The 72,089-nt window shown below is 35.9% G+C and overlaps 4 protein-coding genes across 6 annotated transcripts in view; 2 read left to right on the top strand and 2 right to left on the bottom strand.

Annotated features, from left to right (window-relative positions):
* LOC131609777 (U11/U12 small nuclear ribonucleoprotein 35 kDa protein-like) overlaps nucleotides 1-2,698 on the top strand; it is a 3,365-nt gene extending 667 nt beyond the window's left edge. The window contains exons 3-8 of the mRNA XM_058881573.1: nucleotides 91-142; nucleotides 691-761; nucleotides 963-1,053; nucleotides 1,139-1,214; nucleotides 1,338-1,416; nucleotides 1,566-2,698. Of these exons, the coding sequence (XP_058737556.1) occupies nucleotides 91-142; nucleotides 691-761; nucleotides 963-1,053; nucleotides 1,139-1,214; nucleotides 1,338-1,416; nucleotides 1,566-2,267 (1,071 nt within the window). The 3' untranslated portion in view covers nucleotides 2,268-2,698. The remainder of the gene's footprint in view (nucleotides 1-90; nucleotides 143-690; nucleotides 762-962; nucleotides 1,054-1,138; nucleotides 1,215-1,337; nucleotides 1,417-1,565) is intronic.
* Nucleotides 2,699-35,024: 32,326 nt separating this feature from the next.
* LOC131614532 (uncharacterized) lies at nucleotides 35,025-37,457 on the bottom strand. Its single transcript, XM_058886104.1, has 2 exons — nucleotides 36,737-37,457; nucleotides 35,025-36,658 (listed from the first exon to the last, which is right to left on the bottom strand). The coding sequence occupies exons 1-2, from the start codon at nucleotides 37,455-37,457 to the stop codon at nucleotides 35,025-35,027; spliced, it is 2,355 nt and encodes a 784-aa protein (XP_058742087.1).
* Nucleotides 37,458-41,603: 4,146 nt separating this feature from the next.
* LOC131609775 (fasciclin-like arabinogalactan protein 4) lies at nucleotides 41,604-43,191 on the top strand. The gene has a single exon (XM_058881571.1). The coding sequence runs from the start codon at nucleotides 41,908-41,910 to the stop codon at nucleotides 43,162-43,164; it is 1,257 nt and encodes a 418-aa protein (XP_058737554.1). The 5' UTR covers nucleotides 41,604-41,907; the 3' UTR covers nucleotides 43,165-43,191.
* A 6,057-nt stretch (nucleotides 43,192-49,248) lies between these two features.
* On the bottom strand, nucleotides 49,249-53,271 carry LOC131609774 (uncharacterized). Of its 3 annotated transcripts, none has more exons than XM_058881569.1 (7): nucleotides 53,064-53,271; nucleotides 51,604-52,859; nucleotides 51,438-51,517; nucleotides 50,693-51,271; nucleotides 50,111-50,597; nucleotides 49,813-50,012; nucleotides 49,249-49,672 (listed from the first exon to the last, which is right to left on the bottom strand). In XM_058881569.1, the coding sequence occupies exons 2-7, from the start codon at nucleotides 52,759-52,761 to the stop codon at nucleotides 49,555-49,557; spliced, it is 2,622 nt and encodes an 873-aa protein (XP_058737552.1). In that variant the 5' UTR covers nucleotides 52,762-52,859; nucleotides 53,064-53,271; the 3' UTR covers nucleotides 49,249-49,554. The 3 variants fall into 3 exon arrangements, with proteins under 3 accessions (XP_058737552.1, XP_058737553.1, XP_058737551.1); XM_058881570.1 differs by having other exon boundaries at nucleotides 51,604-52,842; XM_058881568.1 differs by lacking the exon at nucleotides 53,064-53,271 and having other exon boundaries at nucleotides 51,604-53,003.
* Between the last annotated feature and the right edge of the window lie 18,818 nt (nucleotides 53,272-72,089).

Genomic DNA, 72,089 nt, shown 5'->3' with positions numbered 1-72,089 from the left:
CACTGCCACTTCTTTTGTTTTGGTTGTTCTTTAAATTCTCACTTATCTTGATTTTTGTGATATGGAGGAATGTTTGGGTTTATCTTTCAGGTTATGAGTCAGTATGGCCGGATTAAGAACTTGCGCTTGGTGAGGGACATTGGTAATTTTCTTTAGTTTATCTTAATTCTTGAACTGTCTTTGATTTCAATTTTTTAGTGTTGTTTTGCCTCACTGTTTTACATCTTCAAATTGGGTGTTTTTGAAAAACATGTAATAGGTGTTGTATTTACCGTTGAACTTGCGTATCAGTAAAACTGAGGACTTGCTGATTGAGGGCTTGTATGGTGCTCTTCATTGGATTTTGTTTTTAAAAAGTAGCATTTCAAAGGATGTGTTATCTTCATCTGTTGTATTTAAAGCCACTGCTGTTAAATCTCTAGTTTAGCACTGTCATACCACTATTACATATTCGGATTTGAAACTACCATGACAAAAGCTAATACTGTACTGTGATTCCGCTACCACTACTCTAGCGGTGGCTTAAATGCAGCATCTCGTATACCCATCTTTGTGTTAAACCACTGTCAAATGCCAATTGCTTGGAAATTTGATGTGTTTGTTCCTTTGAATGATATATGTTGACAAGGACTCTTTTACGTATATTATTGTCAAGTTGTAGGACTGAAGTTTGAATTTTTTTATTTGTAGTGACAGGAGCTTCTCGCGGTTATGCTTTTGTCGAATTCGAAGCTGAAAGGGAGATGCGTCAAGCATATATGGTACTGCAATATGTCAACTTTGTTTTCTTTTCATCTTAAATTAAAGAACCTCGATTTAAAGCTTTATGACATGTACACACACTTAAATATCCATAAAGACACAAATCAGTTATATTGTTCAAATAGGAAACTGAAATCATATTGGCTTTACTTAGCTAAATAATGATGTTACTAATATTTATCTGACTTTCTGGTTTGTAGGATGCTCATCATTTGATTGTTGATGATTGTGAAATCATAGTTGATTATAATAGACAACAACTGATGCCCGGATGGATTCCTAGAAGGTTAGGTCAGTTGAAGCGACTCATTCTTGATGTTGCAATTATTTTCATTGAGCCCGAGTCATCTGATTACTTTTTCGTTATCTCCTGCAGGTGGTGGTCTTAGTGGTAATAAGGAGTCGGGACAACTTCGTTTTGGGGGAAGAGAAAAACCATTTCGTGCACTCTTGTATGCATCTGTTTCTTTGTATAATTCCTTAGTGTAGAGGTTTTGTGAAAAAGGATAAAGCTACACTTGTGCGTTAAGGACTTAAGATTTATTGATTATGTATTTTCTCTATTATTTATCCAGGAAACCGATTCCATATGCGGAGTTGAAGAAGCTTGGTATCCCGCCTCCACCGGAGGGAAGATACATGTCACGTTTCGAGGTGATGTTATTTTACCTTTTACCTTTTGGCTTTCAGCAAGTGTTCTATTACCTTGCTGCTAAGAATGCATGTTTCATAGTGAATATTATATGGTATTATTAAACAACATAAGAATTTTATAATGACAAGTGTTCCATACATATGAATAGGTTCCATCCCCTCCTAGAAGAGAAAAGAACCTCTCAGACAAGGGAGAAGACTCTGATACAAGGGGTTCTAGTGACAGAAACAGGAGAAAAGGAAGTCCAGTTGAGATGGAGGAAGGACACTACAAAAGAAGTTCAAGTCACCGAGGAGACTACTCGCGTCGAAGGAGCTCTTCAGAGAGGAGTGATGATTACTATGACAGGAGCTCTTCGGAGAGGCATGATCGTTACCATGACAGGAGCTCTTCGGAGAGGAGTGGTCGTTACCGCGATAGGAGCTCTTCGGAAAGGAGTGATCGTTACCATGACAGAAACTCTTCAAAGAGGAGTGATCGCTCTTCGGAAAGGAGTGATCGTTACCATGACAAGAACTCTTCAAAGAGGAGAGATCGCTCTTCGGAAAGGAGTGATCGTTACCATGAGACAAACTCTTCAAAGAGGAGTGATCGCTCTTCTGAGCGGAGCTCTTTAGAGAGAAGTGATAGTTACCATGACAGAAGCTCTTTAGAGAGGGATGACCGTTACCATGAAAGTAGCTCTTCTAAGAGGAGTAATCGTTACCATGACAGGAGCTCTTCAGAGAGGAGTGATCGTTACAAGAGTTCAGTCGAAACAGATAAACATTCACGTAAAAGAAAAGAAAGAGGTGAACGCTCTCCTAGTCGGGAAAAATATAGTCGCTATTCCCCTCACGAGGAAGACTAAGGTCTACAACTCATTATCACTCTTCTATTGTTCCTTTTTGCTCTCGGAAGATTTTAGGATGAATATGATGCTGGTGCGGATGCATAGGTTCAATGGTCATGGTTTTGATGTATATTTCCAACGCCATATTTGTTGAAGTTCTTTACTTTGAGTTTGAGGTTCATGAGCTTTTTGTAAGTTATAGTAGCCAGGAATAGTCTCATTCCAAGCACCCTTCAATCATCACAAGAGCTTCACATATTCATAAATTTTAAAGATGAGAGCCACCTGGTATTGGTTGTTGTTGTTGTTAAGCAACATATAATTCAAATTGTCAATCCATCAACTATGGCAAATAACTAATTCAAATTGTTGTGTTTCTACCATATGACCTTTCACATATTTAATTAAAATAATTCTTTTGATTCAACCGCAAATGTGACTAATCTTTTACAATTATTCTTAAAAAGTAGTTTTTCAATTTATTACTTCAAGAGTACATTCAATTGATTCAAGAGACTTAAATAATTTTTCTCTAATTTTTTCATTCCAAAGTTGTACAAAAATGAAATAGATCTTACAGGTCTTGTAAATTTCTATAATGGCCTAAATCCATTTCTTCAATATATCAACCACATATCTCTATTAAAAATGACCAAGAAAAATCACATTTTTTTACGATTTTTCATGAATGCAAAATTATTAATTCTTCTATACCGCAAATCTAATAATGTATGGGAATAGTACGTTGAGCGATACAACATTGAATACTCAATTTGTCTGTTTTTCAAAAACAATATCACAAATATTAATTAATAACAATCAAGAAAACTTATTATTTGAGAAATTTTTCCAATGATTTAATATTAAATTTTAAAATTTTCAAGAATTATTTCACAAATATTTTTCATAGACAATAATAACAAAATTAATCATTATTTGAGCCATTCTACATGAATAGCTCAATAAAATTTGTTTTAGACCACTTGCAAGGTCCATGACGAAAAGCTCAATACCAAGTATCTGATAGAATGATGCACAAAACATCTGAGACTTCACCCAAGTTGAGGGCAATATTCTATCCTCCAACACACATCTCAATGTTGGATATGATCGAACAGACACCCGTGTAAGGCATCAGATCTCATAGAAACTATTTTAACGGTTCCTCTTATACAAAGTACAACGCACGTCGTTTCAAGTATTCTCCCATTCACATTCAAATACTTTCTCTCTTATTTCGTGATTTAAGCATTGAAAAGCTAACATTGTAGATCCACCCCCGCTTCACTGCAGGGGAAGTTCACTCCACATATATCAAGCCCGTTCGATCTACACATGTCTTTGGTTCCTAAACAGAACACTGACACCGTTGTAGGAATCGACTTCTGATTCTCGTGAATTTCCACAAATATCCACCATCTCTTCACCACGATCTCAGATCGTCAATCTTATTCCTTTCAAAGCACCAATCTCTTTCTCATTAAATCAATATTGAACCAATTAAAACCAGACAGACCTGTGACCCAGTATAAGGAACTCACTTTTAACACGCTAGCCTTTTTACTACTACAAAAATTTAAGTCTTGTGCTTGAAATTGTAAAAGGAATTATAATTATCATTATGTAAAAGGTGATTTATTTAAGATATACATTTTTTTTTATAATTTAAAAATCAATAAATATGATTAGGAATCTTAGCTCAATAAGCAAATAAGCAAAGCAAATATTGCTAGGTTAAACGTCAACATGAGGGTTCAAATATTGACTCTCTCGATTGTGTATGCAAATTTTTAGTAATTATGATTGTTTGGTATTTCTGCAAGACCCAAAGATAAGTGCCCAATGGTAAGGCAAAAGGAGTCAAACGCTGAGTAAGTAGTCTCTATTTCTCATTTTGGAGCAGACAATTTTACATTCAAGAGCTCTACTAAATGTCCATATCTATATGGTAGATGACCCTGATCCACGCCTCACTCCATGATTTAAGTTGCCAACTCCTATTATTTAAGAGGGAAAACACTCAATTTCTTAGGTATTAAAATTCATTCTCATCCACGTATCACTTCTTGCTCTCTTATTGAATTGAATGTTAAAGTGCTAACATAGTAGGTCAACCCATTCTCCACCTCATAGGAAGCTTAAGATCACCATAGTAAGCTGTTCCACCTCGTTTACCAACCAACTCTGGTTCGACTATGGAACACTGACACCATAAGTGGGAAACACAATCTAATTCACGCTCTTTTCGAATTAAATATCTCTCTTTCCCAGTCACTTTCCTCGAATCCCGACTTCCTTTCATCAAATCCTCTCTCAAATCAATCAACTATGATGACCTCCAAAGTCGCTCTACTGTTCACTGACAAGCTATTGTTGTTGTTGTTGAAGCTGGCTATGATCTAACATCTCTTCCTAAAAGAATAGATAATCATGTTCTAGTAACATCTTTGTCTTTTCCTTCGAACAAGATTCTGTTCAACATACAGCGGATCATGGAGTATTCTAACCTCTTTTATTTCCCGTATCCACGTAAAAATTCCATCAGGGAGAGCCTTCACTCATACCTCCATAACTACCTATGACATCTGGATAGGAAATGCTTCCTGACTTTTAGTTGTTACAAGATAATCTCGACTTGCAAGGAGCAAATGATATGTTGAATAATGTTTACAACATGATGCAATAACATAATTCACATGCTTTGGCAGAGAGGATATTTAGAATAGAATAGAGCTTACAACTTGTTAACCCAAAAAATAGTGCAACACAAGAAGCCACCTCCCTAAGAGACCAAGTCTTTGTTTTAGAATCGTCCTTAGTTAGGGTGGGAAGGATACAAAGAGAAGTTCCAAGATCACTCTTCGTCACCGTTAAAGACATCATACTCCTTACACCGGTCGAGAAGGGGGGAATCGGTAGTAACACTCCTTTGGAGGTCCGCGATCATCATATAAGGGTGAGGTATGAAGAAGGCGCTTTAATCCCATGGCGGAAGAATAATCCCATGTTAGAAAACTGCTTAATATAAAAGCCTCTCATATGGAAGCATATATTTATGGAACAACCTCCACGAAGCCTTTACCACCCACTTTACCGCTTGAAGCGTCAACCCATTACTATGGTCGTCCTTAGTGGAATTACTCAGGGAAAAAAGAAAACACTATTGTGGCCGTAGGGGACACAAACAAAGAATTAAAGTACCAAATTTTTGAAAGAAGATTGAGAACAAACTGTATGATCCAACATAAGCTAGGGATCAAGGAAGCTCATAATTTTAAAGAATTACTGAGTAGGGAGAAACCATACATTAATTATGAGGAATAACTCTTGGCCATGAGAGTCAATCCAGGGTCGAGGAACACCAGACCCAACCACCCATCAAATAAAGATGTTGGTCGACATAAAGGAGAATGGGATCATGGACCCCAATCCAAATTTGACACTTATAATACCTTGCACACTTTGCAGAAGAAAAATTGGAAAGAGTGCAAACACGAAGTTCAAAGAAGTCGGGATCAGAAACCCCTGTCTAGTCAAGGAGTCTTCCCAAACAAACAAGTCCAAGTAATGTGGTTTCCGTAAAATTCATGACCAGAATACAAACGACTGCATCCAACTGAAAAATGCGATTGAAGGGCTGGTTAAGAGAGGACAGTCGGCTGAGTACACCAAAAACGGTAAGAGGGATTGGAAGGACTGAATATCAGAATAATTGATTCTCATTTCTTGGTAGTCCCTTGCAAAAATGTATACAACTGCATCCCATGCATGCCCTTCGCATCAACTTTGAACACAGTAGCATCCGCAATTCACCTCAAGTTGAAGTTCTACAACGTCCACGACGAGCTCGTAACGATAAACACTAACTTATTTGAGGCTAAGAGTGTTAGAACAAGATTTGTTCTGATCAATATTCTTGTTTTGATGATAACAATGTATATGAATTTTGTATAAGACAATGTGGTACTCTAATCCTTTACATTTTCCATTTCAGGAAATACATAAAAAGTATGCACAATTCAGCGCTCAAAAGCACTGACTCAGAAGGTTCAAGATTGCAACATCAGAGCATGCTCTCGCAAGACATTAGAAGATGGTCAAGCAGAATCAGAACATGGTCTATGAAGCATCAGAAGAACATGAGATCAGAAGCAGAAGCACTGAAGTTCTTATGGTATCACGCTCAAGCACTTCAAAGTCTGAAGACAAGAAGATGCTCTGCACCAAGCTGAATGACTCTGATTATTCAAACGTTGTATTCACAAATCTGAGATCAGAAGCAAGTACAATATGACAGGCTATTAAGTCTAATCTCTGACTGACAAAAGGAATGTTAGAAGCTACAAAAGGCAAAGTCAGTAAAAGCAGCAAAAGCATGGCTCGAGGTAGTTGACAAAAGTGTGAAACATTAAATGCAACCGAACGGTCATCTTCTCAAACGCCTATAAATATGGAAGTTCTGATCAGAAGCAGTAACCAACTATTGTGAAACTTACTGAAACGCTGCTGAATTCAAATCTCACGAACTTCATCTTCAACCTCACAACTATTGTAATATTTAGTGAGTGTTAAGCTTAGAACTTAAGAGAAATATCACAATTGTGATTATAGCTTTCTTAGAAGCAATTCATACTCTTGTAACATTTATTTTACATTGATTGTAAAATGTTCCTAGAGTGATTCAGTTGGATCAGTAGACTCTAAAGGACTTAGAAGTTTCTAAGTGGTGAATTCCTAGAGTGATCAAGTTGTGATCAGTATACTCTAGAAGACTTAGAGGGTATCTAAGTGGAAAACCATTGTAATCAAGATTGATTAGTGGATTAAATCCTCAGTTGAGGTAAATCACTCTAAGGGGGTGGACTGGAGTAGTTTCGTTAACAACGAACCAGGGTAAAAATATTTGTGTTCATTGTTTTTATCTTAAGAGTTTTTAAAGTCACACTTATTCAAACCCCCCCTTTCTAAGTGTTTTTCTATCCGTGCCTATATAAACTCATCTCCATAACATTTCATCTCTTTCCACTCTCTCTCTTTGTTCGTTGTCTCTATTTGTTCATCTCTCTCGTTTTGCATAAACCCTAGTTACTGAACCCTAATCTCAGTGTGTATCCATGGCTTCATCTTCAAATGTTCAACGCAAGGCATCATCGTCTCATCAAGTTCAACAAAAGAAATCTGCAAATCTTCCTTTGAAGTCTTGTTCGATTCCTTATGATGAACTGGAGGTTCTCTGCGAAACAATGGTGGATTTTGAAAATCTTATGGCACATGATTTCAAAACCAAAACTGTAATGCTAGTACAAGGATGGTCAAATTTCTATGAAAGGTTGATTGGACCAGTTTACCCCTTATTGATTAAGGATTTCTGGACACATGCTACGGTTACTTCAACTGCCATCATCTCCTTCGTGCTAGGGCATGAAGTTGTTGTGACTGAGAAGCTGATAAGGAAATTGTATGGTCTTGATGGTATAGATGGAATCACTGGTGCTCTTCATGGAAGAACTGATTGGGATAAAATTGATCAAGAGTTGTTTTCTTATGGTGTTGCCTCTCCCTTCACTACTGACTTGAAGCCTTCTTACAGAGTATGGGCTGAGATCATTCTGGGATCTCTCTATCATAGAAAACCATCAAACTATGTGACCTATGTCAATCAGGATCAGAAGTATATATTATTCTGCATTGAAAAAGGCATGAGAGTCAATCTACCACACATTCTTTTTCAACATTTGAAGACAAATATTGAAGAATCAAGAGATGAAGAACGTCAGAAGTATCCCAACCTCAAGAATAATACTATTCCTTTTGGAAGAATGATTTTAGATATTCTGATTGAGAGTGGTTTGATAGATATTCTGAGAGCAGCTAGCTTGTCTCAGAACTTGACTGCTATCCAAGGGAGTGTTCTGAATGCTCAGTCTCTAAAAAGGATGCAGCTGATTGAAAGGGTGACCACTCCTTCAAAAGTGTTTCCAAATATTCTGACAAGAAGAACTCCTATTATGAGTTTCTCTCACATGTTCAAAGAGGAGCTAGACAAATCTGTTAAACGCTATCTGAATTCATGTGTTAAAAAGCTCAAACTTCTGTCGATCCTGCTTGGATTCGAGGAAGAACTCTTCCATCTCTGGATGAGTTGAGAAAGAAGGATAAGAAGAAGAAAGAAAAGATGCTGAAGAGAAAGGTCACAAAAGAAGGACCTGATGCTAAGCAAGCAAAGAGGAAGAAGAAACCTACAGAGTCTCTCAAAATACCCAGAACCGAAGAACAGTTTGAGAAGCTCATTCATAAAATTTACCATGCAGATTCTTCTGACCTTCCCCCTCAGAAAAAGCCTCCTCCTTCTGTTATTCCATCCTCTTCCTCAACCACAAACAGAAAACGTCCACTTCTTTCTACACCGGTTCTAAACCCTCAACCACTAAATGCTATCTTCCCCCAACTTCCTTCTGAAAATATATTCTCAACCACCTCCACCGCAGATTCTTCATCCTCCCTAACCTCTTCTATTACCCCTGCTTTGTTCTCAAGAGAATCTAAACCCTATAGTCTTCTTTACCCTGACTATCGTTTCACCTTCAATCCTCCTAAACCCTCTATTAATACTTGTTATGACTTCTTAATGTATAAGGTCAGAACAGGGTTGGATACTCTGAAAGCTGCTCATGACTCCAAGATGGATCACGTTACTACTGGCAAGTTGTGAAAAATCTTTGAGAAGGATATTCAGACTGATTTTCTGAACATCCAAAAGAGATGCTTGGCTGATGCATCTAGAACTTCTGGCTACTTTTTGGAGTTAGATGATGGTAAGTACTATCATCCCATCAGAAGCTGGCAATCATTTGAAGAGAAGGAATTTTCTGATGAGCTTGACGAGGTGCATCCTCTTGATATGGTCGTATGGAAGCCTAGCTATCATGTTCTGACTGGCGACTTTCAGTCAATATTCAACTGGTTAAGGGAGAATCCCTCTGCTAAAGCACCAAGTATGGTATATCCAGAAGTTGAATACCCATCAAAACCTGCTGCTCCTACACCTCCTCAGAATGTGGCTGAAATTCTTCTGGCTCTAGAGAATCCAAATGCTGATACCCCTTCTCCTGTATATGTTGAAGTTGCTTCTGAATCAGAAGCTGATGCTAGGAATCAAGATGCTGAAACTCAAGATGCTGAGAATTGTAACACCCCTCTAATACCCCGCGGCAATTAACAAAATTAAATCATAGTAACATGCAACAAGGGTGTAACAATTCATAACTCATAATTCAAATTATCATGTTTACACAGCGGAAATACATCGTTAAGTCAACATCACATCATTAATGTATCAGACTTCAAAACAACTTAAACAAATAGAGTTATCATCTAGAACTCGAAAAATCGCGTTCCCGGTGTTACATCTACAAGAGCATGACACCTGACACAACTACTAAACCGACTTATGAGCTAATCCTCACCAAGTCAAGCCGCTATCCTCAATCTGAAAATGACAACAAGTAAGGGTGAGTCTCATCACAGTTAACCAATGTTATTGCATCATAAATAACAATATATCACAGTTATATCATTCACCCAATCGTTTCATATTCAGACATTCCATCATACACATCTTCATCAATTATCAAGTCATAACACATAATACATCATTTATGTTATAAAAGTTATGCATATGTATGTGTGGACCGTCCTTTCGGGCCATACCCCTCCCGTGGGTGGGATACGTGAACTGACTCTTTTTTGTCGATCGGACGCTTTCGCGTCGCTTTTGAAAAAAAGTTTACAGAGTCGCCACCGACCTTTTATTTTATCCAATGAAGGAAAGGTTTATAAAAGAAACAGAAAAAAGACCTTTGAGAGATTCTGGGTAAGGGGGTAGGTTATACAAAGGGAAGGTGTTAGCACCCTTTGTATCCATGGTTATCCATGGGCTCTTTAGTTTGCTTAGCTCATTTGCTTTACTTTTCAATTGATTCGGAATGCTTTACCTGTGTTTTTGAAATACCTTTGCAAATAGAATTTGTAATGATCCTTGTGCGGATATATACAAATGCTTGTTTATCTTTCGAAAGATGTTTTGAAAAGATCGTTAATTCTGTAATGATCCGTGTTTGGATGTATACAAAATATTGTCTTTTGGAAAATTCGTTTTAAAAAAACAACAGTGTATGAGAATTTTGTTTGTTTTGATTTTGAGCAAGCAAACTAGGAGGTCTACCCTGAGTTAGGAAGTCTTTATCCTTGTTCCCTTTAAAAATCTATCCATTCGTCGGATATAAACAAAAGGTTCGATTTTGTACTCGAAACAGTAGAAATGTAACTTTGATTTTGAAAAGAGTGAAAAGGGGTTACCCTAGGAGGTGCAAATGTGATTGTGATTGAATTCAGGTATTTATCTTTGAAGTTAGTGATCTGACGGTTCAGTTTTATCTTTGACATACACGCAGTTTATATGGGTGCTGGAAATTAAAATGCGGAAATGTAAAGTGCAGAAAGTAAATCTACGCTATTACATCGATTGTGCGGGAAATGTAAACTAGCCTATTTACATGAATTTGACATCCTATACATTTATCTAGGAATTTAAATTGTAATAAATAAAAGGCATGTTTTTGTATTTTTGTGATTTATTTTAAATATAATTAATGCATTATTAATTAATTTAAAAGAAAGAAAAGATGGAAATATGATTAAACCTAGCAAATAAGCTTAAAAATATGTACAAAATGTTTGTTAATTGATTTTAGAACAAAACTAATTTTTTTGGAATTTTTGAAATTTGTTTTTGGGTTTTTTAAGTTAATTAAGACATAATTATATAAATAATTACACAAATAATTAAAACTTAAAGAGAAAATTATCCTAAATATGTACAAAATTAGTTTATGATATATAAACAATATTTAACACAAAGAACAATTTTTTTTATGATTTTTTGATTGGTTAGAATAATTAAAAAGTAAATATATAAATATAAACTAATTAATTATGTAAAATATTGGAATTATGAAGAAAAATAAAATATTTTTATTTCAGAAAATAATATATATTTTTAGAAGTCTAAAATATTTTTTGTGGGATTTTTTGGATTTTTTAAGTATTTTTAATTAATTTTGCAAAGAAAATAAAATAAAAATAGAAAATGAAAAAAAATACTGATCCTGTATGGTGAGGAGCTGAGGCTCCACGGTGTGCATGCATGTCAGATGCGTTGGATTGGAATATTGAATGAGATCAAGGGCTCAGATTGCAAAACACATGATGTAATGATGGGATTGCATGTATTGAATTGGTGGGGAGACCAAAGTCAGACTGGCCCCACCTCTTTCTTGCGTGGACAACGACCGGTTGACTGACGAACCACGCTGGGACGCGTGGTCGTCTTCAACCTCCAGACCTCACGTTTTTATATACAAATAGCGGGGGTTTTAAACCTCCCCTATTTTTACGATAAAATGCAACTTTTGAATAGCTTCATCAACCTGCAAAGATAAGCATTAGTAGCAAAAGAAGGCAACCCAGATCCACTAAACATGATGTCCTGAGTTCATTGGTGGTGTCAGTTTCTTTGTTTGAGGCCTGTAGCCATGGGTTCGAAGAGTTTAAAGTATGAACACTCATATGCACTTGTTAATGGCATGAGGTGATTCTCACGTGGTAACTCTCATGTTAAAGCCCAGATCACTCCTATAGGACCTTATGAACATATTAGGATGGTTAGTTTACATGGAAATTGATTGCATATAAGAAAACGAAAGTCAAGTGCATATGTACATGAAGAACACTATGCTCACTATACGACTCTCATGGGACTATGTTAGGAGTTCAATCTTACTCTATATGATTTGAGAAGATGATTGGAAAGCTTTGTTTGTATTAATATTGCTTGGAATATAGAATTTGAAAATTACAAAGTGTATGTATTTTTTGGAGAATTTTATGATAATGATAGCTATGCTCTTGCCCTCAATTCGTGTCTCTCATTGGTGCTGAAGTAGAATAGCTTATTTATAAGCCAAAGGCTGCTTGGAAGTGAAGCAAGAAGCTTTGATTGCTCTTGTTGAAAATTTGATTTTTAAAATATTAAAAATCTTTGAATTGTTGACCAAGTCTTCTTCTATTCAATGCACTTGTCTTGGGCATCAATTTTCTGCAGAAAAATGAAGACTTTGGAGGTGTGTCATACTTGGAGATCAAGCCATCAATTATCCATGCAATTTCCTTTAATTTTAATCTTAAAATAAGATAAAATTATGTCAAAAATGGATAATATAGATGTGGGCTTTGTCTTGGTCGTGGGAGGCCCATAGTAACATGGCAAAGATGTTTGGACCATAAAAACTTGGCATCTTTTGGAAAAAAAAACATTTTTGAGCAATGTTGATTTCATGCATTTTCCCAAAATTTAGCCAACTTCAACAAGGTGTAAATCCTTCAATTTTTGTCATATGAAGGAGATCTTGCACTTTTTGGAAACCTCAAAGAGTCCTCTAACCAATGTCTTTGGTCTCATGTCAAAATGATTTTTGGTTCTCCTTGTGTGTCCATTTGAAAAAAGTGTCTTTTTGTTGACTTTGAAAATGACCTGTAATGTCTTTGGCCATATTTTTCAAATGGTGAATGCTATGACCATGGGATCAATTGCATTTGAAAGATAATTGAATTTCCTTCAAAATGAGCTTTGGTTGACATTTTTTGGATGAAGGATGAGAGAGTTATGATCAGTCAAAGTTGAGTTGACTTTTCAGGCAAAAACCCTAATTTTGAATCTTAGGGTTTTGTTGATTTTTGATCTTTCCTTGATGAATTGTGATCATCCAATGATCAAATGTTGAATCCTTTGACAAAATATGGACTTTGGCAAAAAATTTCATTTTTGACTGTCAGTTGACTTTTTTGGTCAAACGGGTCGTCTGTTGACTGTTTGAGCTGCTGACGGTGCGTCTGAGTGAATTGAAGTTTGAAAATTTGTATGATGGTACTTTGAGATGTATGGATGTATATGAAATCCATTTGAGCTCTCAAAACTTGTTGCTCCTGTTAAAACAAGAAAAACCCTGATTAGGGACTGTCTGTATAGGAGGCAGTTAAGCGTACCTGATTTTTGTGCAGTGCTGAGTTTCTGCTAATCGCGTGATATTCAGAAGACTTCTAACACAAAAATCTTGGAAATTTGAATTGTGAATGATTGATTTGATTGATTGTACAAAACACTGTGAATTGTACTGTCTGCAGTTTGTCTGTCAACTGACTGTTCGTGTACTGAAGCAGCAGTTAAAGTGAAAAATCAACTGTCAAAGTTAATTTTCTTTTTTGTTGTTATTTTTGTTTTTGTTTGGTGTGAAGCATGAAAATTTATTTACATGACTTGTTAGAAAACTGAAACATAATAAATAACTGATATTTACGGTATGCGGGCAAAATTACCGATAATAACCTGAAAATTATTTAATGCACAGAAATAGAAATATTTGACTGGCAGAAAACACAAAAAATATTATCTTAGTAATTAAGCAATATTATGACAAATAGTACAACATTTAATACTGACAGCATAAATATTACATACTATTGAACAGTACGACGAATAGACGGTACGTTTAAGAAATAAGAAATACGGCAAATTTTAAGAATGACGATTGATGACCCATGCTATGAACAATAATATGTAGATGATTGGGAGCATAGCCATTGCAGGTCCACATTCCTCAAGACTATGTAGGCAGAAGAAAGTCATGATCACCGTAGCAATGGTGATGACTGTAAGAAACAGTGTCTCTATCCATTTTGCCATTCTTGTTAGGGAAGAAGAAATGATGGATTATGAGGTAGGAATTTGAAAGATGATTTAGAATTTGATGTGAGATTTGTGAAAAGAATGAGAGGTATTTATAGAATGGAAAGATGATAGAGACGTTGGGGAATGATGTGATTCCGTACAAATGGAAATTTTGAGTGGAAGTGAGATTTGAAAGAAAGTGTATGATATTGTTGGGAAAAGAGAGATGTGTAGAATAAAGTTGAGATTTGAATTGGAAAGAAGAGATTTGAAAAGATTTTGAAAATAATGGAATATAGTACAAAAGTTAGTGGGAAACCAAAAACAATTGTTACCAGTACAGTGTGAGTTTCCTGCTTTTGCGCCTGCAAAAAAGATTTAACCCTGCATGAACTGTGTTAGTACTATTTATCTGTAAAATAAATAAATAGTATTTGTGAAGTAAAGAACAGTATTTGGCGTTTGCGTAAGAATAAATTCCACTGTTAGCCAAGTTACTGTGTAAGAGAAATTCTGAAATTTAAGTACTTCATATGCTAGGATATTTGAAATAAAAATCCATGATTATATGAAACTCTTAATTTTCAGATTGGAGTTTTCTTGAAAAAAGATGTGGGCAAATTTTGGGGTATAACAGGTGTTATTGGAATTTTTGGAAAGCTCAAAGAGTCCTCTAAATGACCCTTTTGGTTTCATCTCAATTGAAGCTTCCATGCTCAAGTTATGAGCTTTGACCCAAAAGGTGTTTTTTGTTGACTTTTTGGAGGACCTATAATGTATTGGACCATGTCTCTCAAATGAAGTATTTCTGGCCTAGGCTTGTGAGTGACAAAGTTGTAGAGAATCCAATTTCCTTCAAAATAGGCTTTGAGTGAGGAATTTCTGATAAAGTATGAGAGAGTTATGCCCAGTCAAAGTTGAGTTGACTTTTCCTATAAAAACCCTAATTTGAACTTTTGAAATTTGTTCATTTCTGAGTTTTTATTAATGGATCATGATCAATCTTTGATCAAATGATGTATATAACCTCACATACTTTATGTTGACCAAAAATCTCGAAGTTTGACTGTATTTTGACTATAATTGACTTTTAGGTCAACATAGGAGATTATTGATCATCGGAGCCGTTGAGTGAGCAATCCTTGGAATAGAAGCTTGACTTTTTGACATGGAGATACTTTGAGACATATGAGAGACCTTGAGATCCATTTGAAGCCTTCAATATTCACAATCCTTTGATAAAATGTAAACCCTAGTTTTGGAGATCTTGGATTAGGAGAAGCTTTGTCTGATAGAACCATGAGTGCTCTTGGGCAATTGAGGAACCTTTGATTGACTATAAGAGGGCAAATTTTGGGGTATGACACCCTCATAATCAATAGCTTTGATTAAAAATAATAACGAATTTTAAAAGGGGAAATGCTAATCATCGTAACCAATAGATTTGGTTAGAACCATTTAGCATAATATAATGTATTTTATTATCGGATTTGATTAATTAAATTAATCGATTATTAATCATTGCGACTAATAGATTTAGTCGGAACGAATAATAAATTAAATCATCACACTTTGGCCAAAGGGCCAGTGGGATTGGGCAAACCCTAATGGTTAATAAGGATTTCTAGGGTTGTTGCAATTTTTATAATTAAAATTAATTAAAATATATTAAATCAAATAATCGAATAGTCGGGAAATAATCCTAATATGAATAGTATTATTAATCCTAATCAAATAAATTAATTAATTTAAACAATATCAACTAATATCCTAATATAAACAATTATATAATAAAGTGAATAAATAAATAATTATATAACAAAACCTGGCTTGGATCCTGTGTTCTTAGCCTTGAGGGTGCATGGTGAACCTTAGCCTTTATGTGCGTTAGATATGGATTATTGGAGATCCAGTGGTGAAGAACCGAGAGTGCATCATACTCCTGATAGATGTGCGTGTATGGGATCTGCAGATAGGAATTTGTTGGGAAAAAAAGTTGCAGCAGCCAGGGATCGAACCCTGGACCCCTGGGTTGCCAACTGTAACACCCCAATTCTACCCAGGCATATAGGTACAAATATCAGAGTATAAAAATTAAATTCATAAAAACAATTAGGGCGTTACACTTAAGTAACCACATAACCAAACATAACATACTCGTAAAAGATACGTAACACAAATAATCAAAGAGGAAGGATTCTCATAAACACCTGAATGTATTCATACTTATATATGTGCATCAGTAAACAAAACATCCACAACATTCCTCCAAAATACACCGTATGAGAAGGTATCCAAAATACATAATATGAATACATCCAAAGGATCAAATATACATCAAAAGGATCCTATAAGCATTATCTACAAAATAAGTGTTCGATCCCCCCTAGGTGTTACGTATCACGAGCGGACGACACCAAAACGGACGACTACAAAGAGATCACCTACACTTGCGGATCACCTACACATTACCCACGAGTAGGTAACATTAAGGCAGAAGGGTGAGAATATAATTCATAATGAAAAGCATGATAAATATAGTAATGCCAATAAGTATCATCAAGAATCATACAACAAGTAATCCACAGTCAATATATAAGTAATGCGACACATGAATGATAACATAAATTATAAAGACAGACGATGATGAATGAGACTTGACTATGCATATGCATGTGGTACCAAATCCGGAGTAAACTCCTCCTTGTCATTATGACAAATACACCTTGTCGAGCATTATGCTGGGACTTTATTCCACTCAGGAAGCCCGCAGGCTGTCGTCACCGAGCATATAGCTCCCACTGATGACCTCTTGCCACTCAGGCTAATATACCGTTACCGAGCATTAAGCTCCTACTGGTAACCAATGCCCGCAGGCCACCTGTTAATAGCATTCCGCCATTAACGTAATGAAATGTCATGCTGTGCATACAAATGACTCGATTACATAACAACAACAACAACAACAACATTATAACTCGGTCACATATCCACATCACACCGGTTATATTATTCCACACGGATACATCACCAAAATTGCCACTCAGGCGTTCATATTCACACAGCACGCATATACCGTCAAAACATACTTGATTAGCAAATATCATTTCACAAAATACATTTATGAAAAATCATTCAACCACCAACACACTCCTCTTTATCATAAAGCATACTCAAGGGTTCCTATAATACTTCAAACGGCGCGTAGAAACGACCTACGGTTCAAAAGATACAACGAAACGAAGTTTGGAAAATCTATATTTCGCACAGTCCGCTTGAGCTCCGCTCAGCGAACCCAGACAGAAAATTATCAGACAAAAATGCAGAAACTCCGCTCAGCGGACCTCCACAGAGATTTTCCTGCAAAAGAACCTCCGCTCAGCGGACCCTAGGCCGCTCAGCGGACCTGCGTAAACCTAGAAAAATCAGTTCTGCAACAGACCTGCAAAATCCCACCCAATCATCTCAAAACCTCAAATAAGCTTCCCTACACATCCTACACAACCCATACATGCCATATATTCACTCTAACAATCAATGATCCATGGTTCACTAACTAAATGTCAATAACCTAATAATTCCTTCATGAGCAAGAAAACATGGAGAAATGAAAAACAAACATGATCAATGGGGATATCTATCATCATACTACACATACACACCACAAAATCAAGTTTATAACTTCAAAACTCACAAAACACCCAATCCACCATTGTTGGTCAAACTTAGAAAAGAGCAAGAACAAGAACAAAACAAACAAAACTATAAGAATCATACAATCAAGATAAACTAGATTCACCCCCTTACCTTGGTTAGATTCTTGGCTCTAGCTTGGTTTGGATTTCTACAACTCTCTTCTTCTCTTTGTTTTTCTCTTCTTTCTCTTCTCTTCACAAGTTTTCTTTCTTTCTTTCCAAAATATCTCTTTGTCTCTCTATAACTCTTTCTATTTCTCTACTTCTCATTTTCACCCACTCAACTCTCATAAATTCCAATTTTGGCCCAAATGTTACTAAACATTAATTCTAACCAATTAACACCCAAAACATAATAATTACACACATGGAAAGTAATAAGTAAAATATTAGCATAATTAATATTTACCGACTGACTCGACTCAAAAACGGTAAAATTTAGGAAAATGTAGCAAACATCACAATTAATCAGAAAAACACATTTACGGGCGTTACAACCCTCCCCCACTTAAAAGATTTTCGTCCTCGAAAATAAAAATTACCTGCTACAAACAACTCAGGATAGGAGTCTCGCATCTTACTCTCCAACTCCCAGGTCAAACTCTCACCTGCCGCACTTAACCATACGACTTTCACCAAGGCGATCTCCTTGCCTCGCAGAGTCTTAGTCTCACGACCCTCAATACGCACCGGCATCGTCTCAACCGTCAGGTTCTCACGCACTTGCACATCATCCATCTGAATCACATGGGATGGATCCGCAATGTATCTCCTCAACTGAGACACATGGAATACATCGTGCAGATTAGAAAGACTTGGCGGTAATGCCACCCGATACGCAACTTTGCCAACTCGCTCCGATATCTGATAAGGACCAATAAAACGCGGAGTAAGCTTCCTCGATTTCAAAGCTCGCCCAACACCCGTCATAGGCGTAACTCTTAAGAATACATGATCACCAGCTTGGAATTCCAAATCTTTCCTTCGCTTGTCATGATAACTCTTTTGCCTACTCTGTGAACTTCTCATCTTCTCACGAATAAATTTCACCTTTTCTGTAGTCTCTCTTACCATTTCAGGTCTGAGTACCACACTCTCGCCTGATTCAAACCAACATAATGGAGTTCTACACTTACGACCATATAGCGCTTCAAAAGGTGCCATTCCGATACTAGAATGAAAACTGTTGTTGTAAGTGAACTCTATCAACGGAAGATAAGTATCCCACGAACCTCCCTTCTCAAGAACACATGCCCTCAACAAGTCCTCTAACGATTGAATAGTCCTTTCGGTCTGACCGTCTGTCTGAGGATGATAAGCCGAACTCAACCTCAACTTAGAACCTAGAGCCTCTTGTAAACCTTTCCAAAAATCTGATGTGAACCTTGGATCTCTATCCGACACAATACTCAACGGTATACCATGTAGTTTCACAATCACCTTGATATAAATCTCAGCCAACTTCGCAACTGGAAAAGTGATGTTAATGGGAATAAAGTGAGCAGACTTTGTCAACCTATCAACAATCACCCAAACTGCATCAAAACCTCTCACAGTATTTGGTAAACTCGTCACAAAGTCCATAGAAATACTATCCCATTTCCACTCTGGAATATCCAACGGTTGCAACAACCCTGCAGGACGCTGATGTTCCACTTTTGACTTCTGACATACCAAACACGCATACACAAACTGAGCCACATCTCTTTTCAAACCAGACCACCAAAAGATCTTCTTCAAATCCTGATACATCTTATTGGCTCCCGGATGGATACTCAAACTGCTTCTGTGACCTTCCTCTAAAATCATCTTCTTCAGCTCGGAATCATCAGGTACACAAATTCGACCACGGAATCTCAAAACACCCTGACCATCCACTCTGAAGTCGCCATCATCACTTTGATTTGCCGCCTTAAACAAATCAACAAGTTTCACATCCATCTTCTGTCTCTCGCTAACGGTCGACAGAAAATCATTCGTCACTTTCAACATACCCAACTTCACACTACCTGGCGTCAATTCACATACCAAACTAAGATCAAGAAACTGCTCCAAAAGTTCCCACTCCTCCGCCATCATCGCGGACATATGCAAAGATTTCCGACTCAAAGCATCGGCAACCACATTAGCTTTACCAGGATGGTAATTCAAGCTAAAGTCATAGTCCTTCAGGAATTCCAACCACCTACGTTGTCTCATGTTCAATTCTTTCTGATCAAATAAGTATTTCAAACTCTTATGATCACTAAAGACCTCGAACCTTGCACCGTAGAGATAATGCCTCCAAATCTTTAATACAAAAACAACCGCAGCTAACTCTAAATCATGAGTTGGATAATTCTTCTCATGAATCCTTAACTGCCTCGAAGCGTAAGCCACCACCTTACCTTCCTGCATCAAAACACCACCTAACCCCATATGCGATGCATCACAATACACCACAAACGGTTCCTTAGGATCAGGTAAAACCAAAACCGGAGATGAAGTCAACCTTCTCTTTAACTCTTCAAAATTCCCTTCACAAACTATGTCCCAAATAAACGCCTTACCCTTGCAAGTAAGCTGAGTTAACGGAAGTGCCAACTTCGAAAAGCCTTCTATGAATCTTCGATAATAACCTGCCAAACCTAAGAAGCTTCTGATCTCAGTAACCGATCTTGGAACCTCCCATTGTAGCACTGCATCTACCTTGGATGGATCCACTGCAATCCCGTTACCTGAAATCCCGTTACCTGAAATCACATGACCAAGAAAACTCACCTCTGATAACCAGAACTCGCACTTGGATAACTTAGCATACAACTGCTTCTCCTTCAAAACCCGTAGCACAACACGCAAATGCTCCTCATTCTCTTCCGGAGACTTAGAATAAATCAAGATGTCATCTATGAAGACCACAACAAACTTATCCAACTGATCATGGAATATGCGATTCATATACTCCATAAACACACCAGGTGCATTAGAAACCCCGAACGGCATCACCAAAAACTCATAATGCCCGTACCGAGTCCTAAACGCAGTCTTCTGAATATCTTCCTCCTTCACCCGAATCTGATGGTAACCAAATCTTAAATCAATCTTGCTAAACACGCTGGCTCCCACTAACTGATCCATCAAGTCGTCAATCCTAGGAAGCGGATACTTATTCTTAATTGTCACCTTGTTCAACTGGAGATAATCAATACATAACCTCATGCTTCCATCCTTCTTCTTTACCAACAAAACTGGAGCCCCCCATGGTGAAACACTAGGCCTCACAAAATATTTTGCTAGCAACTCTTCCAATTGTTTCTTCAATTCCACTAACTCTGATGCCGACATTCTATATGGCGCCATAGACACAGGCCTCGTACCAGGAACTAGATCTATGGAAAACTCCACCTCTCTCTTTGGCGGCACATCAGAAAAGTCTTCAGGAAACACTTCAGGAAATTCTCGCACTACTAGGAAATCCCCAACTGCAGCTCGACCCTCCACAGTCAACGAGGCAAACACACCAAACAATTGTGCCCCATCTGCCAATAGTCGATTCAACTCCTTGGTAGATAAGACACCAAATTTTGCATCCTTCTCAAGAAATGGAAATCTCACCAACTTATGATAACAATCGATGTGGACACGATTATTCATCAACCAATCCATTCCCAGAACCACGTCTAACTCGTTCATCGGCAAACAAATCAAATCAACAGTAAAGTCCTTACCGAAGATTGATACCGGACAATTCTCACAAGCTAAAGAAGTAGTCACCGACTGCATTGCTGGTAAATCGATAATCATCTCACCACCCAAATCAGATAAAACAAGACCTAATCTTTTAATACAATCATCGGCTATAAAACAATGGGAAGCACCCGTATCAATAATAGCAATTAAAGAAATGCCATTAATAAAACAAGTACCTCTGATCAGTCGATCAGCCTTATCCGTCTGAGTTCCAGCCAACGCAAACACCTTCCCACCAACCTGAACTTTCTTCTTCTGACATTGACCGCTCATGTGTCCCTCTTCACCACAATTAAAACACACAACTCCCTTGGACGCACAGTCGGATGATATATGTCCTGCCTTCCCACACTTGTAACATTTCCTCGCGTCACCATTGCAGACATTACTTTTGTGGCCAGGTTTACCACACTTAAAACATACAATCTTAGCAGGAGCATCTCCCCCACTAAACCTTGGTCCATAATTCATCTTTTGCTTACCCTTCCCTCCATCATACGGCTTCCCACGATTTTGCGGACCTTTGTTCCTCCTTTCATTAATCACCTTATGATGAGCATTATTATCCTCATCATAAATCCTACAGCTGTCCACCAAATCTGGAAACACCCGAATCTTCTGATACCCTACCGCCTTCTTGATATCAGAACGCAACCCATTCTCGAACTTAATGCACTTAGAAAATTCTGCTCCCTCACCAACAAAGTGCGGGTAGAATTTCACAAGTTCATTAAACTTTGCCGCATATTCAGACACAGACATGCTGCCTTGAACCAAAGCCAGAAACTCAGTCTCTTTATTTCCACGGACATCCTCCGGGTAATACTTCCTCAAAAACTCCCTCTTGAACACCGTCCAGGAAATCTCTTCACCGGTTGCTTCTAACCTTGCCAAAGTCTCCAGCCACCAATCATCAGCCTCCACAGCTAACTGATGAGTGCCATACCTGACTTTCTGCTCTTGTGTGCAATCCATCACACGAAAGATCCTCTCCATCTCCTTCATCCAAGTCAAGGCTCCCTCGGGGTCATGCGTTCCCTTAAACACTGGAGGATTCTCCCTCTAGAAAGTCGCTAAACTCCGAGACCTTGCATTCTCATCCGTATGCACAGCTTCAGCCATAGCTTGCAATGCAGCAGCAATAGCAGCGTCATTACGTCCAGCCATCTCTAAACTTCACAATAACACCAAGAGAAGTAAGCCCAAAGAATAACACAAGAATGGTTAGACCAAACGACACGACACTTGGTCGGACAAGACCGACCCGCTCTGATACCACTAATGTAACACCCCAATTCTACCCAGGCATATAGGTACAAATATCAGAGTATAAAAATTAAATTCATAAAAACAATTAGGGCGTTACACTTAAGTAACCACATAACCAAACATAACATACTCGTAAAAGATGCGTAACACAAATAATCAAAGAGGAAGGATTCTCATAAACACCTGAATGTATTCATACTTATATATATGCATCAGTAAACAAAACATCCACAACATTCCTCCAAAATACACCGTATGAGAAGGTATCCAAAATACATAATATGAATACATCCAAAGGATCAAATATACATCAAAAGGATCCTATAAGCATTATCTACAAAATAAGTGTTCGATCCCCCCTAGGTGTTACGTATCACGAGCGGACGACACCAAAACGGACGACTACAAAGAGATCACCTACACTTGCGGATCACCTGCACATTACCCACGAGTAGGTAACATTAAGGCAGAAGGGTGAGAATATAATTCATAATGAAAAGCATGATAAATATAGTAATGCCAATAAGTATCATCAAGAATCATACAACAAGTAATCCACAGTCAATATATAAGTAATGCGACACATGAATGATAACATAAATTATAAAGACAGACAATGATGAATGAGACTCGACTATGCTTATGCATGTGGTACCAAATCCAGAGTAAACTCCTCCTTGTCATTATGACAAATACACCTTGCCGAGCATTATGCTGGGACTTTATTCCACTCAGGAAGCCCGCAGGCTGTCGTCACCGAGCATATAGCTCCCACTGATGACCTCTTGCCACTCAGGCTAATATACTGTTACCGAGCATTAAGCTCCTACTGGTAACCAATGCCCGCAGGCCACCTGTTAATAGCATTCCGCCATTAACGTAATGAAATGTCATGTTGTGCATACAAATGACTCGATTACATAACAACAACAACAACATTATAACTCGGTCACATATCCACATCACACCGGTTATATTATTCCACACGGATACATCACCAAAATTGCCACTCAGGCGTTCATATTCACACAGCACGCATATACCGTCAAAACATACTTGATTAGCAAATATCATTTCATGAAATACATTTATGAAAAATCATTCAACCACCAACACACTCCTCTTTATCATAAAGCATACTCAAGGGTTCCCATAATACTTCAAACGGCGCGTAGAAACGACCTACGGTTCAAAAGATACAACAAAACGAAGTTTGGAAAATCTATATTTCGCACAGTCCGCTTGAGCTCCGCTCAGCGGACCCAGACAGAAAATTATCAGACAAAAGTGCAGAAACTCCGCTCAGCGGACCTCCACAGAGATTTTCCTGGAAAAGAACCTCCGCTCAGCGGACCCTAGGCCGCTCAGCGGACCTGCGTAAACCTAGAAAAATCAGTTCTGCAACAGACCTGCAAAATCCCACCCAATCATCTCAAAACCTCAAATAAGCTTCCCTACACATCCTACACAACCCATACATGCCATATATTCACTCTAACAATCAATGATCCATGGTTCACTCACTAAATGTCAATAACCTAATAATTCCTTCATGAGCAAGAAAACATGGAGAAATGAAAAACAAACATGATCAATGGGGATATCTATCATCATACTACACATACACACCACAAAATCAAGTTTATAACTTCAAAACTCACAAAACACCCAATCCACCATTGTTGGTCAAACTTAGAAAAGAGCAAGAACAAGAACAAAACAAACAAAACTATAAGAATCATACAATCAAGATAAACTAGATTCACCCCCTTACCTTGGTTAGATTCTTGGCTCTAGCTTGGTTTGGATTTCTACAACTCTCTTCTTCTCTTTGTTTTTCTCTTCTTTCTCTTCTCTTCACAAGTTTTCTTTCTTTCTTTCCAAAATATCTCTTTTTCTCTCTATAACTCTTTCTATTTCTCTACTTCTCATTTTCACCCACTCAACTCTCATAAATTCCAATTTTGACCCAAATGTTACTAAACATTAATTCTAACCAATTAACACCCAAAACATAATAATTACACACATGGAAAGTAATAAGTAAAATATTAGCATAATTAATATTTACCGACTGACTCGACTCAAAAACGGTAAAATTTAGGAAAATGTAGCAAACATCACAATTAATCAGAAAAACACATTTACGGGCGTTACACCAACTGCATATCACACCACTCCACCAGATCACGTTAGTTGTTGGCCAAATACTTTCCATAAAATTAATATCAAAACAATGATTAAAATAGAAGAAGTCAAATGCAAACCAAACATGGGCCCCAACGCGTTCCAATGAGCCAATAGTGTGCTGAGAGAAATCATGGACAAGTTGACCGGCCAGTAGCCTCTTGCCACGCGCGCGGAGGGAAGTCTTAATGGCTGACTGACCAACGAAACGACCACACGCGTGTTCCATCTTATCCCCTGCACTATTCATCATCTTCTCCGCGTGTACCTGCGGAAATTCCTGCGATTTCTCTTGCGCCTTTACCTGCGGAAAAATCCTTTGAATTCTGCAAAATCAAAACTCATAGAAAACACTCTATACAAACACAAGCTCCGCCCAAATCCACCAATTAAGACCTCCTAAACACGATGGTGCCACTGGTTTTGACTGAAGATGGCCGTAGCTATGGAAACGAAGGGGTTGAAGCTCACAACCTCAACAATGGCGTACATGGATTCATGCATCCCTGGTTCCATGTATTCGTCCAGATCTCCTCTAAATGACTCAAGGAGTATATTAGTGCATTCAAATCACTTTAAAACACAATAAATCACGTAATACGAAAATCAAAAGGGATGAGTGAAGTTGTTACATGTAGTACGTGCAATCCATGTGTGGTTAACCTTCAAACATTACCTGGACTTACCTTATGATGTCTCAAAAGTGGAATGGGATGCTTGTTTGCAACTCATCCGCCCTCAAGCCAACGCTGCAAGTTTGCCCTAGTTATTGACTTTTTTTAGAATTTTTGAATAGGGTTTTGGGACCAGATTTTCGTCCCCCTGGGCAGCTGCATATCTTTACTATATATATGGGAGAGAATTAGGGTTCCCATGGGCTTGGACTTTTGGTTTTTGGAGAGTGAAATTTGATTGAAAGATTCATATTATTTTCTTCTAAATTTGGAAAGTCTCCCTCCTTAGACCATGCAAACGAATTTTTCTATTCTATGATGTCATATGGGCCTTTATAGGATTAGTAACCAAGCCATGAGAATTAATTCAAATATTTTTATAATTTTAACTAATTTATTTAGCTTTTATTTGCATAAAATCCAAAATAGATATGAATAAAATTTACAAAAACAAATGAATCAATTTATAGGTTCTCATTTATGCTATGAGTGTGTTTGGACTCAAAATTCTAGGCCCATTAGCCCAAAAACCAAGTTTTGATCAACTAGGGTTTTGTGCATCTCTTGAAAATTTTTCAACTTTAACCATGCGTATCTCTCTCAATTGTAACCCTATGGGGGTGTTCTTGATCAATTTAGAAAGCTTAGTGTGTCCTCTAAATGATCCTTTTGGTTTCATCTCAATTGAAGCTTCTGTGCTCAAGTTATGAGTTTTGACCCAAAAGGTGTTTTTGTTGACTTTTTGGAGGACCTGTAATGTATTGGACCATATCTCTCAAATGAAGTATTTCTGGCCTTGGCTTGTGAGAGAAAAAGTTGTAGAGAATCAAATTTCCTTCAAAATCGACTTTGGTTGGGAAATTTCTGATGCTCCACGTAGAAGTTATGACCAGTCAAAGTTGAGTTGACTTTTCCTATAAAAACCCTAATTTGAACCTTTTGAATTTGTTCATTTCTGAGTTTTTATTAATGGATCATGATCAACATTTGATCAAATGATGGATATAACCTCACATACTTGATATTGACCAAAAATCTTGAAGTTTGACTGTATTTTGACTATAATTGACTTTTAGGTCAACGTAGTCGATTATTGAACATTTGAGCCATTGAATGAGCAAACCTTGGAATGGGACCTTGACCTTTGACATGGAGATACCTTGAGCTATATGAGATACCTTGAGATCCATTTGAGACTTTAAAGATTCAAATTCCTTTGATAAGATGCAAACCCTGGTTTTGGAGATCTTGGATTAGGAGGAGCTTTGTCTGATAGAACCATGAGTGCTCTTGGGCAATTGAGGAACCTTTGATTGAATATAAGAGGGCAAATTTTGGGGTATGATAGCCTTCATAATTTTATAACACCATGTTATGAGGCCTAAGATCAATGTCATACTTCCTAATTTTCTTTAACAAAAAATGAGGCATCAAATTTACAGCTGCCCCACCATTAATCAAGACTTTTTTCACACCCATATTTTCCACTTTAGCTCTTAATAACAAGGGCTTCAAGTGATTTTTCTTCCAGTATACGGTCTTTCAAAGAACACATTTTGTTCTTCGATACACCCATTGTTCATGATAAAATAACAAACTGGTTTGTATTTCAACATCTCCTCTTCATCATAGTCTATAGATTTTGCTACTTCAATGACATAATCATATTCAATTGGGAGCACTGACACCACATTACATATACCATCTAAATCATTATCCAATCTCTAATCAAAGTTGTTTGTAGCCACTTCTTCTTCCTTCGATATTGGCTCCACCTTCGCTTTTCCCTTCGACTTAACTTGTACTGGTGAAAATATCTGTCTTCCAATTAGTTTATTATCTTGACCATTCACTTGTATTTGATAAGTTTTTATACTGCAAAACTTAGCCATGTCTCTCTCAACCTTCTTTTTCCTTTAGAATCTCCTCCACTGGGTTATAGTCATCGAATTATTCCCCTTGTAATTATTAGGTACATATGAGTGTTTTTCAATCTTTCTACTTTGAAACTTTTTCACTTCTGGCTGCCAAGACCCTCTCTGTCTGTTGGTCGAACCCAATGTCCCTGGGGAGGATTTTAGGTTGGAACATAAGTGCTTGATTTGTACCTTTTTGGGTTGGGAATTGTTGCCTCTTTTGGGGGACTCCTCTCTTGTCGAAATAAAATTGAGATCTATTATCCTTTGCTTTTCATTTTTTTTGCTCTTGTCGAGTAGCTTATAATCCCTTGGCAACTTTCTTGTTGAAGACCGAGCTGCACCCTAGGCACAATATTACTTCAGAATCTTTTGCAGCGATAGATGAAATAGACAAGATCGTCACCAGCCTTAGGATAAACAACATTCATCTTACTTTCGCGAGTTTCCTCCTGAGCATCCATGTCGAAATCCTCAGAGATTGCGACTGTCATACCCCAAAATTTGCCCACACATTTTCTCCTATTCAAATTCAAATCAAAACACAAAGCTTTAAGACACACTCTCCTAAGCAAAGATCAGAGAATTAGGGTTTGGCTTATTCAAAGGAAAATCAGTAAATCATTGGCTCCAAGGCACCTCATATGGCTCAATATATCTCACATCATCTCCATGACAAGTATCAAGTCTCATCTCAAAGAATTGGTCACTCAATTGTTCAGAAAGTCAACAGTCGACTAGGTTAACCTAAAAGTCAACTGTGGTCAAAATATAGTCAAAACCCCTGATTTTTGTCAACATCCTCATATTAAAGTATCATTCGCCATTTGATCAAGATTTGATCATGGTTCATCAAGGAAAGATAAAAAATCAACAAATCAAAGAGTTTCTAAATTAGGGTTTTCATAGGAGAAAGTCAACTGAACTTTGACCAGTCATAACTCCTACATGGAACATCAGAAATTTTCCATCCAAAGCTCATTTTTAAGGAAACTTGATTCTCTACAGTTTTGTGTCTCACAAGCCAAGGCTAAAAATGCTTCATTTGGGAGATATGGACCAAAACATTATAGGTCCTTTTCAAAGGTCAATGAAAAGTCATTTTCTTCAAAAGAATACACAAGGAACATGGAAAATTATTTTGATATGAGACCAAAGACACTGGTTAGAGGACTCTTTGAGGTTTCTAAAAAGTCCTAGAACTCCTCCCTACCTCAAAAATTGAGGGAGATAGGCCTTGTCAAAGTTGGGTTATTTTCAAAGGAAAAATGTGAAGAAAAGGGCTTCAAAATTGATTTCTTTGCAAAGAGGCCCAATTATTTATGATCCAATCCTCATCCTTATGTTTATCCAAGACCAAAAATATTATTTCCACGAATATATTTGATTTATTTAATTTATTATGATTTTTATTCAATTAAAAAGGATTAAAATCAAATAAATTAAAAGAAAATCAAATATTTGATTCAAAGGCTTAAAGGAATCATATCTAATCATCAATTACACCCCACAATCATTCCAAATCCGTGTAAAGTAGAATGGGGGAGATTGAATCAAATTGTTGGCCAAATAATATTGTTTTTATGATATTATTCTATTTATATTGGATTTAATTCATTAAAATTCAAAATAAATTAAATAAAATCATTTTTAATTGGTAATGGATTCTATGATTAATTTTTAAATCAAAAACCAAATCAATATTCCTTATATGGATCAAAGGAAACGTGGAAAGAGGACTAAAAGGAGTTTGGCTTCAAAATAGCAAGTTTAGGTGTAATTTGTAATCAAAGATTCAATGCATTCAATCTTGGATTTTCTCTTCTTTTGTTGACCTAAAACTCAAGCCATATAAGAATGCAAGAGGATCAGACTCAAGAAAAAAGGGGGCCGCATCAAGAACTAGGGGAAAGCTTCAAAAAACCACATACTCAAGTGCCATGGCAGACATGTTTTGAAGCCAATTCGAGTTCTCCCAAGCATCAAAAAACGATCCTCGACACATTCTGAAGCGAACTGCATCATCAGATTCGATCAACACGTCCAGGAACTCAGCATTAGGATCCACGGTTTGTTATATTTTTTTGTTGCCTTGATTTCATTGATTCCGGCATTATTACTGTGATTTGATGACATATACATGTTCATAATGAGGCCGCAAAGCTCCTTGCATAGATCGATTGAAGTTTGAATGCAGGTATCCCAATTCGCCATTGTTAGGGTTCTATACTTCTTAAATGGGGATTTTGTACAGGGTTGATTTCAAGCCAAATCGATGGGATCATTGGATTCGTAGAGTCATTTATAGTTGATAGGAGTTTTTGTTTGTGGTTTATCATGTTTGCATCGCGAATGTAGAATTTGCAGGGGCCTCGCTATGAAAAAGATCGCAGCAAGTTAGAAGCTAAATCGTAGCAAACATTTTGTCTCCATGAAGAAGACAAAGACTGGGCGCGGTGTCCTTTTGATTCAAATTTATTTAACTTGTTTTTTTATTTAATTATTAAGGGAAAAATCACTAACAACTAATGATTGTAGCACAGATGGTCAGCGCAGTGCATTACTTAGGAGGCCAATAAGGCGCCTGTTCGATCCTGCCCAGGGTCATGTTTTTTTCATTATTTGTTACATATACATGTTGGTATACTCAGTGTTGCGCTTCCAGACTTGATCATGGTGGATCAGCGCATCTCAATCGTTGGTATTCCCCAACACCTCATCTAACGGATCTTAAGGCATGAGCTCACCATAAACCTCCACTAATGCGCAACACAGGATTGCCAGCTAGGTTTTCTAAATCCTTTTGTTTTTTTATTACATAATATAGTCTCTTTTCTTTATTTTGTGTGGCTTATTTATTTTATTTGTTTTCAAAATTCTTTTAAAATATTTCTTTAACAAAATTGTTTTAAATTTCTTTTTTCATAAAAAACCTCAAAAATAAAAATAATTTATTTAATTTTAATTATTGATAATAATTTTTTGTTAAATGCTTAAATTAATCTAATGGTTTAAATAATTTAATTAATTACCAATATTGTTATTTGATTAATCAAAAAACATATTAGGGTTAAGATATCAAATCGAAACCCTATTTTCACCGATTTAATTAATTAGGTTAAAAACCAATAATTAATTCGATGTCATTTATTCTATTAATCATGATTAATTTGTGCCCTAATCAGGGTTTGTGAAGATCATGCCTACACTGAAAATTTTCTCTTCTTTGTGTTGTTCTTTGTGTTTTTCAGGGTTACTCTTCAAATGCACTTCGACACTCCGACTACGCGTCTGATCAAGATTCGAAGCTAAGTATTCAATTTAATTTCAAAGTTTATTTTGTTTCCCTTTATTTTAGGGCTTACCCTTTAAACCTGTTTTTTTGAACTGTGCATACACTCACACCTTCTTTTTGCCTTTGCTTTGCCATTTTTCAAGGTTAACCCCGAGGGCTTCCCGCCAACCATATCAGATCAAATTCGAAGCTAAGTTTTATTTACTTTATTTATTTTAAATTTCTTTATTATTTACTTTTAGGGTTAGTAATGTTCGCCTCCGAACTATAATGCACTCACCCTATTTCGCTTTCCATTTTTTCACTTTTTCTTCAGGGTTTGTCAATTGCCAAAGCTACGAATATCGGTAACCCTAAAACTTGACCTTAATTATTACTTGTTTCAAACCTATTTCCTTTATTTTATCCCGCTGGTTTCAATTACCCTCTCCTCCGCTGGTTGCAATTTCCCTTCCCCCATTATCACTGTTAATATTAATTGCTATGGTTAGTAATTTAGGGAGTGCAACTATGAACTGAATTAGAGTCACTTACTTACAAGATAATATATTCTGAACTGATCACGTGATTGGTGCACACACGCACACATTTGGGGTAACCTCTCTGTTACCTGTTGCCTTGTTGCCTGTTGCCTTGTGTTTTTGCAGAATAGCCAGTCCCTCGAATACGAGGATACCTCAACCATGTTGCCTCGATTAAAGATTATGGTCCCTAATGATGCTGTCTTCGATTCACTAAACATGATCTCGACCCTCGGAAGTTGCCTACGGAAAGGCTGAGGTATCCTCTGGCTGCCTACGAAAAGGCTGTTCTGGTTCTTCCCTCAGACTACCTGCCTCTCTATGGCATGGGACAGTCTTATGGCGAACGAACTCTCGATGACCTTTCAACCTCCAAATGAAAGGCTTCCTGCCCTCTTATGGCATGGATAGACCCTTTCACCCTGAAAGGCTAAAAGGACTGATTTTCTACATTACTAAGGTAATTGCCCTTAATTGCTTTGCCTTGCTCTAAAATTTTTTTTTCATATTCTTTCTCATAAACCTTCAATAAGGCTACGCTCATTTTACGAGCTAAAGTCCTTATTTCTCTTTTTCTACATTTCTGAAACTTTTGGCTTCAAAACTAAAGAGCAAAGCAATTAAGAGCCCATGGAAAACCATGGATGCGAAGGGTGCCTTACACCTTCCCTTTGCATAATTACCCCCCGAACTCAGTTTTTATTTAAAAGGTTTTTCCTGTTCTTTTAGCCTTTCCGATATTTGGATAAAATAAAAGTCGGTGGCGACTCATGCTTTACCGCGACATTTTCGATTATAAAAAGTCAGTTCACCGTATTACAGCGACCATGTTAATTTCCTAGGGCTCAACATAGTGAGCTTCCTGAATCTGAAGTAGATCAACATCAATCTTCATGGAGGCTTTGTTCTTTTCAGCAAACTTTAACCTTCCATCTTTCAAAGCATTCTACACACGATCTCTGAAAGTGAAACATTGAGAAGTTTTATACCTCAAAAAATTATGATATTTACAAAACCCTTGTTTCTTTCTTTATTCTAATGGTGGCACATTCGCACCCTGAGGTACTAATATGTGACCATCTGCAACCATTAGATTGGAGATCTTGTCGCATTTGGTTACGTCAAAAATATATGTTTTTCTAGGAAATATAACATTTTTGTCGAGCTCAACAAGATTTTTCCATTTGCTGGCATAAGAACTTTACACACATAAGGGGCCCTAGTTTTGATTCAACTACACCGGGCTCACCTTCTTCGACATAACTATACTCGACCTCCGATGCCTGATCATTTTCGTCTATATCGATGTAGGCCACTCTTTCTTTCTTATTCTTGCTTACCCTGGCCTTTTCAGCCTTAAGGCGTTTGACTTGTCAAACCCTGTCCGCTAGTTGGGCCATATCCCTTAGATATTGGGTCTCGAACTTCTTTCTAATAAAATAATCTAGAACCCTAACAACCATCTCGATCAGTTCATGTTCAAGCACTTGGGTAAAACACCTTGCCTTTACCCGTCTAAACCTATTGATATAGTCATAAATAGATTTCGTAAACTTTCACTTTACACTAGCCAATTATCGTAGGCTAATCTTGAATTGCCCCATATAAAATTGCTCATGAAACAATCTCTCTAAACGAGTCCAATCACTAATAGAATGTGTAGGGAGTGTGGTGAACCATGTAAAATAATTTTTTGTAAGAGGACTGGGAAAATATCTAAGTCTCAGGTTCTCATTATTTGCAATATCTCCTGCCTCAATCACATATAGAGCGATATGTTTGACTATGGGCTCACTAGTAGTAGTATCACCAGCAAACTTGGTGAATTTTTGGACTTTCCAACCCCTTGGGAGTTATGTTTGTAACACATATTCCATTAATGAGGATACATAACTTGGCCTTAGCAGGCCAAAATTTACGCCATTTCGCACCACTATCCTTTCAACCATGGCTGCGAGGTTATTTTCTTCTACCAAATCGTCTTGTCTCATTTGATGGACCACTTAGTTAACATCTTGGTTTCGATTGACTATGATAATAATGTTCGTTCGACTTACCTGGGCCTTGGTTGTTAGACAGCATGGGGCACAAATTGTTGGCCCTGGTTAACCGTGTTCTCCTCAAGGATTATTCCCTCATTTTGAGTTGGCCCTGTTAGTGTGATTTGCAAATTAGGCCGACTTGCGCCTGAGGGGCGCCACAAAAATCAGAAATCCTTGTCATCTGAGCTGCTAATTGTTGATAACTTTGAGTCGTATTTTGAATCAAAGGGTTAATTATGGTATCCATTTGACAAATGAGCAAATTAACCATATCGTGGTTACTCTCATCCATTTGTTGCCTCAACGCCACCAAAAGTTTTGTGGTGAGTACTGGCATTGCTTGGGACGAGAATCCCATGCCTAAGGGTTGGTTATTTTTACTAAAATTGTTTACGGTTGATCCCGACCATTGTAATGGTGAATGTATAGTCATTATATTGTCAGGAAATGTCGATGTGTTTGTATTAAAACCTGCCATAAACAATGTTGGCATATCGTAAGGTTGTTTGCAACCATTTAAGGCCATCTTGAAACTAGGAATATAGTTAGAGGATGAAGCTATGTTATTGTCGGGGATAATATTGGCCCACTTTGCAGCGTCAGAGGTATCGCCGCTGTACTGGACGTGGAAGTGAATGCTTCAGTCAAACTCACAGCGAGTGTGTCTTCCCCTGTGATATTAGTTGGATGTTCTCCATTGTTGTTAGTTTTTGGATTCACCATTCTAGTATATTTTCTTTTCGTCCTATTTATGTTGGAGCGGTAAAGCGGCAAGCAAAAAGTAATACATATTATTTATTACCGGGTGATATAGGTTATATCGTATCGTAGTCCATAGAGATTGGTGAGAAAAAATACCGTTCGACTATCTTGCGTTCTAAGTTTCATAATTGGGTGCAGAAAGTAAAATGCGGGAAAAGTAAATAAAAGATAATAAACAATCTCAATAGTCTAAGAGAAATAGTTATGGAGTTGCATTTTGTTCTACCCGTCGAATACTTAAATTTGAGGATCTATCGCTCAACACTCACAATACGCATCAAAATCACCGGGCATCATTCGAGACGCCACATCAGTGTCCATTTCTGCAACACCGACGAAAGCTCAACCGTATCATTCACATCGACGATTTCTCCACCGACACAAACAACACGGAGACATTAAACTCGATACCCATTATGATTATTAGACATAAATCTATTTCTACAATTTAGAAACTAATAATTATCATTCCTAATCAAGATCTATGATGTCTATTTCTACAACAACACAAATCCGAAGCATTTAAGCAAAAAGATGAAGAACAACAACAATGATGATTTGTAAAGTGAATATATAAATGATCCCAAGATCAACAAATGTACATACAATAAGAGTAGATATATACATACAAAACCCACCATTGGAATGAAACATAGGGAAGAAAGAAGATGAACCGGGAACTCTCACCGTGTCAAGGTAATCGAGACAAATCCATAGCCAATCCACATGATGTAGCACCCAATGGCAGTGGCGGAGCCAGGAAAAAAGAAAAGGGATGGCCGCTAAAGTAAAATAAAAAATATAAATAAAAATGTAAATCATATTTCATTGAAAGCATTTAAGTTGAAATAAATATAAAGTTGATTATAAAAAAATTAAATAACATGACTTGAAAATACCTTATAATAAAGCTTTACGTGTTCCGAGTGACTTGAAATCTTCAATAATAGACTCAGAACTAATGTTTGCACTAATCTCCCTTTTAATATAAACTTTCATGCTATCTCTTAGAAACCTAGCATCCATCTTGTTTCTCAACTTAGTCTTGATAATTTTCATTACTGAAAAAGACCTCTCAATTGTTGCCGTAGAAACTGGAAGAGTCATGATAAGGAGAAGTAGCCTATCAATCAAGAAATAAATTTCAGCCTGTCCAGTTTCCACCAAACATGAACATAGCTCTTGAATAGTTGATAAATTAATCAAATTTGATGCTTGGCGAGCAACAAATAGAAAATGCCGAAGTCGAAATTGCAAATTATTCTTCTCTTGATCACTAAAATCCATAGGATAATATTTTTCAACTAGAGAACAAATAGTATCAATGTTAAAAGCTTTATACTCATCCTTAGGAGACAAAGCACAAGAAAGAGTTAACAAATCCATTGCCTGCTCACTAAATCTTCTATTCAACTCTTGTAACTGTTTGTCAATGGTAGTGAAAAAGATTTCAAATTTAAAGTAATGTTGAATTGTGACTTGACTTTCTTCAAGGTGAGATCGTCCAAATCTTGTTGCTGAATGAATATCATTAAGATCGGGAATCTCAATACCATGCTTTTCACAAAAAGATGTCACTGTACTAAACAATATATCCCAACCGTTTTCTCTCAAGTCTTGAATAAAACTTTTTGTTGAACGAACCAAGTCCATGGCATTAACTACATCTTGATTTTGTTTTTGTAAGGCTTGACAAAGCATATCTGTTATCCCCATAATTTCTTTCACCAAATGCAAAATAAATATAAAATCAAATGCCTTCAAGTAATTATAAGAACTATCTGCATCCCCACGTGTAGCATAATTTCCCCTTTCTTTTGCAATTTTTTTTAAAACTGAACAAGTTGCTTCATACATGTTTATCAAGCTACAAATAGAATTGTAATGTGATCCCCAACGGGTATCTCCAGCTCGTTTCAAAGTACCAATTTGATTTAAACCTTTACCAGTTACAATCTCACCAATCTCTAACAAATGTGCAATCTCTTCTAATTGGGAAGCTTGTAACTCATCATGGCGCTTAGTGGAAGAACAAACAACATTGACTACAAAAATCAGTTTATCAAAGAATTTATGAATTGGTTTGACTTCTCTTGATGCTGTAACCAAGGCAAGTTGCAATCGATGAGCAAAACAATGAACATAGTATGCATAAGGACAATCCTTCATAAAGAGTGCTTGTAAACCATTCCATTCTCCTATCATGTTGCTAGCACCATCATACCCTTGTCCGCGAATGTTAGACACATCAAGGTTATGTCGAGAGAGTATATCACAAATTGCTTCCTTAAGAGTTAAAGACGTGGTGTCTTTAACATGTGCCACATCAAAAAATCTCTCTTGTATTAAACCAACTTTATCAACAAATCTTAATACAAGAGCCATTTGTTCCTTTTTTGACTCATCGCGAGCTTCATCTACAACAATACAAAATTTGGAATCACCAATTTCCTCACGAATATGCTTTTTCACCCTACTAGAAAGAATTTGCAAGAGCTCTTTTTGAATTTTATGTGAGGTATATTTGCAATTTTGTGGAGCATTTTCCAACACAACTTTTGAAATTTCATCATTGTAAGATGCTAAAAGTTTTAACAATTCGAGAAAGTTACCTTGATTTCTTGAATTGCTAGTTTCATCGTGACCCCTTAAAGCACAAGCTTGAAGTGTTAACCAACAAACAATGTCAATTGAAGTTTTGAGACGAAGCCGGTTACTCATTCTTTGACTTGAACTTTGAACTTGAATAACATTTCTGATATGACAATCTTGATTCAACAAGTCTTGACAAGCTTGCATTGTATTGTTGTGTGGCGAACATGAATCCATCCCTATGTGTTTAAGAAAGGAACAATGTTTTCCATTCCTAACTTTCTTCCAAGTTCTAAATCCCGTAGAAATGAAGACATGTGATCCGGGACGCCCACTTGGTTTTTTGCTAAAAAGGTAACAAGGTAAGCAGTATGCAGCATCTTCAAATGGTGAATATTCTAACCAAGAGGGAAATATGCTAAACCAAGTGTGTTGAAACCTTCTTGGATGATCCGCATTACCGGACAAAGGATAGTTGTCTAAATGAATTTGATATGGACCCCATTTTAGATAAGCTCTTTGTATTGCATCCACTTGATTTGGTGGATATTGCCAAATCGGACGATGCTTTCCAGGATCACGTTCCAAAGAATTTTCAAACCCATGATGCTCTTCAATTCTTGGAATCTCAAGAATTGTTTCAGGTTCAAATGTCGGGATTATAATTTCTTCATCTCTCTCATCTCTTTCAATTTCACATGCTTTCCTCTTGAAAAAAGAATCAATTTTTCTATTATTCATCTTTATTTTTCTGATGAAAAAAATGAAACATAACAAAATGTCAAAAATTATCACACATAATAAAATTAAAAATAATAAAATGGCAAAAATTATCACACATGAAAAAATTATCACACATAATAAAGTCTAAAAAATTATCACACATAGTAAAATGAAACATAATAAAATGGCAAAATTTATCACTACAGTATTGATATTGATACTTGAGACTTCAATTTTAGTTACAATCACTCAAACTTGACACTTTATAATCTTTGCTCTACTGAGCTTTTCTCTCTAAATCTAATACTTTCATTCTTAATAAAATTATCATTCAATGTGAAATTAACAATCACAGATTACATATAAAAGAACAAAATAGAACAATATCTCATCTTTCAACTAAACTTAATCAAGTTCCAAAATTACAAAAAAAATAAATATAGAATCTCCCTAAATCAGCTTCTAATTACAATCAAGTTTCAACATTAAAAAAAATACTAACATCTAAAGATTTGAAAAAGGCAGAAACTCCCTAAATCACAAATACAACATTTTAGAAATCCAAAAAATGTCTCAGTAAGTACCCCTAAAAACACAATACAGAGAAATCTGAAAAGAAATCTAAAACCAATCTTCAGCATCCATTAATGATTATTCAGAAGTCTAACCATTTTCAAAGAAGAAGAAGATGAAAACCCTAAAAATACAAAATTGACAAAGGAAGAAGAAGACCTTTTTTATTTGAGAATATTTCAATGATTCCTCCAACAACCACGACAGCAAGTCGGCAACGTCACTCGATGGGCAGATGGAAGTAGTCGTCTGGTTTTCGTGAATCACTTCTGTGTTTCTTGAACCGTTTCTTTTGTGAAAGAGTGAAGGAAAATAAAAAAGGAATGAATTTTAACTCAAAATAAGGACATTTTAGTATTTTCCTCTATATAAAAAAAATATTAAAAAAAATAAAAGGGGTGGCCATGGCCTTCCCCTGTACCTACGTGGCTCCACCACTGCCCAATGGTGTTTCCTAAGCCTCTAAACTATAAAAAATGGACCAGAGCTCTTCAATGGAGGAAATAGGTGATAAAAACCCTAAAAAATGTGTTATGAACTATAAATACAAAAATTGAAAATCGCAGACCGCGCTAAGCGCGCCCACCGCGCCAAGCGCACTGTTATTTATTTTTCTTAAACCTCCAGAGCGAGCTTAGCGCCAAAAACCCGTGCTAAGCGCCATACTCTCTGCCAGACTTGATCTCAAAATCTCCCCGACCGCGCTAAGCACCAAAAACCCGTGCTAAGCGCCATACTCTCTGCCAGACTTGATCTCAAAATCTCCCCGACCGCGCTAAGCACCAAAAAACGTGCTAAGCAGGCTCAACAGAACAACAACTTTTATTTCCAAAATGCGTTCGCAGCCGTGTCTTCGACACTTTATTCATCGAGGCTCCAAATACGCAACAAAACCTACAAAAATACAACAAAACTATCAAACGGTATATATTTACACGAAAACGTGACAAAACAAAAACGATACAAATATACACAAAAACGGGGAATTATTCAAACGGTATTACAAAAAGTCTCGATAAGTGCCACTATTTACATACAAAAAATTGATAAGTGGAACTTATCAATTTACCACTCCTTAATCTCATGCCCACTAAGACTCAAAATTTTTATGAACAGAGAACTTTATATGCAAACTAGAAGAAAAAAAATTAAACTTTGACACAAAGGTCCCACTAGGGGTGCCAATTTGTTCGCCATGAAATTTGGCAAACAAATGATAGTTCTCCCAAAAGGGTTACTTGTAGGATCGACTAGGTGATCCTAAAACATATATGCATAAGGTTTCTGATGTTTTTGTATGGTTTTCTGTGTAAAGGATGCAGATTTCGATGTAGTCAAAATCCTTAGGACAAAGTTAAAGGTTGAAAAAAGAATGTAAATGCAAAGAGAGTAAAGATTTCGACATAAAGTAAAAGTACAGGAAAATAACTTAGTGTAAAAGAATTTGTATAAATAAATTGTGATGTTTGAACACACACATTGCACTCATTTGAACTCTTTTCTCACTTTTTCTCAGATACTTTGAGTATAATGAGTTTCTGTAGTAATTGCAACACCCGAAGCCTAACACTAGAATTTATTATTTATAATGAAAACTACATAACTGTCGCAAACATCTCATTTTTAGACGCTGACACGTCTTCGCTTGGTTGTTTTTCGCCCTTAATTTACTTCCATGCGTCCTTTACATTCAGATAAGGCCAAAAATGGTTACTCACACTTGTTGCATATTTCAACTCCCTCAGTCGAAAAAATCTTCCAAATCAATCAAGAAAACTCACTAAGTCCCCAAGACTAATGCGCGTGGGACCTTCGACATGTTCCTTTAAACCAATCTGTCGAACCATCCAATTAACTTCTTGTCAAAATAATATCAACAAGTTTAACTGAACTTCTTCAATTATTTTAACCTTTTCCCGACTTGTTGAACATTTGAGATACGTCGAAAAATCCAGCTAACACTCACGCAAGGACGTGAGAAGCTCTGTATGTTGATCATAGACGTTGGAATGTTATTTGACATGGTTAATACCGTTGAAAAGGCATTTGAATTCCCTTTGCTTCAAGAGGAATTATCTGTTACATCTCAGTTGTCTGTGCAGAGTTTTATTTGGATCTACATGTGATGAGAACAAGAAAATTTACTCTCTGAGTCTGATAGTGACCTATCAGAGTCTTCTTGATCCTAACGTTGACTGACCAGAGTCTAATACCTTCAGAGTCTTATTCTTCAAAGGTTGACTTTCTTCAGAGTCTAATCTTCATAAGTTGACCTCCTTTAGAGTCTATCTTCAGAGTATGGTTCTCATGTTTTGATCCTTCAGATTTTGAATCTTTTAACTTCTCTTTAAATGTTCATTTTTCAGTACCAGTACTAAGTTTGTATTAGAAATTTTAGTCTATGGCCCTGCACACTTGAATATTTATTAGTATAGTCAATTTTTCTTTAAATACTTTATTAACATTAAAACCTTAAATATGGTGCAAACCAATTTTGTTTCAACTAATACGCCACTCTCCATGTTCCTAGGAATCGGGCTAGTCATCTAAAGAATGAGCGACAAAACCAGCTAACGGACGCCCACCCTAATAAATGGGCGGCTAGGAGGCATGAGGACAACAAGTTATGTTACCTTCCCATAACGAACCTTCCGCGTTGTCTTTTGCGGATGTCTTACAAATATACCAATATAAGTCTCATTGAAATATGGTCAAACAAATTTTAAGATTGTTAAACGTACACCTAGTCATGGTTTGACTTTTCCACTAGATAATTCTCTTTAATTTTTTTCTTAAGGACCTACAATGAAGGCTAGTGATCCAATAACCCTAATTAAAGTAGTTACTAACTCTTTGCCTTGTATATATAATCTTCAACCATTTAAGTACAAAGCAATACACTAAATTAATGAGTACAAAAAGATTTTGTGCTAACTTTCTCTCTAATGCTTCTTAATTCATTCAATACATTTCATTAATTTATTTTGCAAGATTGAAGGAGCTAGAGATTATAAGGCTTTTTTTTTTTCTAAGACGAAAAACAAATATATTAATTAAAACTAAGGCATAGAGAATGTCAAAGTAAAAGAAACCCCTACAACAATTACAAAATGCACAAAACGCCACCAAAATACATATCATGATTAAGGCTTGTTGTTAATTTGCAATTGACTTACACTAATGATGCATGAGAATGAATACTCAATCTCATCAAAAAATTAACAATGGAACATCCAAAACATGAAGAAAAAATGAAACATAAAAAATACTAATTGTTAAAATAGGTTAGAATTTGAAAATAGATAAAAATAGACAGAGAAAGAAAAAAAAACAAGAGAAAGAAATAGACCAAGAAAGATAAAGAGAAAGTTATGAAGATGAAAAGAAATTAAAAAAGATAATGATTGAATTTTTTTAATAAAAAAGTGCATACTCCTATATTAGAAAAAGATTACTATTTTAAACAACATCACTAATAGTCAGTCTAATCCAGTTGTTAATATAAATTTTCTTTAAAGCTCTAGATTCCTCAAGTATAATATGAGTGGAGTATGAAGATTGAAGAGTATTAATATTCTCATCCCAACAAGACACAAAGTCACAAAACGATATAAAAAAAGCAATAAATAAAAAAAAAACAGTCCACATCATCATTGCATCACCATGGTGCTCATCTCATCATTCACAGACATTCACAGATCACACAAACACAGCTCACTCTTTCTTTCTCTTCCACTCACTTCACTTCACTTCACTCATCTACCTCATCATCAACAACAACAACATCAAACACATAACAGAAAACAAAACAACACAAACACAACACAATCCAGATCCAAAACTTCAACAAGGAAAAAAACTATATAAACATAACCGTTAAATTATAACAATAATAATGGCTTCACTTCCCCAAATTACCCTCACTTTTATGTTCTATTTACTAATCCTATCCCCAACACCATCTTTTTCACTCAACATCACCGCTCTTCTTTCAACTTTCCCGGATTTATCCCAATTCACCGCCCTTCTCTCCGCCGCGGCCCCCCTCACCGCCGACCTCTCCCACCGCACTTCAATCTCTCTCCTCGCCGTGCCAAATTCCTTCTTATCAACTGACCCTAACCTCTCCCACCACCAACTCTCCCCCTCCGCACTCACCGACGTCCTCCGCTACCACGTCCTCCTCCAATTCCTCTCATGGTCCGACCTCCACTCCCTCCCTCCCTCCGGCAAACTCGTCACCACTCTCTTCCAAACCACCGGCCGCGCCACCAACAATTTCGGCTCCGTCAATATCACTCACGATGCTCACTCCAACCTCGTCTCGATCCGTTCTCCTGCTCCTTACTCCTCCTCAAACGCCACCGTCATCGAACTTGTCAAAACCCTACCGTACAATATCACCATCTTCACCGTTAATTCTCTCTTAATCCCTTACGGTTTCGATCTCATGGCATCGGAAACTCGTCCTAGCATTCTCCTCAACATCACCAAAACTCTAATCGATGCTCATAACTTCAATGTCGCTGCCTCCATGCTCTCGGCTTCCGGTGTTGTTAACGAATTCGAAGCCGGTGAAGGCGGTTCCGGAATCACGTTATTTATCCCCGTCGATGAAGCTTTCGCCGATCTACCTCCCTCGGTCTCGCTTCAGTCACTTCCGGCGGATAAGAAAGCGGTTGTGCTCAAAGCTCATGTTCTCCGAGCTTATTATCCTCTCGGTTCGCTTCAATCCACTGCGAATCCGTTGCAACCAACGCTTGCCACGGAAGCCATGGGAGCTGGAAGCTTCACGCTCAATATCTCAACGTTTAATGGCTCGGTCGCGATTAACACTGGAATTGTTCAGGGGATAATTACTCAGACGGTTTTTGATCAGAACCCTATCGCAATTTTCGGTGTTTCGAAGGTTTTGTTACCGAGAGAGATTTTCGGGAAAAATCCAATTGTGTCTGTGAAATCGCCTCCGGACATTGGTGCTCCTCCGCCTTACGATGATGCTTCTTCGCCGTCTGGATTTGATGTACAGCCGTCACATCTTTCTTCACCACCGGGATTTGGTGAAAATGTTACGTCCAATGTTGCTGGTGTTTATGGTTCTGAGTTATTTATTTTTGTTCTTTGCTGTATAAATTTGTATTTACTGGTATAAAAGTAATTGTTTTTCCTCTTTGTATTATTATTTTTTTGTGGGGTTTTGTTTTGATTTCCTCCACCTTTTGTACACGGTTAATTGCATTGTTATTATTATCAGGTTGCAAATGCAGCCTCTTTTTATTGCCTCTGCTATGTTCTTCATTATTTACACCATTTTATAGAATCATCATTGTTAGTTGCACCATTGATCTTTAGCACTAGGACTTTTATATTTTGATTAAGAGTTAATTTAATGAGCCTTTTCCTTGTACAGTATTGTAACTTGTTGTAAGGTTTGGTGAAGTGCTGCAATGAACCCCCAACTTTCTATGTTATTATCAAATCTGTTTTACTTAATTTATACTTGCCAGGTGTTGCAAAAGTGATTTTATGCTGATAGGGCGTGGCTTGGAGTGTAGTCAATTTCTTTTGGTGCAGGAGTTTGTTCAGCTTGGTTGATTTACTTGGATGACCGTCGGTTAGTTCCTTTTTTATTGATCTACAATTTTGGATTTCGTAAGTGTAATCTATAATTTTGGGTGCGAATCTAGAAATAATATTTCCACTGCTCGAGTTAAACTGTAAGAACAAATCTACCTGGTAGTATGTATATTGAATGTACTCTCTTAAGAAAGGGATTTGCTGCTTTCTGAGTAGAGTTGTGATTATCTTGTGATGCTTTTCTTTTCGCTTCCGAGTTACTCTTCTTTTAAAAACTTATTCATGGAATGCTATCTGCTATAAAACACCAATCTACAATGATTTTGATTTCATATAGTGCTCTACAACTTGTATATTAGATCATTAAATTGAACAACCATGTTATGACATTGGAAACCAGTAAGTTTTGTACCATGTGAACCTTTATATCTTATGTAACATAGTACTCTTTCTTCTTTGCCAATGATCCAATGCCCTTGTTTAAGTAACTTCTGGTTCTCATTATTAGCTAGTTTGCAATACTGAGGATTTAAAACTGGTGTGACTAATACTATAGGTTGAGAGATTTAATGTTTAAAGAGTTAAAGTTTGTCACGTGTAAAGGTAGAAGATAGATAAAGTTAATCAAAGATAGTTTTTTGAGATTGTGAAATCTGGGTTTGAAAGGAGCTAAGGAGCATCTTGGTTGAGTATTTTAAGGAGATGGATTAGTCGGAAGAGGATGTTACGTTGGATGTTTGACAGACTAGACTTGATAAGATTAGAAATGACAATATTAGATAGAGTGTTGGAGTAATACTTATAGTAGAAAAGATGATAATAGATTTAGGTGGTTTGAGCATGTAGAGAGAAGATTTGTATATTCTGTAGTAAGGAAGGAGAGTAGATCATTTGGAGGTCTGTCAAACAGTTAGAAGTGTAGAGGAAGACCTAGAAAGACTATTAGAGAAGTTATTAAAAGAGATTTCGAGATTAACGATTTGGATAGAAACATCGTCTTGGATAGAACATTATGGCGGGAGTTGATCCATGTAGCCGATCCCATTTAGTGGGATAAGACTTGGTTGTTGTTGTTGTTGTTGGATTAGTCGGAAGAGGGGGTCATTTGCCTTCTATCTTTCACGCATTTGTACTGTTTTCATAAAACTTGAATCTAGGCATCTTTTTTAATCATGCTGAAGCTTAATGTCCTACTTTTTGCCACTAGATGCACTAGCTTTTGGCTTATGAAAACTTTCTAGTGAAATAAATATTTGGTTTTTAACTTACAAAATCTTGTAAGCTATTGTTTGGAACTGCGGTGCATTTTCTGAAATCACAGCAGAAATTTACGTCGACATAAAAGCTACATATTGTAGCGGTGTAGCTTTGTTGTTGCGGTGAATGGCATTGGGGCGCGGAAAAGTGAAGTCAGATGCGATCCAAACATGCTTTAAGTTTATTGATGTTTATGGAAAAAAGTTGGATGATAGAAATTCTTGAGAAATTGAGATGCAGAAGCTGGTTTCAACATGATTGAAAGTTATTATTTAAAATGCTTAGTCATTGGTAGATCATTTCAACTTTTCTTATTCTAGTAGTGGTTGTTGAAAAAATTATTCAGACTGATTAAGACAGCTGGGATCACCCTATGGGCAACTTGCAAGCTTCTGTGTGTTTCTTTGACTATTTTCTTTGGAGTATTTATGTTGCCAATATTATTGGGTGGATCATTCAACTGTATGTAGGCTGGTTTCCATCAATTACATAATTTAGGAGAGAAGTAGAAGGGTAAAATGAGAAGGCTTAAAATGAAAGATTTTGCAATTATGCATCAATAATTGAATGAATTGTAAGGCCTAGTTGCAACTATTGCCTCTAGTCATGTCTCCCCCCTTTAGGAGTAAGTTTTTCTTGGTTTAGTTTTAGTTTTTTTGTTGTTGTTTGGTTTCTGCAACTGCAAAACAAGGAAACTATGTCTTTATTTGACACTGAGTATTGATGTTCTGTTACTGCAAAAAAAAAGGAAACTTTATTCTTTGCTCTAGACTTCTGTAATGATTGTAGGCAAGATAGTTAAAATAGAGATTTTACATTACATAAAATCGGAAAGGAGAAGTAAAATAGTAAATCATGGAATAGTAACACTAATCAAGGAAGATTATACAAAATTCACAAAACTCATATGTATATACGCATAGAAAACAGCATTAGACAAAGAAAATCTTAAAAGTTGAATCAATTGAAATACTTGTGTAAATTTAAATTTATAAGCATAGTTCTTAAGTAAGATTATATTATACACTCTTAATTGCTGTTGGAAGCATAATCGCAAAATCATGAGATTTCATTTTACTATTCAAATTAAGATTTTGATTATCATGATTGTAGGGCTTTATCACCTTACATGATACGTGTTTCGATTTTATTTAGTAAATGGTTGGTTTGGAAGATTTACATATTCTTTGTATTTTGCATTTTCCCCCATTTCCCACTCAAAAGTATCTTGCTTGTGTAAAACACAAACATTTGGACATTTTCTGCTGAAGATATCTTATCTGTGTCATTGGCCGAAAATTATGAAACAACAATTGACAGTAGGTAGTAGTTATTATACTATGTCTGAGGCATCGTTTTGTTGGTTTAATATGTTTTGTTGGTTTAATGTGCCAAGCCGACGAGCATTGTCATGTTTCAGAAGTGCCTGAATGGCATCCAAGGCCATTAATATGCTATTAAAGCGGACACTGCATATACTCCCTCCGTTTTTTATTATAAGTCGTTTTGGAAAAAAAATTGTATTTAAATATAAGTCGTTTTACAATTCCAATGAATAATTAATGTTATTTTCCCTATTATATTCTTAAATAGTTATTATTCTCTCTCCTCTAAATTATATAAATTTATCTTTCACAGGTCATTAATAAAGGATAATTTTGTAAAAACCTTCATAATTTTTCATTTTCATATAACAATTATTATTTTTCTTAATCTGTGTGAAAAGTCTAAAACGACTTATAATAAAAAACGGAGGGAGTAGTAATTAATAACTTTGTTAAAACCACTGGACTGTATTTCCACCTGCTTATTCTGAAACCATTCAAATGAAAACCAGCAACATTAAGTGCAACTGCTATACATGCAACTAATTTAAGAACCGTGGTTTCAGTATTTTGTAGAATTTTCATTTCTTTCCTTGGACCACTAGATGGAAAGTAGGAGCAGTTATCATTTACATTAAGGACTTACGTACATCTCCAATGGTACGTTACTATCCAAAGCTATTTTGGACTTGGAAGTTATGTCCTCTACTATAGCACCCCTTTTATTGTCATTTACTGTGTTCTTTTATTGTCATTTGCTTATCCCAAAACAGTACCCATTTTTATTTTGTAGTCTATTGTATCCTCCTCTGCAAGTCGATAAAGGGAGATGGATGGACTTAATCCTTTGTACGGGATTTTAATGTTCTATGGTAATTTTGAAGAGCAAAAAAGAGGATGCATTAAAAACGCAGGCATAAGAAATGCCCAACCAGTACAGAGCAAATGTTCTATGGTATTGAAGCAAATTAAAACTGGTTGCTTTAGGACCCTCTCTTGAAACCCAAAGTTGAGCTTTCTTGTTTGGTATTGTCATATTGATCGGTGGTATGTTATTGATAGTTAAAAAGTTTACATGTTAGCTAGTGGATAAGTTATTCATAGTCTATTCCATATTCTTTCTCACTTCCAAGCACTACCAGATAAGCCTTGTATCATCTGTTGATCTCCTAGCACTACCAGACAAGCCCTGCTTGTATCAATCTATTGATCCATCTGATGTTTATAAGTACAGCTCTGAAGAGGGCTTCACATTAGAATCGTGGTGGCTCATGACACTTAAGAAAAAGTGTGCGGACATCATTAAACAAATGGCTATGATTTCTTTCAAATACACTATTTTTTTCTTTCAAATACACCATTTTTTTCTTTCAAGTTAGGGTACTCGAACTCTGAGATATAATTCTATTAGATTTCAAGAATTCTTGAAAAGAGATTGATATGTATTCCCTCTATTGTTAGAGCAAAGTATTTTGATTTTGGAGAAAAATTGGGTCTAAGTATTAAAAAAATTTAAAAGTGAAAAAAACTTCATCTTTTGAGTGCAGAAAATAAACCTATATAAAACTTCATCATTTTAATATTAGCAAGATTTGTTGTTAATTTTATTTTTTTAACAAAATTGACAAAAAAATTCAAAGATTTTACTTTTGAATTGTTAAATAAATGACCAATATATTAAAACGTGTAATAGTTTAATTGTGATGTATTTTTTTTAAAGATATATACTTATATTTTTTATACAAAGATATCAATTAAAATATATAAATATACATTGTGTGGATATGAGGCAAGGTGGGTACCCGTACCTGCACTCATACTTGCATATTTTAATGGATAATTATTAGGGGTGGTAAAATGGGTCAGGTCGGTTGGGCATGTTAATTTTGCCCGCACTTTAGTATGGGGTGAGTCAAGAATTTAAGCTCTCACCATTTAATGTGTCCGCTCTGCCCCGTTTTTTCGCGGGCATGGTCATTTACATAACATTTTGTGTTTTCAGGCTCAAAAGGTGCAGTGTCTGTGGGCTTTCTCCGCTCCGTCCTCACTTTTTTGCGGGATGGACCTAGGTTTTAGACCCGCATTCTCAACGATGCCCACCCCGCCCTGTCCTATTTTTTGCGGGCTTCTGCGGGGAGGGCCTAAACGGGGTGGACATGCCCGTTTGTCACCCCTAGTAATTATCCGTGTCCGGGCTCGTATTTGTTTTTGCAAATTTTTACCCTATTCATTGGGGGTAATTTTTACGGGTGCCCATTAGATATGAGTACAATTGCCATCCCTTTGTCCAAGGCTTATGTCAAACTTGATAATCAATGATTGCAAAATCACCCAAGGTGAATGAAGACTTAAGAAGGCTTATGTCAAACTTGATAATCAATTATTGCAAAATCACCCTAAGTGAATGAAGACTTGGGAACATTAATAAATCGAGTGGAAAAAGACGTCCAACTTTAGGCCATTTGCGATTATCATTCTCGAGTGTTGATATTGCACAAGACAATCAGACTTCGAAAAATGTACTTGACAATCATTGTCAACTAAATGACCAACACAACTGAGATTACCAGTGAAACTAGAAACAAAAATGTCAGTTAAAGTTAAAGAAATATCACCTGTTGTTGTGATGGATAGTTGATTTCCATTAGTAGTATATATTTTGAGAAATATTTGGTGATATCTTTAAGAAATTGAGCTTTGGTGATCATGTGGTTGGAAATCCCTGAATCAATGTATCAAGTTGAAGATGATTTACCTGAGAATCCAAAAGTAGAGAACAATGAAATGATTATTTGTTGTACCACTTCAGGGGTCAATACTAGGTGCATTTTTTGGGGTAGTAGTAGGCAGATTTTGCTGTACCACAATAGACAAATCAAAGGAAGTTGTGAAGGCTATTGCATTTCGCATTAGTGGCCTAGTCGAAGTGAGTACGATTTTAAGCCAGTAGATCAACTCGGTTAAGATGAATAAGTGTTAACTCAGATTAATGAACTCATTAAGGTGTCTTAGAATTTATACAAAAGTAAGATTTCTCGAAATCAAGAGTTTTTATACCATGTAAAAGCTTAATACTGTAATTTAATTATAAATAATATATAAACACTAATAATAATAATTACATTATTTACAACATGTATCTTGCTGAAAAAAATCCGCAACTGCGAATTTATATTTCAGCAAGAAAAAAAAGTTAGGTTAAAACTATAAGATGTACACTGATTTCTTTCAACCAAAATTCTCCTAAAAAAAACATATACTTGGAAAGTACATGTGAAAAGGAGAAAATCAAGTTTAGTGTTAAATTGTGTTAGCAGTTCACTAAGTTTTAGAACTAAGGATGATAGTCTTCTAAAGTAAGATACTCTTTCAACCATGTCAGTCTAAACATCAACCTGCACTCGAACAACATCGTCTATATTAGCCCGACATATTGGACATTTTCCATTCTTCCATTGTAGCTCATTGGCACACTTCAAACATGCACACATGTGTCCACACCTGATAAAATATTGTCACAGTTAAATCACGTTTAAATAGGGTCTGTATTTGTTTTGCAATGGTTAAATTGCGGATAACCTACGGAGGGTTTCTAAAAACTTGAGACGACTGTGATAATATGTATTATAAATATTACATACCTGTAAAAAACTGAGTCAGCTTTCACCTCATTGCAAATGCAGCAGTTTCCTTTTTTACCAGCTTTGTTATGTGATTTCTTTTCCTGTGATTGCATCTGCATCTGCATATCCATGCAACTCTTTATTGATTTCCTTAGTTCAGACATTTCTTGATAAAGTTGCTCCATGTGTCCTCTCATATCGTATATGATTTCCATTTCCTGTAATCATCAAAACCATTTTGTATATTTAGTTAGATATACAATCCTTGGATTGGACTAAAACCTATCTCAAGGTAACAGTTGAATGATAAGCTCACAATTGAATGATGATTGATTGGCGGGGAGTTTCGCCGAGTATTGTCATGATAGAAAGGCGGAGATTGATCAGGTTGTTGTGAAGATGTAGACGCAACTCTATCGAAATCATCACCGGCTTCATTGTCTCTAAAACTCCATGCTGAGGATTGATTTGAGTAGTCTCCGACTTCATGATACGAATCACTTACCAAGCTCTCCCCTCCTTGCTCCTCTTCATGCTCTTTCTCATCTTGCTTCTCTTCCTCTTCTTCTTCTTCATCTTCCTCGTTTACTGTTTCCTCTTCTTCGTCTTCCGTTTTCTCTATTTCATTCTCTCGAGGAGTTCTTTCAGGTTGCAGGTGTTCTTTGAAAAACGCCATCAACGCTTCGTTGTCTATCTCATCGTCTTGACTAGCGACTAAATGTGTTTGTGTTCCCTTATGAGATTGCATCAATCTATCCATTTTTTCTCGGAAGTCACTCGAAAGGAAATTCGATACTGTCCTTCTGCAAACATAAATATAATCATTTTCTTGTGAGTCTATGACCAATTCTCAATCTAATTATCATGCTCAACTCTAGCTAACAAAAGAAGTATATACCTTTGAAGAAGCACTTGTATATCGTCATTTGGAGAACCAGTTTCTTGCATCTCTTTATACCAAGCTTGCCTTCGCTCTTCCCAATAGCTTCTCGGCCGAGAAATTTCGCTGAACCAGTCATAACTACTTCCATCATAGTTCTCTTCACAATTGCTTTCAGCATAGTTCTGGTTACTTCCCTCCTCTTCTTCTGCACAATCATAACCGGTTTCATAATATTGCTGGCTAATTTCCTCTTCCTCTTTCTCATTAACATTTGAATCAGTCACCGACGTAGCTGCCTCATAAGTTTCCTTTGCATAATCATGTTGAGGCTCAAAACATGTTTCTTGAGATTTGATATTTGAACTTGGCTGATCTTCTTCTCTAGTAAGAGACACCGACTTGTGTATCGATTCCATGGCGTGACTCGTAGTTCCATGAGCAATCTCGTTGCTTGCATCTTTGCTGAGTTGATCAGTGGTGGAAGAGTTTTCTAGTTGTGCGATGTTGTCTACTATCTCCTTGCAAGGTTTTCGTATGTTCGCTACTTCTGCCTGGACTGTACTTCTTTGTTCCACACCATTAACAAATTTTTCCCTGCATTATATAATGATTGAAGTGCTTCACTATCCTTACTTATAATGAATGTTTTAGTTTTCATCTTATTGAAACAAATACCAGAAAAGTAGAAACGAACAGGAATAAGAGAATTAATTAGAGATGTCTCTATAAAAAATTGACATTTGTATTGACATGATCAAACCTTAGTTGCATAATTGCAGATCCCTGTGATTGTACTTGTTTGCTTACTTCAGACGAAGTTGATTTAAGTCGTAGTAATGCCTGCATTCATACATAAAATGACTCAGAAAAGAGTTTGTGGCCGCAATTTAGGCCATGATAATAGGTTTTTGATGTCTATTTTTTACCTGAATGCGACCTCTTTGTGTGAACTTGGATACCGTTCCACGTTCGGCCAGGTTCTTTAGCTCTCCATGTCGATCTTTCTCCAACTGCATAAACAAATCATTGAAGGCTCGACGCCCTCTAATTCTTGGCGAACAAGTCACCTGAGGAAAAGCTCTTTGTTCCGAAAGTTCTGGTGCAAACTCCTTACAAGGAGAACATGCCACGCTGCTATTACCACCACACCCTTCATTGTCGTTGTCAGCGTCGAAATATATAGATGAACTTGGAGTTTGGCTCGTAGCAGTGAGTTTCTTTATGATATCAGCAACACTGACTCTATCACTCTCTGACGAACACCACCTACTTTGTTCACCTGACGAACACCACCTACTTTGTTCACCTGTTTTATCAGACTCCCAATCAGGGAACGAAGAAAACGATTCTTCGTTCCCTGATAACTGTCCTTCAAGACACTCTCCAATTTCCGACCCTCGTTGTTCCACCCCAACAAATACACTCTCATTGTTGCAAGTCGCACTTGTACCACCATTTGGACTAGTTTTCTCCATTGGAGTATTGGATTTGGAACCACTCGGTTGGTTAAGCCTTTTTTCCCATATCTGAACAAGCGAAGACGCGCCAAGGTTCGATATCTCCGAAGAGCATTCGTCAGAGGTAGTAGAACTAGTTGTCCTTAGAGGCATTTCCTCATTGGTGTTGTCAATGGACAACAATTCAGCTTCATTCTCCAACGTCGACACCATCTCGCGAGCTTGCTTCGCTGCCCATCGATCAAGAAGCCGCGAATGCCTCGGGCTAATCAACGAAGCCAAGCTCGATTCTTCTTTATTGTTGATGATATCATTAGGACTGTTTCTTGTCAAACGAATCTTCGCAAGATTGTTACCAGGTTTCGAAACCCAACAAGAACCATCATCATTGTTCTTGTTACTATTAATCTGACCCTCATTGTTGTTTTCATTTGTTGTCTGAGAATCAGAAGACATGGAAATGCACGTGTTGAGATGATCCATAACAAAGTTCTTAATGTTTCTTTGAAAAGCACCTTGCGTAGCCTTAACTTTGCTACTCTCTCTATATCCATCGCGGTGATTACGATCTCTCAAAACACAACCAAACGGCGAAGAAGACGCAATTTCAACACCAGGAGATGCCATTCTTAGCCTTTTTCTTCGTCTTCTTCAAACTTTCAAGACGGTCCGTTTGGTTTGGTTCTGTTTGGTTTGGTTCAGTTTAGCCTGAAATGCAAACAACCCTTTTCATATAAAAGGGTAAAGAGATTGAAAACATTGCAACCTCACGAAAAACATCATGAAATACATGTTTTTTTATCTTGTTGGAAAAAAAACACAGAACAGAAAGAAAAAACAGAGCAATGTGAAACAGAGGAGGAGAAGAAACAAAAGAGAAAGGAATGGATTAAAAGATTATAAATGGTAAATAAGTAAAAGAAGATTACCTCATTGCGGTTTTCTTTGTCTATAATTAGAGATGAAAGCGTAATAGATACGAAGAATGAGTCACACACAAAAATAAGGTAGTTTCTTATTTATGTTTTTTCAATTCAACGATGTTGTTGTGTTTCTTAGATTTTGGTCTGGTTCTAAATTCGGTGTGGCTAAAAATGGAACAAGCGTTTAGTTTAGGGAATAGAATGAATGAAAACAAAGGTGTGAGGTTCCTGTAAGAAGGGTGCAATGTAAATGTAACATATAATAAATGTATAGTTTGGGAGACGTTGGATTTTGAGCCGTTGAGATTGTGGGGTCGTTAAATGTAAATGTAAAAGAAAAAAGAGAAACTATACACCAAAGAGAGCGTCTTTGTGTAGCTTATAATTCACTTAACAATTGTATAGTAGCATATGTGGATCACTTTCTAGGTTAAACTGAAAAATTCTCCCCATGCGCACACGTAATTTTAGAGATTAGTCTTTTGAGTTAGGTATTTTTCGATATATATAATTGTAAAAATTAATCTCCCGAGTTAGGAGAACCACAGTAGACAGCAAAATTCACCTTCAAGAGAATTTAATACGGCTGCACGCTTAAAGTTGAGTTCGAACTCAGAACTTCTGATTAAGCGGGAAGAAATCTCTTAATACAATATATAAAAATTATACCTTTTTATTGAAAACTCGGTATGAACATTAAGAACGACTAATTCGAAAGATCAAAATTGTCTCAAAACTTTGTGAATTCACCAACCTTGGGAGTTTATAAAAACTATGCTTATGTTATAAAATCTATGTATTCATTTGCACGAACTGTATTTGAGGACCGTTGCACGTTTTTTTTCTTCTTCTTCTTCTTGTCTTTAATTGTTCGTTTTAGTGGGTGTGTAGTGTGGCACAAGCAACATTGTTTATGCATCATTTATGGCAGCTTTTATAGATTAAAAAGCAGTATATATTCGTTATTATTAACTACGTTATTAGATTGTTACTGAAAACATAAAAACAATTGTTACAACTTACAAGGTTGTTACCGAAAACCAAAAAAAACAAGAGTTATCATATTCTGCTAATTTTTTTTTAATCACGTCCCGTGATATATTTTGATGGGTTTAATCTTTAATGGCTCCATATTGTTAGCTAAAATTGGTTTTAGAGCCATGCTATTTTAACACAATAAGATATAATAATAATAATAATATAGATAACTAATGCAGTTTAGACTTGTCCAAAAAACACTAATGGAGTTTAAACACATATTTGTTCATTATAAGTTATAACTAGTGCAGTTTAAATATATAGTATTAGTTAATTAGTGTTCTTGTTAAACATTTTATGATTAAACTTTGGTTAACACTGAGGCCTGTTCGAGACATATGATATTTTTGTTTGGAGGAATTAGTCCTTTGCAATACGGTTGTTTTCCCTTTTACATAAAAAAAACATTTTTGATAATGAAAAAAAAGACAATTTCTTTTTCATCCTTTATGACGCGGTTCACTCCTCTGAAAAATTAAAAATTGCTCCCAGAAATATTTGGAGATTCATATTCGAATGTATTCTGAATTATTTTTGCTAAAATTTGGTTCGGAGATGCATCTTTGAATATTTTTGAGGTGAAACCAAAAATGCATCTTCGAAAACTCTTACTTATGCATCTTCGAAAACTTACGCATTTTGAATAGAACTATTGTCTAAGTTTGTATTTTTTTTAATACAAAGTCATTTTAATCCGTCTAATAGTGTCATAATCCATTTTTTATTCAAACATTAAAATTTCAAAATAAGGTAATGCATTAATTAAAAAAACATTTTAAAATATTACAAACATATTTTTCAATGTATGGAAAATATGAGTAAAACATAACCTAATGCGTAGGCCTAATCCTAACCCCTAGCTCCTCCCCAGCCGCCGGTAACCCAAGGCATTCCGTGCATCAGTAAAAATGGAACGTGCTAGGGAAACTGCATCATCGCCACCTCTCTCAAACATCTCAGGCTCCATGCCCTCTCTCGTAATCCACATAATTTTTGACAGATCGACAACATATTGTTGTAACCCAAAATTTTCCCTCCTAATCTTGCTTCTAATTGGCTTAGGCTTCACATTCATATGCATACCTACATTAGGTCATCATACACATCATGCATTCATTGATCAATAACTTGGTATTAGGATCAAGGATTAAAGCCAGGATTTTCTTCCGATTCAAGGTCATCAAGCAAAAAGGTGCCCAATCATCCTCATTTCTCAAGATCTTCCCAAATACAATGTTTCATCAAGAGCTCAAGGAGATTTTTGTTTCAAGCTTAATCACAAGCTCCCATTAAAATGACACAAGAATTAGGGTTTTGGTCAAAGTCAACTTGTGGTTGACTTTTTGAGCAAAACTTGGTTTCATTGGTCAATACATGATTCAAGGCATATATGAATACATCATTGAGCTCCCCAAATATTTTCAAGAGATTTCAATTGATCAAAGGATGAAATTGGGTTCAATAGGCAAAAAGTCAACAATCAACCAAAGTCAACTGTGGACTTTTCTTGGTCAACATGAACATTTCAAGTCATTTCTCATGATGATATGAAGTTTGATCAAGATTTATTAAGTGAAATCACAAAAATCAAGATGACTTGTAAAAAGGGCAAAGTTTGAAAAAGGTGAAAAATATTTATAAGTATCATGACATGTTCAAAAACTAATTTCAGCCTATGTTCAAACCTAATTTTAGGCCTCAAAACCAACTCAAATGAAAAAGTGTCCAAAAGCAATCTTTGTCATTTTCACTCCCTCTACAACTTTCCTTCACATTGCAACTTCAAATTAACACTCCTTCAGCCTCAAAAACACCATTCAGATTGCTTGCAAACCAAGAAATCATGAATCATAACTTGGCACTTGAAATTGACATTTGCACAAAACTGATTTCAGATCATGCTACATGCGCCAATTCACTTCTACACATCATAAAAAAACTTGTTGAACACTCTCCTAGCCTCATTCCAACCCCCTTGTCTTGGATCCCAAGCTAAGTTTTAAACCTTCTTTTAAGTACACTTGAAAAACTAACAAACTCCAAACCGAGTTCCAAGCCTCAGCTAAGGATCCAAACCACATCCAAAATTCTCTTGCAAGTTTCTCAACCTATTTATAAGCCTCATTTACCTCCAAATCTCAGATTGGCCATAGTTCCCCAAAATTCACCAAAAATTCTCTCTCTTCGAATTAAGCTTCACACTCATTCTCTTGCAATTTTCTTCACTTCACCATGATCAATATGATCTGAATACGCTTCTGTAACACAAATTCAAGCATAATTCCTCAAGATTCCAGATATGAACATTCAAGCTTCATCAATGGAGTTAAATTCATATTCTTCATTTCCGTGTGGATTTCCATGATCATAATATATGAACTATTGCAAGCATCATTTCGCATGTGTAACACCTGAATCAAGCTAATCGATCCTCATGACTTCATCATTCAACTGAACTTGGTTGGAGCAACTCAAGAACATTTAAGCTAATCTAAGTGCATATTCTTCTTCATCGGTCTTATCTGAAGCTTATTGGATCATTATCTCTTCTTTAAACGCCAAAAGACACATCAGATGAACTCCGATCGATAAGTAAACTTCAACTCCTAACTCCATGAACTCATCATTGTTTTACATGAAACTCGATGCTATCTTGTACAAAATTGTGTGCTAATTGTTAACCCTAAGTTTGTATCCATTTATCATGAGTGTATGTCATTTAATTTTAAATTCAAAATTTAGGGTTCTTGAGAGTTTTGCTTTTATCCGTGAGTTGGAGAAAGAATCTGTAGAAACTAAAGTCATATTCATGATCAGCGTGATGAGACGATGACGATGATATTCACACTTTTCATTTCTAGAAAATTCCTCCACCATTAGTGGTGGAGGTGGTGGTCGGAGAAGAAGGCGTCACCGGAGAGAGGAGGCGCGCATTTTTTTCAGTTATTTGAATTTGAATTATTGCGTTGTCATGATCTGATTGGTCCACCTATTTTTCTTTTTATATTATTTTAATAATTTTAAAATCAAAAAATGAATAATATGTTTTTTTTGGTTGGGCCCTATCGCATTTGGCTATCCACACTTCCCATTTTTTGGCTCATTCTTCATTTGAACCGAAGCCTAGTTATCCAAAAATCTATGTTGCACTCCCTTGGCCCATTATGTTTTCATTATTTTCTTTTTCTTTTAATATTTTGATTTTAGTTTCATTTAAATAGTTTTAAATTCAATAAAAAATGACAAAAATACTTTTAATATCCAATAAAATTTTAAAATGTTAATTTTGATTTTCTTGATTTTATTTCGATATTTTTAGACTTTCTTTTAATTAATAAACCATCAAAAAATGATTAAAAATGTTAATATTTTGTTTTTAATTCTACATTTCATTTAACTCTATTTCCTTGATAAATAAAAAAAATACAAAATTCCATGTCATAATTATTTCCATATTTTTAAGGTTTTAGATTTTATTCTAGATTTCCCTTTTTAAAATGACCAAAATACCCTTATTTATTGTTTTGACTTTTTGTTGACTTAGGGTTTTGTTTTGATATTTTCCTTTCATTGTTACATGCTTGTATGATTTCCTTGATTCTATTTGTTGTTTCCCCACTTGCATGCTCCCTTAGGGTTATTGATTCAATCTTAATCTCCCAATTAAATTGAATTAAATAGAACTTAGAACTCAAACCATAACATGGTAACAATAGGATAGTCATTCCCTTCATTTTCATTCTTCCTTTTCTTTTCAACTTTCAAAACACTTGACTAGTAACGATTAGAACCACACTACCACGAGCCTTAAGTAATGGAAAGAGCGAGCGGGTACATTCCATAACTTACTCTTCTCCTATTCATAGTCTTTTGTATTGTTCTAATCACAAATTCCTCCCATAAAAAACACACAACAAATCTTCCTAAAATACATAACAAATAATGACAAGAATTATACTAACACGAGCCTTAAGCAACGAGAAAGAATGAGCGGGACCATTCCCTACCTTGTTCTTCTCTCATTCATAGTCTTTTGTATGATTCATGTCTCCAAATCCTTAAAAGGTAGAGAAGGGTGAGTGTCCTTACATTGGGATCCATTTATCATTATCTACGACAAAGCACTCAACAAATAATTCTCTTCTCTCTCGCCTTCAGGGATTTCTTTCCCTTAAACAGACATGTTACTTCCTTTAGATCGTAGACAGGTAACACATAAGACTCCATACAGCGAGCAACTATCCTAATGTTAGAATGCATATGTAACTTCGTCCATTAAAAAACACAAACAACCCAAAAATATTGAGCTGGACTACGCCGCTCTGATTCCTCAAAAGGGATACGTAGGCATTAGGTCGTAGGGCCTAAGCGAGCACACACTGTAAATATTCCTTCTTATCCCCGTAATTTCCTTATCTTTTGTATGAATTCCCTTTTAGCATTAAGCTTTAGACTCATAACACACCCTTAGATTATAACAAGCGAGAGTGGATCCTGTGGAATACCATAGACGTGAGGGGATCTAGTACCTTCCCTTTGCGTAATCGACTTCGTTACCCGATCTTTGGTCATAAGACCTTTTCTTATCCTTTCTTTCTTCTGGGTTTTCTCGATATTTTTCCTTCCCTCCTGGGATAAATAAATTTTGGTGGCGACTCTGTTGTTCAGGCAACAATGGTTAATTCAGAATATGAAAAGGAGTATATTGAAAACAAGGTTTAATTCTAGATGCATATGTAAACAAACCCTAAAACACATTCAAAGATGCATCTTTGAATTACGTTTTCGAAAAGTGAGGGGAAATCAAGAATTAAGCGTTTGTATTTTAGATACTAAGGGGGTGTATTTGGAGATGCACCTCAAAAAAAATACCAAATACACGTTTGGAGATGCAACTTCGAACTAAAATTAAGTATAATAGGAGTGACTCACTCTTTTGCATTCAATTTTGTGGGAAATGGATTCTTCTGGATATGCACCTCAAAACTCTAGGGACATTTTTGGATTTTCACCAAGGCTTTGTGAGAAGGTATATAGGTGGAAAAATAAATTACCCTTTTGAGTTTCCACAACACTTCAATAATACTTTCTTTTTTGATTGGGCTTTAAAACCTGAAGGAAGATAGGCCATTAGCTCAGATCTAATAATCTTAGAGAATTTTTTTACACCCTTAGGGTGGACTCGCACCTCTAAAAACTTGAAATAGCCCTCAGGTGTTTTAGAGATGCATCTTCACACGCATATTAAATCACATCATCCTTCGTAAATCAATGTGTCACCCAATTTTTTTCCAAAAATTGGTCTGGAGATGCATCTGTAAAAATTTTATGGGGTGTATTCGGAGATGCATCTCCAAAAACACACATGAATGCATTTTTAGCTATTTAAAAATATTTATTCCAGATACTGTTACCTTGGAATTTTTGACACATATGTAAGACAAGGCATAAGGGTCAGTATCTTGAAAGTAGAGGTATGGATGCCTATGTTGTCGATCAAAGCAGTCTTGGTCGGCCTGGAAGTTTGTTGCGTTTAGTTGGGTTCGTCGAAGTATAATGCCCATGGTTCTTTGTCGGATCTTCTTATTGGATAGTCGAAGTCATGCAGTTCTAAGGACTTAGAAAGTTTTTGAGTTCTATTATTGCTTTGAATACTAGTCGAGATAAGCTTCAGAGGATAAGGACAAACGATTTTTTCAGAGACACGTGGAGGCTTGTGGGACGAAATGTTGCATGAATTAAAAGACGTGGCAAAATTTTCTTAGTCGGCCGTTATAGACGGTTATTTTTGGATCTCTATATAAGTAGCTTTTGTTTTCAGTTTGAGGGGTCCACATTTGTTACATTTCTTAAGACACTCAAAATACCTAAGCCAAAGAGAAAAAAGAGTGTTATTTAGAAAATGTATGTATGTGTTTCATATTATAAATTTCAAGCTAATTTACTTTTACTTCAAATTTAAAGTTTTTCTTTCTTAATTCCTTTGTCAATATTTTACCCTTTTTCTTTACTTTATACTTTCCAATCAGTTTGGTCTTAAGACTTAAGTTTCGGTCAACGTTTTTAATCAAATTGAATATATACATCACCACAAATAAACATAAAATTGATAAGACTTTGGCACTATGTCCTAGGATTCCCTAGTAACCTTTAATAAAGAGACTAAAGATTATTTACCAAAATTCAGGGTAAAAAAATTGTCACGCCCAGTGGAACCCTTATGTCAAAGTTATTTTTTCTTTTTAGTTTGCATAGAAAAGTTCCCCGTTCTTAAAACTTATGAGTCTTATTGTGCATGAGGTTGAGGAGTGGAATAATTTTGAAAGATTACCCTAATAGAACAAAAAGAAAGTATACTAGGATGGTAAATCCAAGAAATAACAACAATGGAGAACAACCAACTAATACAACTGGGGAAGGCACTGTCGCTGCGAATTCGACTGATGCAGTCGCTTCCATAGACAATACAACGGATATTTTGTTGACAACACAAAGTGGGGCGAAATTGTTCCCAACGACCACAAAGAGCCATCTTGTAACCCCCAAGTCGTCATCGGCTAGTGATTTTATACCCTTCATGCCCAATTTCATGATACCTTTAAATGGACAAGAACAACCTTATGGTATGCCAACATCAATATTGGCATACCTGTATAACAACCCTTTGACATTTGCTGACCAGGCGACTACCACTTTTTCTCCTTTACAAGGGTCGGGCTCGACCGTTAACAACTTAGGTCGAACTTTTATGTCTACAGGAATGGGTCTTTCTTCCCAGGCAATTCGACTTTCACCAATAATTCTGTAGCGGCGTTAGGACAACAATTGGACGAAAGCAACCACGATATGGTTAATATGCTTCCGATAGATGGGTACAACTTTTATTCCTCTAATTCAGTACACGAATCAGACTAGTCAACAACTGGAAGCACCGATGGCTCGAATTGGGAATTTCTTTGGCGTTTCTCAAGCGCGAGTTTGACCTAACATACAACCACAACCAATTATGCCTGTTTAAAACAAAGGAGTAGTTTAATCAGGGACATCATTTTGTGCCCGAGGCGATCGAGGTTAATCCAGGGGAACAGTTCACCCCCCGAGTGGTCAAACAAACAGTACTTAGAGAAGTCAAACACCTGCGAGTTGAGTTGGTCAATCAAGGCCAAGAAGCACACGAAGTGGTTCACCATGTTCGACAAGACAATTTGGCAGGAGAGCATAATCTGGATGCCATGATTTAAAGAATCATGGCACAAAATGGAATCAATGTAGGCCTTTTCATGCCAAACTATGTCTCCCCATTGTCCGAATAAGTCATACAAACTGAACTTCCCAGGGGATGGAAAGTCCTGAAGTTTACTAAGTTTTTTGGCGATACTAGTTAGTCTACAGTCAAACATATAGAGAGGTATTTGACCGAGGCTGGAGATATTTCCAATAATAAACACTTGAGAATGAGGTATTTTCCTAATTCTGTTATGAAGAGCACTTTCACTTGGTTCACGACACTCCCAGCGAACGTTATCCATGATTGGACTCGGTTGGAAAGGTTTTTCCATGAACAATTTTTCATAGGGCAGTCGAAGATCAGTTAAGTACTAGTTTACTGAGCCAATAGATGATTATTTGAATAGATTCTGACACCTAAAGACAAGATGTTTTACGCAAGTGTCTGAGCATGAGTTAGTCGAAATGGATGCCGAGGGTTTGGATTATTGTACCAGGAAGAAATTGGACACCCAAGGTCTGAGAGATATGGCCCAATTGACAGATAGGATTCAATAGGTGGAATGCCTGAAGTCAGAAAAGGTTAGGGCGAATAAAAATAGTAGAAAAGAAAAGGTAGCCTACGTTAACATAGATGAAAATGATCAAGAATCTGAGTCGAAGTCAGTGGTGTCGACGAAAATGAGGTTAATTTGGACGAGCTAAAACAAGGGTCACCTTATGTATGTTAATTACTCACACCGTCAAATGGAAAAATCCCATCGAACCAAATAAAAATGACAAGTTCCCTAAGAGAACATATACCTTCGACGTGACCAAGTGCGACGCTATTTTCGACTTGATGGTCATAGATAGCAAAATTATAGTGTCACCTGGTGCTTGGGTTTGGGTTTTCCCCGATTTTTAAATATGGGGACGGGGCGGGTAATGAGGAGTGTAGTATCCACCCCGAACCTATCCCCGAACCCGCCCCGTTTATTATTATTATTATTAATATTATTATTATTTAAAAAAATCATAGTATTTTTCATAAAATCATACATTATATTTTTAACTCTTCCACTTCTCGTTAATTAATTGCTGATTATCAATTAGACATATACGATCAGTGTTTTAAAAACCGGACCGAACCGGCTGGTCGGACCGGTCGAATCAAGAACCGGCCAGGTAACCGGTCTGGTTCAATAGCTGGATCGGAAATGTCATTGAACCGGTGTGAACCGGTCAAAACCGCTAAAACCGAGAAAACCGGCGGTTTTTGTGAACCGGCGGTTTAAATGCATTTTTTATTTTTTTAATTTTTTTAATTTTAAAAAATTTAAAAAACATCGTTTTGACTATTTTAATTAAAAATTAAAATAAAAATAAAAATAAATAAAATAAAATAATAAAAAATTGTTGCAGATGCGGTTGATTTTGTTACCGATGATTTTGATATTGAAGAAGGAGATCCCAACATTGAAACAATTTTTATTTTATTGAAATTAAATTTAGTAGATATGAAATTATTTTGTTATAAATTATTCAATTAAATTATGTTGCAATTAAACTTTTGTTTGCAATTATATTTTATAATTATGTACTATTTTATTGTGTGTGATACCTATGTGTAAAATTTGAATTTAAATTATGAACTTGTGAATTTTTCTATAATATGATATTTTCAAAAAATTTAAGTGCTAGTTATATTTTGTAGAGACTGAATCATCCGGTTCGACATATTTTATACATATATAATTTTGTTATAACGACCGGTCTATTCAACCGAGTTATTCGGTTTAACCCGGTTTAGTCATGCGGTTCGACCAATGATCCAGTGGTTCGACCAATAAACCAGTGACTCAGTATCCTCACCGGTTTGATGTCCGGTCCGGTTTTTAAAACACTGTATACGATGGTTAATTTAAAAATTGAAGTCGAACCATTGCAGAACATACATTTACGGTTGGCTATATTAATTAAAAATAATAGACTTTTAAAAAAAAATAATAGACTTTTAACATTCTAAAAACAAACTTTAATGGTTCAGTAATGTCTCTTCTAATATTTCAATACTCCCACTATCATTGAACTTTCCTTTTCCTTATCAACAACTGAAAAATTGTTGACATCACCATCTTAACGACATCACCATTTTGACATCCTCATCAAAATTATTTTTGCTGTAAGTTTTAATCTCTTATTTTTACTTCTAAATCTTAAAACTTTATTGTGTTTGTAGAAGAATGTGATTGTTGTAAGTAGGGGTGGACAAGATAAATGTAACCGGTGCTAACCGTCCGACCCCTTGCAAACCGAATGGATTCGGCCGGGTTAACTTCGGGTTTCGGGTCCAGCGGGTGGTCTGTTAGGCTTTTATTGGATAATAGCGGTTCGGTTCGGTTCGGCCAAATCAACCCAACGAAAACTGAATCCGACCGCAAATGATTTATTTCTGTTGTTGTTAATACTGGACTGGGTAAAATTTGAAGCCCAGTATACATTAACCTAGCTATATATATCACCCTTAGTAAGGTTAGTGAGCAAATACAACTATTTGTCTCTGTTTTTCTCTCTGATTCAGAAACTCAACAAGGTAGTATTGGTAGTATTTCTCCGTGGTTCCTTTCTTCTCTACCTCATATCTTTGATGATTAATTTTGAATGTGTTTTTACTATCTTTCTCTCCTATATTTCCTTCTGATGCGTTTTGTATTTTTTCCACAGCCTAACCAAGATTTCATTTTCAATCTTGAAGATTCAGTATTCAGAAGAACTAAATACTTGTTGTGAGATGAAGAATATGAAGTTAATTTCAAAATGAAGAGGTTGTTAGAGAGAAACCCCTATAACCTTTAACCAAGGTGATTATATGACTCTAGTTTTTTATTCTTGAATCTAAAATATTAAAATGATACTCTCTAATATGTGAGATATTAGTTTCACAAGTATTATTTCTGTAGATCTGTGATTCCTTAATGTAGATCAGTGATATTAAAATGATATTAAAATGTTTCATTAATTGATTTTAATTAAAAATAATACTTTTTTAATCTGTTAGTTTATAAGCAAATAAGCTTTTCAAAAGGTTTCTCTGTTTAGATCTATACTATTTTTTAAATTTCCTTATAATTAAAAGCTGTTACTTGAGTATTGATTTCTTTCTCTTTGAAACCATTGTTCAGATTGAAGAAATTGTCAACAAGATTGCTGCTGGTTTTTTTCTCTCCATCAGAGAAGCGAGTTGGGATTGTGTGGCCTTTGAATGAAATTAGAATTTTTATGAGAAGATCTGGAATTTTTATGAGATAACCATGGACAGTGTGAAATTCCTTTGACATGGACAGTGTGAAATACATCCTCAAAATAGAATTATTAAAATGTTATAAATGGATTAAAAATGTTATAAATGGATTAATATCTATGAGCCATTTAGTTATATATTTTTAAATTTATCTAATTTTGATAATTAACCTATTAGTAATAAAATTGAAAAATTAAAAAAATCTCAATATTTATTATGGACGAATAAAAAATATATAAATTAACTGTTAATGTAAGGTCCAATTTGTAATAAAGAAAGTTCTAAAGAAAAACTGTTTAATATCCAATCAAATTATTCAAGTCCGAAATTAACCGATGTATATAACCGAACCGATTTAAACCGGACTCGAAAAAACCAAATATTGAATCGGTCGGAAGTTGGGTTCATCATTTCCACCCGTGGGTTGGTCCGGTTTAAGGTTTTGGGCCCGAACCAAACCGAGCCGATGTCCAGCCCTAGTTGTAAGCACCATATTATTTTTATTAGAGTGTTTAAAAGCTTAAATTTGTATTAAAAATATATGTACGAATTTTCCATACTAACAGCAAAATTATTCCTATTGTAATGAAAGGCATATATACATATTGAGAGTTGAGATATCATTACTTTTTATGTGTGTAACAAATAATTATATCTATATCACTATTTTTATTCTTATAATTTCAATCTCAACCATTTTGTTTCTTATCTTTTTTGAAGAAAAAAAGTTGTTTGTCTTTTTTTAATAAATTAAATTGCTTCATTTAGATTTTAGATAAACATAAGAGGTTCATATAGCCAATTAGCCATATAATCATTCTACCATCTATGGAAAGGAATCTGGTTTGGTTTAAAGACAAATGAATAATAATGACTGTTGTTGTTCTATTCTTTTTAAAATTTAATGACTAAATATTTTTTAAAATATAGTGACTATGCTTTTATGGTTTGGTTTGGTTATTTATCCAAGTATTTACTATTAGTATATTCAAATGGAATTCTCTACTGTAAATTGTTTTTTTAGTTATCGGTTTTATTTGACTAATGGCTTAATTTGTAGTTTAAAATGGTAGATTGTTTGTTTAATGAGTTATTGTTGATATAAATTGCATTTAGTTAGTTTTTTAATTTGAACAACTCGACAGGAGATAAACATGGAAAATGTTGGTAACGTTGACCCACTTATTTCACAAGATAGTGCACACCAAGTAGCTCCCGGTATGGAAGAAAGTTTAAACTCTTCGCTTAATGGACTAACACCATCGAAGGAAACAGTTGAAACACCTAATGATGAGACAATTGATAAAATAGATACATGTGATAATATAGAGGCATTGGCAGAAACAAAGAAAGGAAGGCTTAGGAGTAAGGCTTGGGATCATTTTACAAAGGCGAAAGTTAATGGCGAGGATAAGGCTCAATGTAAATATTGCAAGAAATTTCTTGGTGGAAAATCGAGCAATGGAACAAAACACTTGCTTCAAATTATGGAGACATGCATTCATCATAAAATTCAGGAGAACAAGACTACAAAAGGACAAACATTTCTCATGCCAAAGAGCTTGCAAGGAAAGAAAGAATTAGAAGTTGGTACTTATAATGCTGAAAAATCAAGGAAAGAGCTTGCATGTGCAATAATTATGCATGAGTATCCACTTTCAATTGTAGATCATTTTGGTTTCAAAGATTTGTTGCTTCTCTATAACCTGATGTGTCCGTAAGTGCACGGAAATATTGAAGTAATATAAAAGATTGTCGAACCCACAGAGACCAATATTGTCAACCTACTATAGTCTATTGTTTCTTTGTAAAGCTAAGGCTAACAAATGTTTGATAAAAGGGAAACTAACAACTAAAACTGAAATAAAACTAATATTAAATTGAATATAAGAAAAGAGAGACCGAAACATGGATTCCGCGTACTTCGGGAACTCTGTAATTTGTTGGCTTATTAAAAATGTTGAAAACATATTTAGTAGAAAATATTAGCTTTGAAAATTCTAGTAACTTACGCTTGATGTCGTACTGGATGTTATGACATCCAAAATTACACAGCACAAAACGTTAAAACAGAAACACATAAAAACAATAAAGAACATACAAAATTGTTTACCCAGTTCGGTTCAAACAACCTAGTTTGGGGGCTACCAAGCCAGGGAGGGAATCCAATATAAGCAGAATTAATTCGGAGTTAAACTCCCCCATTTACAACTCCTCACTTAAAACCTAACTAATGAAATTCCAATCTATTTCTAGACCTGAGTATCTCCACTCACTCCCCCTCAATCACAGCAGTGATTACAAACAAACATTAAACAAATTCAGAGAGAAGATACACTTCAAAAACACACCTTGATCTGCTTAAAAGCTTCAATCAAGAGACACACACTCGTGCTTAAAAGCTTAGAGTGACAATTAACAAACAACCTATTCCAATACAATCATCAAAAGACAATTGGTTAGAGTACAAGAGACAGCTACAGAACTACGGTTCTTCACAATTAAAAATACTCTCTCCGTGTTCCAAATTACGATTGCATTCTTCTTATATGCAGCTCTTGGGCCTTGGGCTTTTCATTAATCAAATTAGGGTTAACCAAGTTAACCTAATTTACACGCCATCTGGTTGTTACAGAATGTGCTGTCAGCGAAATCTTCTAGACGAAATATTCAGCACACAATATATAGTTTCCTAAATAGTAGCCTGAGATAAATCAGGAAACACATTAATAAAATACAACAGTCTCTGCTGTCAGACAAGGATGTCATGACATCGGTCATGACATTCACTAACAGAACCTGTATTAGCTAAACACAAATGGAACCTGCATAACACAATATAAATCATGTCATGACATTAGTCAAGACATTAAACACCCAGGTATGTTTTACCACAAATGCAGCCAACATGAAAACATCTCCAAGCTTAAAGACTAAACCTCACACTCTCGTGTTCTTGAATAAAGTCACGCTCTTTAATCGTAGGATTTTGCTCTCGCTCGCCCACTTAAATCAAGGAACGCGTTTTTAAAACGAAACAAGTTCTAATTAATCCTAAATCGCTCTCACTGTGTTTAGGATTAATGCCTAGTTTTCAATATCTAGTTCGACCCCCCACGCTCTCGCAGTGCCGGTTTGAACCTTAATAGATCTCTCACTCTCGTGACGAAATTGTGATAGGTAACCTTTCACTATCGTGACAAGGTTACCTAAATTAATATTAAAAACATAAACCAAAATATAATTTTATAATAATAACTAAGCCAACACAATAATTACCAAGTCTTGTCGGAGACGACGGTCCTCACACACCAGACTCATAGCCGGATATGGAATTAAGCGTAAATAAATTAAACATGCGGGTTAAAATTAAGAAGAACATGGAAATTGATGATAAATGAAAATAATAAGAAAGCATAAAATGAAACCTGTAAATGATGAAATAAAAGAAACTGGAATTAACTTATGAAATTATCTCCGCGTACATTAGCAGGAACCACATTTAGAACATGCCGACATTTGACAATTAGGTAACAGAATTGAAATGAAAGAAAACAGAAACTAAATCTAATGGTGTGGTAGTTCCTCAATGTGAGAAATTACCACTTTTACATGGTAAACTTACTGCCTAAAAACTAAGAATAAAACACAGCTCTGAACAAAAATGGTGGAATCCAGGAGAGAGCTTTTGTTGGTAAAATGCCGAGTATTTATATTGCTCAAGTTCTGCTAGGTTGAGAAAATATAGAAGGAGATTTAGTTGCTTCCGTCTCCAGGACTTAGTTCACGGAGAGAAATTAGGAAGGCTGGAAAATAGGAGGAAGTTAGGGCGTGACGAGCGCGTCTGAGTGTGTGACTATCGCCACACACTTTTAAAGTGAATGACGGACGGCAGGGGGAGGGTGTGACGGACGTCACCCCTTTGTTGACGGGCGTCAATTGCCCAATTGGGCCTTTGGGCCTTGCGTCCACTTCATCTTGTTTCTTCGTTTCTTCACCCTCTTCTTTTCTTCTATACTTTCTATCTTTTTTTACTTCATTTCTTCTCATTTTTACTCCTTTTCTCAAGCGAGCCTTGTAAACATTAAATTTCTAAAACACATTAAAATACCAGCATAATACCAACATAATTAAAATAAAATAAATACATAATCTATGTAAATCAAACCGAATATGTGATACATTTTCGTGTTATCACAACCATTGTTTCATGTTCCTTGTAGAAATACTATCAAGAAGGAGATATTTAAAGTGTGCGAGTTTGAGAAGACAATAACTTCAAAGTTATTAGATAGTCTTCAAGCAAGAGTGACGATTACATCAGATATGTGGACTTCAAGTAATAAAAAAAGGGGGTATATGGCTGTTACTGCACATTATATTGATGGATCTTGGAATTTGCAGAGTTGCATCTTGAGGTAATTACAATTTGTTATGTCTAGTTTAAGGATAAATATAATATGTTAGCTTCATTTATTTCATATTTTGAATTTTATTATATGCTAGGTTCATTTATATTCCTGCTCCTCATTCAAGTGATAGACTTTGTGCTGCTTTAGTTAAGTGTTTAATGGACTGAAATATCAATACAAAATTGTCAACTATCACTTTAGATAATTGTAGCACAAATGATGCTATGATGGACAAAATTAAGGAGAGGTTACATTTAAGTACTTTGTTGAGGGATGGATCTTTACTTCATATGCGTTGTTGCGCACACATATTAAATTTGATAGTAAAGGATGGTTTAGAAGTAGTGAAAGATGGAGTAGAAAAGATTCGAGATAGTGTAGCTTATTAGAAACTCCTAAAAGAAAAGAAAAATTTGAGGAGACAGCTAAGCAATTGCGAATTTCTTGCACTAAAACTTTAAGTTTAGATTGTCCAACTAGATGGAACTCCACTTATAAAATGCTTGACATTGCTATTTTGTACGAGGATATATTTATTCGGTTAAGGCTACGTGACACTTGTGTTCCAACTAGTTCACAATGGAAATTTGCAAAAGATGTTTGTGAAAGATTGGAGCTGTTCAATAAAATCACTGAAATCATTTCTGGCACTAAGTATCCCACTACTAACATGTTTTTTCCTGATATTTGTAAGATTAAATTGACAATATTTGATTGGGTTAACTCTTCCAATTTATCAATCAAAGAAATGGCTAAAAAGATGTTGCAAAAATTTGATAAATATTGGAGTGTGACCCATGATATAATGGGAATTGCTAGTGTTTTGGATCCTAGATACAAAATGGAGTTACTTGAATACTATTATGAAAAATTGTATGAAAAAGACTCTTTTGAGAAAGTTAAGAGGATTCAACAACTATGTTATGACTTAGTTGCTGATTATCAATTGAAGTTGAACCAAGAGAATTATGGTGACTCACTAGTGTTGGGATCTACTCATGTGGCTAATGATGGTTTAGATGATTATGATTCTACAGTAGCTTCAGAATCCGCATTCAGTACTAGCGGTCATATTTTAATCCCGCGTCGCAATCGACTTCATGGACAACTTTAGAGGCTTTGATGTGTGCTAGAAGCTGGTTATGGAGTATTGAAAATAGTGGTATGCTCTTATATTATTCTGTCACTTTTTATACATTATGAAATGACATATAATTTTGTATTTGTTAATTGATTACTAATTATATTGTATTTTGTTTAATATTTTTAGGTGGTATGAGTTCTAAGTTAAGCAATGACTACACTACTTTGCTCGATGAAATAGAGCCCAATGAAGAAGGTAAAATTTTCCTTTGATTTATTTATTATTAATTTCTAATATGGAGTGTGAAACACATATTTTTAAATTTTTATTATGAAGTGTGAAGCGATTTATTTATTACTAATTTCTAGTGCGGAGTGTAAGTATCCAATTATCCATCCAACCAATTGACTTGTTAGTAATCAATTTGTTATTAGAATACAAGAGTAACTTTTTATTCTTATTTATTATTAATGTTTTATTTTAATGTGTATTTTCTATATAGGTGAAATATTGACTAGTGGTGTTATTTTCCTCTTTGAAGATGGAGAATAGCATTTAGAGAAAGAAAGAAGATAATATTGATGTTGGCCACTTATCTATTTTTGTTAGCAATTTCCGTCGATAATGATGTTGAATATTTTTAGTAATGTGGTTGTTTTGATGGTATTTTCGAATGTAGAATATTTTTTTACTATGCGTTTGTTTGGATGGTAGTTTGAAATATTGACTAGTGGTGTTATTTCCCTCTTTGAAGATGGAGAATAACATTTAGAGAAAGAAAGAAGACAATATTGGTGCTGGCCACTTATCTATTTTTGTTAGCAATTTCCATTGACAAATGATGTTGAATATTCTTAGTTATGTGGTTGTTTTGTTGGTATTTTGAAATGTAGAATATTTTTTACTATGTGTTTGTTTGGATGGTAGTTTGTAATATCAATTTGTAATTTATTATTTAGTTTTTATATTTTGTATTATTTGATTTTGCTATTTTGAAATATTAATTGTATGATTAACGAATTAATACTTTCATTTCTATTTTATAATTAGAAATAAATGTTTGAAATTCTTCGAGATTGTATTTTATTTTTGTAATACAAGTTAATATTTGTTAAGATTGGGACAGATTTTGGGTTTGGGGCAAAATTTAGGTTTGGGGCAAAATTTGGGTTTGAGGCAAGATTTGAGTTTGGGGGCGGGGATCCCCGAACCCATTTGGGACGGGGTTGGGGTTCAATTATTCATCCCCGCTGGGGTTCAGGACGGGGAACATGGATTTATTTGGGATTCGGGTTTGAGGAATACAAAAACCGTCCCCGCCCCGCCCTGGTGCCATCCCTACTTAAGATTGATGAAAATTTGGCCGAGTTTCTCCACTGATGTCAAAGAAAGAAATCAGAAGTAATGTTGTGTCCTAGGTGCAGTTCTATTTTTTATAGGAAAGCTGCCAAGAACTTGGAAAGAGTTCGTATAGCCAGTCGCAGAGAAAATTGGAAAGATACCATAAATCAGTTTACCTTCGACAAGAGGGGGGTCCCCCCACAGACAGCAACAAAGGATCCAAAATCTCTAGGAAAACAAGAAAGCCACATTCAAACCAATTTCTAATGTCCCAAGGGGAAGGTGGATAAGGCCTGCTGAGAAAGTGAGTCAAGGCCAAGAGAAATAGCGAAGCTTCGAAGTCGGTAGGGGATCATCAATGTCCTATCGAAAGGATTTTCAAGTGTCCAGACAACAAACACATGTTCCCGACAATTATAAGGGCAAAATTTCATGAAAGGAGCAAATATATAAAAATCAATTGTTATGTACCGAAAGAAAGATTCAATACTAAGTTGTTTCAGTTGCTGCCAATTCCAAATTCTGCCCAACCTACTTATAATTTAACAAAACCTCTTAATCCTAACTTTTTTCTCTAATATTTTCCAAGCTAAGAATTTTAAATTATTATGTGTATGTGTTGGTTGGAGGTTTTCTCTAATATTTTC

Source organism: Vicia villosa, linkage group LG6 (genome assembly GCF_029867415.1).
Source record: "Vicia villosa cultivar HV-30 ecotype Madison, WI linkage group LG6, Vvil1.0, whole genome shotgun sequence".
NCBI lineage: Eukaryota > Viridiplantae > Streptophyta > Magnoliopsida > Fabales > Fabaceae > Vicia > Vicia villosa.
Note: the sequence above shows the minus strand (reverse complement) of the source record. Positions and strands in the feature narration are given on the sequence as shown.

Coding starts and splice junctions, on each gene's coding strand:
- LOC131614532 (XM_058886104.1), bottom strand. CDS start 37,457: ATGAATAATAGAAAAATTGATTCTTTTTTCAAGAGGAAAGCATGTGAA. Junction 36,659..36,736: donor TAGCAATTCAAGAAATCAAG/GTAACTTTCTCG, acceptor AAAATGCTCCAC/AAAATTGCAAATATACCTCA.
- LOC131609775 (XM_058881571.1), top strand. CDS start 41,908: ATGGCTTCACTTCCCCAAATTACCCTCACTTTTATGTTCTATTTACTA.
- LOC131609774 (XM_058881569.1), bottom strand. CDS start 52,761: ATGGCATCTCCTGGTGTTGAAATTGCGTCTTCTTCGCCGTTTGGTTGT. Junction 51,272..51,437: donor TCTGCAATTATGCAACTAAG/GTTTGATCATGT, acceptor TATATAATGCAG/GGAAAAATTTGTTAATGGTG. Junction 49,673..49,812: donor GCTGACTCAGTTTTTTACAG/GTATGTAATATT, acceptor ATATTTTATCAG/GTGTGGACACATGTGTGCAT.